This window comes from Gossypium hirsutum, chromosome D04 (genome assembly GCF_007990345.1).
Source record: "Gossypium hirsutum isolate 1008001.06 chromosome D04, Gossypium_hirsutum_v2.1, whole genome shotgun sequence".
NCBI classification, from domain to species: Eukaryota; Viridiplantae; Streptophyta; class Magnoliopsida; order Malvales; family Malvaceae; genus Gossypium; species Gossypium hirsutum.
The window spans coordinates 1,923,204-1,995,292 of NC_053440.1; the positions used below are offsets into that span (position 1 = coordinate 1,923,204).

Below are 72,089 nucleotides of genomic sequence, written 5' to 3' on the forward strand. Positions count from 1 at the left end.
GTTGTGGGTTAGTGTTTAGGTGGGTTGGTTTGTAATGGTTTTTATTTGGACCATATTGGGCCCCGGGTAAATTTGGGCTTGTACATGCTTAATATGGGCTTTGTAATTATCCTTATTGATTTTTTTGTACTACCTAAAATACCCCCATTAATCCTATGGCTCTTTTAGGAGTTGGTTTTATAGAACACTAATTTTTTATTTGTGCGATACACGGATTGATTGTATTAATTAATAAAATATACTATAACATTTTAAATAGTTTACCACTAAAATTTAAAAGTTCATTTTTATGTGCAAAATTGTCATTATATTTTAGGTGAAATTGAAATTTATCACTATATTTCACTTTAATTGATATTTATGATCGTGTTTATAAATTAAAGGTAAATTTATCACTATGCTTTAACTTTATATTAAAGTTTGCCACTTTATATTTATTTGATTAAATTTTGTGTTTGATTTTTTATCAAAATTTTCTACTTAGTTTTAATTTAAAATAACTTGAAAAGCATTTAATATTTTTTTGTATTTTGTCTTAATATTTAACACCAATAAGTAAAACAATATAAAATTAATAAAAACTGTTATTTTATAATAAAAAAAGTAAATTTACTTTATATTTATATTATTATACTTCAAGTATTTGTTTCATTAATTTAAAAATTATAAGCTAATTTATTAATTTTTGATATTTTATAAATTAACTTATTATTAACTATTGAAATAAAATATTTGAAAGAAGTTTTATGATTAAATTTTGTTTTTGAATCTTCAAAATTAATATTGAGTGATAGAATTTAATTAAAAAAATGAAATTTGGTGGAAAATTTTAATAAAATTTAAAGTTTAGTGGTAAAATTAATAACATAAAAATTGAGTGTCAAATTTACTCATATTTTCGAAAAAAAAAACGATGACAAATTTCAATAAAAATATAATATAGTGGTGAATTTCAATATTTATTTATAGTACGAGGATGAAATTAGACTTTTAGCCTTTTTAAAAAATAATATTTGAATTTTTTAAAATAATATGGCAAAAAAATTAATAGTATTTTAAAACATAATTATCATATCGGTTGTTTTAAAATTTTTACCAAACATAATCTTGAATATTTTTAGATAATTTGGTAAAAAATTAATTGCATTTTAATTATTAAATAGTATGGTAATTCAAAATAATTTTAGTAAAAAATAATTTATATTTAATATAATTACTCATCATTAATTTGAATTTATTTTAAATAAGTAAATGAAATTAATAAATTTTATGTATAGTATTGATTAATAAATAGAAAGTCTTTCATTAACATTATCAACATTATATAATATCTAATTTTATATTTTAATATTATTACACTAATTAAGTTTATATAAATTTTATTATTATATATATATATGGATTATCTATTTATTCAGGCTGTGTAGATTTTTTTTAATTGTATTTTAATTATTTTTCTTGTATTTGTATCACTAGAGAGTTTATTTGTATTATTATAAATTATTTATTTAAAGAGATTTGACAAATTATATAATCATTTTAGGTTTTTAATTTCTCAATTTATTGTATTTTATTTGAAAATATTTTTAAATTTATTTAAAATAATTATAAGATAAAGCAAAGTGGGTGTAAAATCTAGTTATTATAAATTTAAGATTATTTTGTATTAATTTTAAAGTATATTATAATTTTAAAATCTTGTTTTCTATTAATTTTAAAAATTGTATATATAGATATATTGTGTTGTACTTGTCATGTGTCAATAGGATAAGTATTCCACATGTAAACAAAATTAGGTCGCCATGTCAGTTGGGAACCTAGGACCTTATAATAAATAATATATATATATGATATAGATTAAGGGGGATATATCAAAGTTATACATGAACTGTGATTTAATATTTAACTTGATACATAAACTTTAATTTTGTGCAATTTAATACATGAATATTAAATTTAGTTCAATTTTCACAAATCATTAACACTGTACTCGATTTAGTATCATTTTGGGATTACTTTTTGCGTATACAAAAAATTTTATTTACCTAACATGAAAATTATTGGATTTATTTATTTTTTAAATGTTTATAATTAAATCAAAATTAAAATTTTATATATACAGTTGAAACAAATTAAAGTTCACATATTATATTGCACATTAAATCTAATTTAATGTGATATTTACCTCCATAATTAACCTTGATTGCATCCAACATTATTGTTTGATTAATGAAATATGGGTTTTTTTTTTTTGCAATGTTGTGTTGAACTAAGTTATGGTAAGGGCTATTTTATAGTCTAGCCCTTTTGTGTTATATTTTATTTGTTTAAAATATTATAAAATTGTATAAAAAATTACATGTTAATAATTTATTTAATATGGATTTTAGCATGTTGATATACTTACATTGTCTTCACGCTATTTATTTAATATGGATGATAAAATAGGATTCGTCAATTCGAAATTTTTTTACTTAATTCGATCGGACGCTCACCTCTATGTGTAAAGCCAATATACTTGCAGAGCTTGCATACATATATGGATTCTCACCATGAACCAATACGAGTGATCTTGGATTTTTGGGAAGATTTTCGTTGGAAAGAGTTACGTTTTTTTTATTGATTTTAGGGATTGAGAGTGAATTTGCAATCACCTTATCAATTGTTTATACAAGTTTTAAGTTGAGAATTTGCCGATGATTCACCCTTAAAAACGGAGAGCCATGAGATTGAATGGTGCTCGAAGTATTAAGGAAAATGGAGAAGCTTGTAGCTGCTGTTAGAAAATTAGTTCTCTTATGAGTTGTGTGTTCATGAAGTCCTCAGAAAAGGGGAGCTCTCCCATTAGAAAAGAAGGAAAATATGGGGAAAAACCTTTCGTTTTGTTTTGTTTTTCCTTTTTAGGTTTCACTAAATCAAAATAGTATTATAATTCACAAATGCTTAATCGTGAATGGTAAAATTCGAACTTAAAATGTTTAAAACTTAAGACTTTAGCTTTTGCCAATAATACCAATGCTTCATTGACAATTCTTTCTTTATCTTGTCATTTGAGAATAGACTTGATCATGGGCGGGGTTGGGTCAGGTTTAGGTCGAGCCGATACAAAATTTTAGGCCCATTTTCTAGGTCCAAACTTGGCTCGACTTAAAAATCAATTTAAAATTCTACCAAAATTCGGGACAGATTAAAAAGGCTAAACTCGAGACTAACTCAATCCGCCCGTATTAATTTTTTTATTAAAAAAAAAACAAAATACTTCAAATACACTAAAAACATTAAAATAAATATTTCCTGACAAATTAAAAATATATTTAAAAAGTCTTTATACTTAAATAACACTAAAATAGTTACAACTTAACAAACAATACCTCTAAAATAGTAGTAAAATTAACAAGAAAATAAGAGTTATACAATAGTCAAGCCAATAACAACAAAATAGTAACAATATAATAACAAAATGGTAGCAAAACAACAATAAATTAACTTATTCGGGTCGGGTTTTATAAAAGAATCTTATTCGAGACTCAACCCATTTAAAAAACGAACTTTATTTTTTGTCTAAGCTCATTTTTCAGGCCTATATTTTGGTCCAAATCCTTTCAATTTTTAGATGGGTAACCTGATCCATGATAAAATCTATTTGAGAATTTGTATATCAGTTTTTTCTTGAGATTGTGTAATGATGCACTTGTGGCTATAGGACATGGAAAATATTTATACATAATAATGTTATACATTAAAAAAAACCATAATTTAATATTTATAAATATATATCATAAAAGGGAAATAAAGGAAACCATACTGAACCAGGCTTGGTCGGTTGAAGTAGTTAAGTCTTTTACCCGCAACACATGCCTTGTGTTAGGTACTCATTAGTATATTTCACAACAAACACGTGACACCGCCAATGGACCTACGTTAGTAAATCAGGACTCTACAGCAGTAAATTTTTTTGGTAAAAATGTCTCTACGACCCCCCTTCTATTTTAATATTGAATAAATTGATTCTTCTAAAAAAGTTAAAAGGAATTTAGCTCCTATTAATTTTAAAAGTGAGCAATTAAAGGCAATTAATCACAATGTTAATATTTTTCGTATTTGGTATACTGATAATGTCCATTATTTTATTCCACAAACAGCTTTAAAAATAGTCATGTCTCTTTTTTTAAAATTTTTAAAAAAAATATTTTATTATATTTTTATAGTACACTTGTCAACTTTCTAGTTCTGTTTGTGGAGTTTAAAAACTCCATTGGTAGTGTACCAAATATTTTCCCAAATTTTATTGGTATAATAACAAATTTAGTCACCGATATTTATATATTTTGTGTAAATGTTATATGCTAAATTTGTTAAATAAAGACCGAATTGATAGAATATGTAAACTTTAAGGATAAATTTGTTATAATACCAAGAAAAATATTTAAAATTAACAAAAAAATTATGGATGTGTTTAATTGTCTTTAGTTGCTCACTTTTTAAATTGACAAAAATTAAAGGGCAAATTATACCCATGGTCACTTTTGTTTACTTCAGGTTACGTTTTAGTCACTTATGTTTGAAATGTTACGTTTTAGTCACTTATGTTATCGTGTTGTAACATTTTAGTCATTGAGCCATTAATTGTCGTTAACGGTATAACGGTAAGCTAATGTGGCGCATTAAATCATCATTTCAAAAAAAAAAAATTAGGTTAAATTATACAATTGGTCCCCATATTTTTTTCATTTTGAGCAATTTAATTTTTTCTTTTATGTTCTTTTAACTTTCTTTCTCTTTTTTTTTCATTATTTTCTATTCTCTTTTGCTTCTCTCTTTATTTTCCTACCTTCTCCATTTCTTTCAACATATCAGGAAGTCGAATTGGCAGTAGAAAAAAAGCATGGTATGGGTTTATGGGTATTGGTTATAGGCAATGATGGTTTTCAACTTCCTACTTATTTCTTCACTGCCAATTCGGCTTTTTGATATGTTAAAAAAAATAGAGGGAGAAACATAAGATAATGGAAAATAAAGAAAAAAAATTAAAGAACATAAAAAAATTAAATTGCTCAAAATGAAAAAATATGGGGATCGATTGTATAATTTACCCTAAAACTTTTGTTTGAAATGATGATTTAACGTGCCACGTCAACTTACCGTTACACTATTAACGACAATTAATAGCTCAGTGACTAAAATGTTACAACACGATAACATAAGTGACAAAAATGTAACATTTCAAACATAAGTGACTAAAATGTAACCTAAAGTAAACAAAAGTGACCATGGGTGTAGTTTACCCAAAATTAAATTATTCTCCTTTTTTAAAAAAAAATTATTAATTTACTCAACATCAAAATTAAGGGAAATTAAGGAAAAAAATTTCATATCATTTTTTGCACAGCACATTATTACATGGTGGGAAGACATTATTACATAATAATTAGAAGCAAATATCAGTTTAAAGTATAAAAATTGACTCTCAAGTTTTAACTCGATTGACATGATATTGTTATCAATATAAGAGGATGCGGGTTTGAGCGTGCTAAAACGTATTATCCTCCTATTTAAGAGTTGAGGAAGGACTATGGATAGTTTTAAATATTGTATCAAAAAAGTAGGTATAATAAGAACTTATAATGAAATTAATGTTAAAAAAATATAAGGGTAAGTTTGAATGAATGATACGTTTGCCTGCGATTAGTGTAAAAATAATGGTGACAATAAAATTAAATGTTATAACAATACTATAATATGAAAAAAGAAAAAACTAAACCCATTGTATCGCACCCACCGTTCATTCAAACCCCTAAAAAGTAATGGTGTAGTAAAGTGGTGGTGTCTTTGTCCCTTGCAGATGCATCAAAGAATGAAAAAGTGGTTATATTGTGAAAACCAAGGAAATATGGCATGTGTTTGGATGGGAATTAAACCTTACATTAATAAGATTTTGTTGATTGGATAATTACTTTCCAATTTGTAAAACAGACAAATTTGGGATCAATATTCAAATCCATTCAACTTTGGAATTAAGAGAATAAAAATTTCACTTGATATTCGTTCATGGCTATAATCAAACAAAAGCCAAAACAATGGAATATCACAATTCCATATATATATATATGTATGTATAAATAAAAGGCGTAGCGGGTGCTAATAAACCACCTCAGCAATAGACAGGACAGCCACGTTGGGACTGAACCTCTCCTATACCTTCTTCCCCTGTTTCTCTGTCTGTCTCAAACAATGGCTATCACATTACATTACAAACAAATTTTGGAATTCCAGGCCTTTGCCCTGAAACTCTAAAACTGACCACCTTGAAAGGTTTGTCCAAACTGCCAATTTGCAGGTGCCACGTTGTAGCTGCTCACAGTCCTCCCATCACTTGTCGTCACTTGGAAAGACAGGCTTTGACCATTGAGGTAGGAGTTGCTCTGCCAGTTTTGACCCCAGTTTCTCGACATTGATTGCCATCCTGTCTTAGAGCCCTTGATTGACACAGCATGGACATCCCCGGCACCTGCGACGTTCGTGATGAGGACCAAGTTGAAGTAAGAGTGGCCGTTGATGGTAAACCTGATTCCTCCTTTCTTCATACAGGGGACTCTGTTTAGACCAACACAAATATTTTGTTAAGATGAATGAAATGAAAAGAAACAAAGCATTTATTCATGGATTTGGTCGAAAAGGGTGTTAAAGCTTACCTTCTGAATGAAATGGGAACAATTCCAGCGCGGTATTGAGCGATTTGCAAGAAGGCGGGCTCGGCCATGTCAAAGTGTTGGAGGGAGGATTGCACCACCCACCATTGTCGTTGGACAATGCAAAGTTGGGGGGGCAGAAGTTGGTTGCAGTCACTATAATGGATCCGGGCAAGCACCATTTAGGGTCATTGTCACACTTCATTTCATAGCAAGAACCGCAGCTCAATCCATTGTTGAACAAGGCAGTGCTAAGTGCGACAGTGTTAGTCCCATAGCCTTGGCTGTACAAATTGCCATATCCACAAGCACCTCCTGAAATAGCAGCAGCAGTAAGATTATAATGATTGGACTCTCAGTTTAATTAAACTCAAGAAGTTGTAGTAGTAAGTGCACTTTGGGAAGTACACACACTTGAAACTTTGCTTTAACATTTCATTACCCCACACGAAAAAGGTCCCTAAATAAAACCTACCCATAGTGCCAGATGCATCACCACCACCATAGAATGTAGCATGACCACCTTGCCATCCACCACCGTAGTCACCATAGACGCTTGGAAGGCAAATGCAGATGAGGAAGAGCAGAAGAGAAGTTGCAGAAAATGCTGTGATTGTCATTGTGTTTATGAGTGGCGAAGGAGAGAGGGTAATTGATGTGTTTAGTGGTTGATGCTTTGTGACATAGGGATAGGAGAAAAGGGGGGTTTATATAGGAAATTAAATGACAGAAAAGGTGTAGGGGCGGTGATATGTGGAGTTCACGTCTCACGTTGCACATAGAAAGGGGAGGCCACGAAAACATATTTTCAAGTCATTTACAAGGAGCAAAAACTGCACATGCAAATGTTCCAGTTAGACTACAAACCGCTAGGCCCCCACCCTCACATGCATCTATCTCATTCTGGGGATTTCACAATCACTTGTAAAATTTACCATTCCCTTTCTAAATTTGTTATATTTCTACTTCACTTCAAACAACTCGTGTTTGATAAACCAACAACAATTTTAACATTTAAATATATTTGACAACCTAAGACTTATGGCATACGTTGTTGCCAGTGTAGGATGACGTGGATTCAAGTGTACTAAAGCGTATTATCCTCCTATTTTATTTACAATTTTATCTTTCTTTATTTTGTATTTGGTGTGGTGATAATATATGAGTTCATACAATAAATTGTAGTAACATACATCATCATGAATAAATTTTAAAAATAATTTTAAAAATCAATTAAATTATAACACACCTATAAATTAAATTTTATGTGAAAAACTAACATAAAATAGTAATGAAACTTTGATTAAGACGATAGATTTAAAAAATTTGATTTGATGTATTTGGTTCAAGTTTATTTTATTCTGGATTTAAAATTTTTTTTATAAATTTTATATAAATAGAAAAAAAGTTAAAAATACCATATAATAATATTCATTATAGATTTTGATCATATCTATTCTTTTTTACGCAATACTTAGAACTATTCATAGCTTCTCTCCAAACTCATAAATAAAAAGATAATGCGCTTCAGCACACTTGAACCTACGCCTTCTTACATTGATAACAATATACATATCAATCGACTCTAACTACCTCATAGTTGATAGTTAATGTATAAATTTATAGTCAATAATTCAGTCTCATTTGGTAGGTTAATGAGAAATGTCCAACCCAAAATAAGAGAAAGGAAAAGTGTAAGAAAAGTGGGGAATTCAACAAAGGTTGTAATCAATTAGTTTTAAGAGTTGAATGTGTGTCACTTAGAAACCCTTTCAGTTTCACACGTTGTGTAAAATGCTGTTTTTGATGAAGCAATGATCAATCAAAGGTATTGAATATGGGAAAATGGGTAACAAGGACACATGTCTGGTCGTGAAATGTGAATGTGTATTTTTAGTGTTGTTTCAAAGGGGGTTTGAATGTAGAAAAAAAAAATAAAAGCTCCCATCAGCTTGCCAATCACTGTTGCTGTTCATGGTCCGGGCCATCAATTAAGGTTTAAAGATTGATTCGAAAAGTGAAAGATTTTGAACCAAAATATAAGCTCATAAAATGAACTTTTAGATAAAAATAAACAAGACCCATTTTCTAAACAGGTCGGGCCTCAGGCAGAATTTTTAGACCCAGTCCAGCCTGAATCACATACTATAGAAAACACTTATTTTAATATTTTTAGTGTATTTTATATATTATATTTTTTGAATTTGTTTTTATATAAAAATAATCTAAAAAGAATTTATTATGATTAAACTGGGTTAAATTTAAACAATATTTTAAACCCGTTTTTAGGTCAAGTCCAAACTTAAAAAACAAACTTAAAATTCTATATCGACCCGACCCATGATCAATTATACCCAACACCATCTCTCCTTAAAACCTACTAATATTTTGTATAGCAACTAAGAATCATATATACTATTTTCAATTAATTTAATAACACCTTATCCAGATTTGGTGTCCAATATTTATACCATACAATTCAAATATTTAAAACATCATACATTTAATCCATGCATTATGATATATGTTGACTATATGTAAGGATGAAGCTAAACTTTTTTTTTTGGATAAAGTTGTATATTTTTATAAGAGTTAAAATGTAATTTTACAATTCTAATAACGTATATCTTTATAATTTTAAAGGACTAAATCAAAATTTTATTATTTTTTGAGGGTCAAAGTGTAATTTTACTTTTTAATTAATTTAAATCTTGTGATTCTTAAAAGGGATAACATTGAAATTTTACATTTATGGTAGCTCCTATATTAAGAGTCAGATTGCATTTTTATCCCTTTTGTTTTAAAAAATAAACAAATTAGTCCTTGTATGTTTGATTAATGAACAAATTAGTCTTATCTGTTAAAAATTCCATTCATTTCTACTGTTAAAATTAACGTGGCTGATAGAATAAATAGACACACAATGTGTACCTCATTCTCACGTACAAGTATCAGCTTTTAATATTAAAAATAAGTAGAATTTTTAACAAAAAATTAACTTGCTCTTTGGTCTAATGTATAATGACTAATTTATCTATTTTTCAGATACTAGTCTATCTATCTTATTAACATATAAGTGGATTAATTAGCATCAATCCATAAATAATCATTTGTCGTAAAGATTGATGGATGGTATCAAATAGAGATAGAAAAGATGAAGAAAATTGGTTTCCTTTTATTATTATCATTGATGGATCATTAGTGTACGTGGGAATAATCTCATTGTAGGTGTTGATCATATATGTTCTTTTTAATATAATATTTAGAATTGCTTATAGTTCTTCCTTAACCCATAAATAAGAGGATAATGTGCTTCAACACAGTCAAACCAACGTTCTTCTGCATTTGCAACAATACTCATTTCAATCGAGCTAAGACTCAATCGGCATTATTATTATTTGTTTTCTGAATAATCTCATTATAGGTTCTGATCATATCTGTTTTTTTTAACACAGTGCCTAGAACTACCCATAGCCCTTCTTCAACTCATAAATAGGAGGATAATGCATTTCAACGCACTCAAACCCACGTCCTCTTACATTGGCAACAATATTCACACCAATCGAGCTAAGACTCAATCCGCATTATTATTATTTATTATTATTAAACGTGGAGGTTTTGAAGTTTCTCAAAATGATTAAATTATGTATTAAAGAGGAAGAAATTTTGTGAAAAAAAGAAAATGAAAATTGATTAGAGATGAAGGTGTCCCTACCATGTTAGGGAGCACATGCAAGCTCCGGGGCTCACGGTCCCTTCTATTCATGCATCATTTTCATATGAATTTCGATGCTATCCGATACTGATATGAGGTTAAATATTATATAATATAAGATATTGACCACATGATTTTGATTTATAATTCTATATAATAATACTTCACATCAGTAACAATGATCATATTTTGTGATACAAGTTCTGCTATGGAATATTGGGAAGCTGACATCACCTTCTTTTTTAACTTTTTAATCATCCAAACCAAAATAATCCAACTTAATAAGGGTGAGTTTGAATGGGCGATGCGTTTACCTGCGGTTAGTATAAAAACAGAGGTGGCTGCGAGATTAGATATTGTAGCGATACTATAACGTGAGACAAAAAGTAAGCTAAACGCACCGCACCGCACCCAAATCCAAACCCACCCTAATCTTTACTTGACAAAATCTCTTCCTCTTTTTTCTTAATTAGAAAAATGTTGAACAATTATGCATGTCCAACCTGACTATAAAATATGGAAAATTCTATGTTCAAAGGGTTATAAATGAATCGAGTTTGAATGGATTGACTTTTATTTATATATTTTAAAGTTTATCCGTGTTTGTTTATTTAAAAGTATGTGTATTTATATTCGTTTATTTAATATTTATCAACACGTTAGTCGAATAATGTTCCTGAATAATAAATAAACATATATATAATAGTCAAATATAAATATAAATATAAATAATTATATTATAAAAAAATGTACAAATCAAAATAATTTTATTGATATATACTAATGTTCATGAATATAAATGAGCTGAACAAACTTTATTCGTGTTCGATTTATTTAATAAACGAGCCTCAAAACCTTATTCATGTTTGTTTATTTAGTTTAATAAATGAATAAAAACCAATTCCTTTACAGATTTTATTTTTGCAGGAGCTACCACACAGCATTAAGGCCCCTATAGCTCAGTGGTAGAGCGTCAGTCTCGTAAACTGAAGGTCTGTGTGAAGAGAGACGTAGGGATATATATTTTAGTTGGAAGTGTGAAGATTTATTCATTAAATGCACATATCTCGATGTGGCATTACCTGCCTCAACAACTTTGCTAGCTGCACATTTTTATTTTCTAAACAAACCCTTTAGGTGGAAAATGATTCATACTGATTCTATTTTCATGGGGGAGAAAACATTGACCAAACCCTGAAATGAGATCCACAAAGAAAGACTAGTGGATTTTATCCAAATCATGTGTGTTAGGAGCCAATTAGAGTGCCCTTCACAAGGGATTGTTTCATTGTCCCCACTTGCAATGACACTAACCTCATCCTCCCTACAAAATCTTCATTTCATTGGGATGGGACCATTGAAGGCCTTGCTCAAAGCCAAGTGAAATAGCCACTTTTCTGGTGGGTCTCTAAACATGAAAATCACTCATTTCAACCACAAAATGAACCCACTTGGCAGCTTGCAAGTTCCTACATGTAACAGTTCTAGCTTAAAAAGATTGAACTCCTTGCCATGTGCATTTAATTGGAAGCTCTGGTTGTAGGGCTGCTGTGACCCTTATAAGGTAGCAAGGTAGTTAAGTTTGGTGTCCCAACCCCTGATTTTGTGTACTATTGAAAAAATATGTTCCAATTGGTTAAAAAGGTCACCTTTCTAGCAGAATTGACACATGATCAACCTTGATAATTTAAAGGGAAAGCTAAGGATTTTTTTCTCATATGCAACTTTGGATGTAAATATTTTTATAGCCAAACCTCAGCATTGATAACCTTTAATAACACCACAAACATTACAACAGGCTTCAAATCATCATTTCGTTGTACTTATCATAACTTTGAAAACTTCCTATATGATTATGACTCCTCACAAGGGAGATGTAATCATCGATTAGTAGAACTGTCTGTATCAGATTATATTACATATAGAAATTTTGCCATCACCTTCATATGTTTATCAAATATATAGTATTCTTTTGGCACCACTAGCCCTTGAAATGCTTTGTCACTTGAAGATGTCCTCCTTTTTCTTCTAACAAAGGTTAAATACCACGAGGAGGGGTAAATTGGGATTTGAAAGTTATAGGTTAAACCACTTCTGTTCTTAAAAGTTGTTAAAAGTAAAAAAATACCAAGAGGAGAGTACATTGCGAATTTGAAAATTTTCTACAAACTATTTTATATTGAAAGATTACATGAGATCATAGCTTGAATACTTGAATCTATAGTGGTTTGACCTCAATTGCCTACCTCCATTATACTGATATACATGAACCAACGATTTCCCAAATTGTACCTTTCAAAGAGGATGTATAACATTTACAATCCCTAACTTGGAAACTCTTTCTCTAGTCTTGTGATTCAACAAAACTATCAGATTTTCAACTCTAATCTAGAACCACTCTAATTTTTATGGTTCAACTAGAAACCCTCCCAATACGTTGAAGTTTGAAACATGTTATAAATAAGCAATGGGAAAGATAGGATGTCATACATGAAAAGGAAAAACCATTAGTTGGTCAATAATATAGGCTACCTAGCTCTCAAAACTCCTTGCTTCTAGTATCTGGTAAAAATCTAAAGAATGGTGTTCATAGTCCCGGCCCGGCCCGGAAAAAAATTTTGGCCCTCCTCCTAGGCCCGGGCCCGGCCTGGCCTGAAATATGGGCCTAAAATTTTACCCAGACCCGGCCCAGGAAAAATATCATAAGCCCGAGCCCGGCTCGGCCCGGCCCATTTTTAATAAACATTAAAAAATTATTTTAAAAATAAAAAAATAAAAAAGTATTTTAAAAGTATTTTAAAATTAAAAAATAAAAATAAAATATATATATTTATTATATTCGAGCCGGGCCAGGCCCGGGCCAAAAAAGTGGTGCCCGAGGCCCGGCCCGTTTAAAACGGGCCTCGTTTTTTTGCTCAAGCCTATATTTTGAGCCTATATTTTTACCCGAACCCTCCCATATTTCGGGCGGGCCGTCATGCCGGGTCGGGCCGGGCCGCCCGGCCCATGGACAAGTCTAGTTCATAGCAATGAACTTAATTATTTCAATCCAACCCAAGGACAGTCCAAGATGAATAGAAAATGTTAACCAACCCATAAATAAATAAATAAAAATACCAAATGTAGTATCTCACTGCCATTATGTTGAGTCAACAGTCTGGTTATTTGCAACTTGGAAAAGTTTAATCATATTAATGCAAACATAATACAACAATTATAGCTACTAAGGGTATACTAGTATTTTATATGATTTTTAGAACATTTATAGCACTCATATTTTGAACTTCACAACCAACTTATGGTCACGCTTTGCCACAACAGATTGCCTAACTTTGTTGACCAGATGTGCATCATCACATATAGGGGTGAGCAAAACTCGATTCGATTCGAAAAAATAAAATAAAAATCAAATTTCGAGTTAAACGAATCGAGTTCTTCGAGTTAATCGAGTTATTCGAATCAACTCGAATATTTTTTTCGAATTTCGAGTTCGAATCGAGTTGAGTTTTCGAATTCGAATAACTCGAATAATTCGAATATCAAACTATAATATTTTACATTTTTACCCCAAACTCCCAAACCTTTTTACTTTTCCCTCAAAACTTTTACTCCTTCCCACTTTCCCTCCAAAACTTTTACTCCTCTCCCCTCCCAACCCTCCAATCTACCCAAAATTCATTTCCCACCAAAATTTTACTCTCCCATTTATTTTTTCTCAAAATTTTACTCTCAAAAACCCTCAAAACCTTTTATTTTCCCCCAAAATTTTTACACTCTCCCACTTTTCCCCTAAAACTTTTATTCCCTTCCCATCCCACCTCCCATCTATCCCAAACCCTCCCCCCTCCAATTTTTTTTTAATATTTTCCCTCCAAAATTTTACTCCCCCCTATTTACTTTCCCTCAAACTTTTATTCCTCAAAACTTTTTATTTTTCCCCTAAACTTTTACTTCTCACCCTTTACTCTCAAATAAAAAATCAAAATTATCCAAAAAAAATCATTAAACATAAATAGTAATAATTTTATTTATATCTACTATTTATATTATTAAATTAAATTTCACATTTTATATTATTTATATTATTGAATTGTTTAGTCATATTGAATATTTATATTAAAATTGAATTATTAATTATGCCATAAAATATTCGTGTTAAAATTTTATATTGGTATCAATTTCACATTTTATTTTTAAAATAAATTTTATTAAAAATCATATTTTTTATATTTAATATATTTTTTAATTCTAAAAATACATAGTGATAAGAATCTGAAGATAATTGAAACAACTAAGCAAGCAAAGAAGCTAACCAATATATAAAAAATTAATAAATAAATTATGAAGTGATGAAAGTTAATAAAAAATTTAATTAAGGTGGACAAATTTTAATTACGATGGGTGACAATGGTTACAAGGACCTAAAATTATTTTTTAAAATTTAACTCGAACAAATATATTCGATTCGATTTGATTCGATCGAATGCTCACCCCTAATCACATACCTGTATCTGATATATGTGTTAGCTTTGATATCCCAAGTTTTTGGTATACTAATATTTAATATAAATTTTACCAGTAAATCATTTAGAGATTAAACATTTCCAAGACTTGTAAACTAAGTATTTAGAGGTTTAAGTCTCGATACATTGGAGTCAAACCATTACTGTAGGACTTTGTGTATTTTTCGAAAATTCCTCGAGTACTTCTTTACTTTGAGATTTAAAGTTGTTCATATAGTTTTCCTCAAGGAAGGTAGCATGACTCGAAATTATAACTGTTTTCTTTTTCGGGTTATCAAACAAACCACCCTTTGTTCCTTTAAACATCTCACAAACATGCACAACCCTATCTGTGAATCCAACTTCCTCTCATCTTTATCCAATACATGGGTTGGGCATCCCTAAATCCTTAAATGCTTTAGACTTGGCTTCCTATCGTGCCACAATTTGTATGGAGTTTTATATGCGGCCTTAGTTGGTACATGAAAATAGACAAATGATTTAATTACTATGTCTTGGTAACTTACTTTTTCATAAAGGAAGATGTAATGATAACCATAAGATAAAATAGGATCATATTGGGAAAATAAATTTTATCCCAAAGAGATAAATGATATCCTATGAGGGTAACACATATATGTTAAGGTCATTGGACGAACGTGAGATAAAGTAGCTTTTATAATGGTATATAATGAGGAGAGCTCAGTAATGATACTTTAGTAGAATGAATTCATAACTAAATAATATTATAATTAATAGACAAATAGTCATAACTTAATAACAAATTGTTTGAGCCCTAATTATATATGTCTAATCCATCCCTTTGCTAGCTCGGTATATCATTGATGGTTCGCATTTGAATTGATGATATGAACATATAAAAACGACAAATAAGAGAAATAGATCGCATAGATTATTATCCGCAATGAATGTGTTCTGTCTCCATGAACAAGATACTACTTAAAAATTAAATTAATTTCTTCGAATTATTATTTAATTAAATGATAATTAAATAATTGAAGTTCGAAATGGAAATTAAATTAATTAGTCATCACAGATTCATAAAAAATAAGTTAATTAAATTTATTTACTTATAAATTCTAATACGATAAAGTCGTCATGACTTTAACGATATTAGAATTCGGTTGAAAAGATCATTTAATTAAGTTAATTAGTTGAATAAATAATATTTTGCATATAGAAAAAAATTTTTATTGGGTTGGATAAATTAGTTTAAAAACCATGTGACACATATAATTTTACCCGATATACGGAATAGGCCCAATAAGCTCGATATAAGGCAAGGGGTGGCAACCCTAGAGTTCCCAAAGGGTGTTGTCGCCACCCATTTCATGTACTCTTAGTAGGAGTATATTTTTCCTATTAAAATATTATTATTCGAATAAACCTTGTTTGATTGACACTCTTATTATTTTTCTATAAACAGAGATTATGAATTACATCAAATTACACCATTCACCTAAAAAGTTACTTTGCCAAAATACAATAAATTTATTCTACACTAAATAATTCCCTTTTTCTTGAGTAATTAGTTTGAGAATAGAGTCACACTCTAACAAACAGCGGTCGAGATTAGAGAAGAAAATCGAAAGGTTGAAAGACAGGAATGACCTAATTTGCATATCCAAAAGAACACATGTATAATTAATATAAAAAAATTTTTATTGCAATAAATAATATAATGACTTGGTTTTTTTTAGAAATTTTTTTTATTTCCATTGTGCTTCAAACACGTTTTCTAAACTGAATTTTTTTAACATGTCAATGGGCTCAAGAGAAGGTAACTGGCTTAGTGGTACAACAAGGAGGAGATTCAGGGTTTACATTCGCCAATGGGATGGTAAGATACAAGGGAAGAGTTTACATTGGTAGACCTTAAGGGAACATGTTCTTAAACTACTTCATGACTCTCCATAAGGGGGCACTTTACTGTGCAGGCTACCTACTGCAAGATTAAGCCTTATTTCTGCTGGTCAGGCCTTAAAAGACAAGTGGAGGAGGATGTGGGGCAATGTGATACTTGCTAAAGAACCAAGGTGGAGCTTGTAGCACAACCTGGACTACTCCAACCTATCCCTATTCCTAGCCAAGCTTGGGAGGTAATAACTATGGACGTTATAGAAGGACTCCTTCAGTCAAGAAAATACAATTGCATCTTAGTTATCATTGACAAATATGCCAAGTATGCACACTTTTTAGCCATATTTCACCCTATACTACCCTTGAGATTGCTAAACTAGACTTGGATCAAGTTTATGAATCACATGGCTATCCAAACTTAGCCATTTCAGACAGGGACAAGACATTGATCAAGTTATTAGGCACAATTTTATTGTTTAGCACAACTTATCAGCCTAAAACTGATGTCAGTCTAAAAGATTGAACTAGTGTTTGGAACCATACCTCAGGAGTATGTAGCTATACAAACTAAAGACTTGGGGTACATGGTTGTCCCAACTCGAATGGTGGTGTGACACCAATCATCACACTGCTTTGAGAAGGACACCATTCGAGGCTCTCTATGCTATTAAGCCTCCAGATATGAAATGGGACACTAATTCACCAGTGGCTAGCATACAAGAGATGATGATAGAAAGGGAACCGCTCAACAAAGTATTGAAGAACAACTGATGAAGGCTTAAAACAGGATGAAGGTATATGCAAATAGAAAAAGGAAAATCGTGAAGAAGCAACAAAGCGAAGCAAGCATGTTTAGTGAAGAAGCTGAGCGAAGATAAGGGCTTCTGATTTTTAGATGGTAAAATTTTCAACTGTTTGGTGAAGGAAAATCCAGACATTAGCAAAAGAGAGACCTTACTTTTCTTCCCGAGTCTAACCGGTAATTGGGATCTCCCCATTACTTGTTCAAAGCCTTTTTATTGAAGGGTTCAAATTTCATCATTTCAGATCCAACCCATCTCATATCTTTATCCTCATTTTAAAAGGCTTTGCATAAGTGTACAGGGTGTGATGACATTAGTTGGGGAAAAAAATCCCAGTACCTGCTCTTCATTTACAAAAATTCTTGGAGATGTACTGATTCTCAATTGAATTGAACCAACCAACCCGGCCGACCAATCTGGTTGTTCATCACTGCTGTTGGCATGAGTTCTTTAATAATTCTCTTTCTTAATCCATTCAGACTTGTAAATGGCCATATATATGTAAGAAAATACAAATATATGCAACTGAGACAAAAACAATTAGAAGAAATTCACCAGCAATACAACTTTAAACAAAACAATGGGAGCGGCTGGCTTGAGATGTTGTATTCATCTACTCCTAGGGATCAAGCTTCTAATCCCACACCCACATAATTTCTCCCAACAAATGAAATTGAAAATTCACAACCAACAGATTTTTGAATTATCTCAACACCAACTAAAACCTACAGAAAAACTCTAAACATCCCAATCGCATTAGAAGAATTTAATTCAAATGATTAGTACCTTTTAATGTCAATAAGGTCAGTCTATGAACAATCCAACACAGAAGAACTTGTAATCATACTGTTCCACTTCTTTCAGCGGCACAAATTGAGGGGCTTTCAGATTTCACAAAGGGCGAGCCCCTGCTACTGGTATCAAGCCCTTGCAATAGGCCAAGAGGATCTTGTTGCATCATGTCGGCCAAGACATGCGAGTTGGTATTCAAGGAAGATGTCAATAAGTTAGAATGGAAAGGATGAAATGGTGGCAGTTGTGTATTCTGAGGAGGAAAGAAGGAAGATTGGGCGTATGATATATGGTGCATTCCTAAATTGAAGGTATCAGTCGGCGTCGTTATTTCTCCAGTAGCAGTCTTGAGCCTCTCTACTTCTTTCTTTAATGCTTCATTTAGAGCTGTAGTAAAAAATGGACAACGAGAAAAAATATAAACAAAATACCAAGGACATGATACAATCATGGCTACATATCTACTTGTAAATTTACAATCATTAATGCTATCCAACCTCGAGCTCTAAAATTATTGCCTATAACACTAATCAAAACGGGCATCCCTAGTTTTGAGTTTTGACAAATACGATGCCAATCTTTTTGTTTCTTATCATTAAATGTTCAACTTCTGTAGCAAATGAAAGCGTGCCATCTTGGACAGAACGTACCATCAGATAGCTGAGCCTGTTGTTCCATTGCTTGTAGCCGGAGCTTAAGCTCAGCGTTCTCAGTAGTCAAGCCTGTCGTATCTCTCTAGAGCATATATGCACGAATTAAGACTGTTAATCTTCAGGTATTAGTCAACAAAAAAAGATAAAACAAAACAACATAAGATGGCTGGCTTGCCACGGAAAACTGGTCCCTCTACTATCTCACTTTTGAGGATTTAGAATTAGTCCTCATAGTGATCCCTATACTTTATTAAATGTGGGATCCAATTGTTGATGATATGGACTTTCAATCTTTATATCAAGTGACATGGAAATTTTATGGCCACATGGCATACATGGAATTCTTTCAGCCAGCTGGCAGTCTATACAAAACAGTTATTTTAGTTTTTATTGATTATTACAATTAAATAATAAAACTCGATAAAAGAACATAAGAACACTAGAACATGTGGCCAGCCCGTCTGGCCAAAATATTACATGCGTCGCGCCATGTCACTTGATTTAACAAAAGAAATTCACATCGTGAACATTTACACTGAATTCCATATTATAAAAGTTCAAGGACCAAATTCAATGAAATTACACTACAAGGACTCAATCCTTAAAAGTGAGATAGTACAAGGATATATCCACAAATAATGGCATTTTCGGAAACACAGGTGACTTTAACAGAGAATTAGAAGCATGTGAAAGCAGGTCCACATAAACAAGGGAGTGATAATTAAAGCCCCAATTGCAAAAAGTTTTTGATTTATTTGAAAGTAGAAACCTCAGATAATGATTGCTTAATAAGTAGATATGATATTCTTATGAGGAATGCAAATATCATCAGAAATAAGCTCCAAAATTATGCAATGAGACATGTAAGCGTTTGACAAAAACCTGGAATAGGGTTAGGTGTGCACAAAGAGTCGTTGCTTCCGTTTGAAGTGTTTGGACTTTCCTCTCCAATTCAGACATATATAGGGCTTTCTTCTCTTTTGAGCGTGTAGCCGACCGCCGATTTGCAATGATCCTATAAAAAGAAAAGATGTACTTACTTAGTGAAAACTTGAATGTAAACCCGATCTCACCACAAAATGAGATATGCCAAATCTATGAGAGATTTCCATTTACTAAGGGTGAGGTGCATCGAGTGGATAGATGAGAATTACTCTTAGGTCGACCACCTCACCAGCAAGATAAAAGTTTTCATTGACATATATATGTGTGGAAATATGAACAACAAAGAAGGTTATAACATTCCGAATAGAAAACCATGAGTGCAATACCATACCAATCCCCATTACCACAAGTTCCAAAGTTGGGAAAGAGCAAGCTCATTGCACTAAATCGAACTTAAATGAAACTAAGAGCATTTAAATGTACAAAATAGAGAAACAATACAATTATAATTTCAACGAAATCCATAACCACCCATAAGCCATTTTATTGATGGTTTGAGTGATATTGAACAGGCCAGTTATGCTAATCTTAACGTACTCAACGATTTTTAGGTAGAAGTTATGCAAAGCAAAGTCTGATATGATTCACCAACAAAATTAACCCGTTTGGCATTCATGACTGCTTGAATATTTCAGGAAGCATTTATGACATTACTAATTGATAATCAAAGTAAAAAAAAAAAAAGTCATGAAAATTCAGGAAAGAAAAAGAAGAAATAATCATAGTGCATAGGCAAAAAGAACATAACCATTAAAAAGCACACATAAATTGAAGATACCTACTAATTCACATGAATTTCATTCGAAAATATGCATAAATATAGGAAAGTTCCCCGAAGTTGAACTTTCAAAAATAACAAAATTTCTTTCATCATGGGGTGAGAAAAGCGAAGTGAAACACTACATTGTCCAAAAACTTTTCAACACTACAATAATAATGGCCATGAAAACAAGAAAATGAGCTAAGAAACATGAGCAACCCATAAGGCAGAACCTAAAATTAGGAAAATTTCATATATTTGACATGAATTAATTAAATAAAAATGCATGCTTTTTTCAGAAATTCTACTAATCCTCAATTTCTTTAAACTCAAAAAAAAAAATCAACTTCCATTAGTTTGTAGTTCCTTACTGTACATCCTAAACTGCCCCATACCCCATATCCATACACAGCCAAAAAGGAAGAAGAAAAATAAAAAGAAGTCAACTTCACCATTATGATAAACACACACCTAAACAAAACGATCATAATTCCCCACCCCAACGAAGGTGTGTTTGGATGGGCGATTGGGTGCGGTGCGGTGCGTTTAGCTTACTTTTTTGTCTCACGTTACAGTATCACTACAATATTTAATCTCACCGCTATCACTGTTTTTATACTAACCGCAAGAAAACGAACCGCCCATCCTAACTCACCGGAAATATATGTCATTGATAAACTAAAAATACAATTTCTTTAAACAAAAAATTATGATCTTCTTCTAATAGTTTCCGCTAAACAACAAAAGGCAAACTTTACACTAAAATGAACAAGTTTCCAACTTCAATCTCATAAGTACCCCTAAATCAAATGCACTAAAAAAGCTTCCAAAATATAGCGAAAAAAAAAGGAAGTAATTCCCAAACCTTTTAGCTCTCTTTGGGTCAATTGTCCACAATTCAGCAAGTTTATCAGGAGCCATGGCTTTCTTAGCTTCAATGGACTCCATTATGGAGCATCCATCAACCGAATTGCTATACCTATGCCTTCCTTTCCCTCCTCCATTATACTTCTCCCCTATCCCCGACCCACCGCTCACTTCCTCTCCTTTCGGGTTCTGACTCCAAGACCCAGCAGCCGCCTCGACTCCCTTCGCTGATTCCCCTGGCATCTCAATGTCCATGTAACTACAAAGCATGTCGTCTTCGGATCCTACCCCTTCGAAGGGATCGGACACGAGATCCAAGTCGTCTGGAATCCGAAACTGGACTTCGGATTGGGCTCGCCTGTGATAAGAACCGCGATATTGGGCTGGGTTGGAAAAAGACGGCATATTTTGGGTGAAGGAGGGAAATGCAGGATCCGGGTTCGGATTTAGATTTCGCGGATCCTGCATTTTGGTGTTTCTTCTCAGATTTCAGATCTCAGTTCGAGAGCAGAGTGTTGAAATATTTTCCTTTGAAGCTTTCTTCTTCGTTTCTTTCCTCTGAAAGAAAAGAGTTTTAAACGACTTCAATAAAATAGAAGATATACATGTGGGCATGGGAGAAAATGCCTTGGGCCAGCAATGGCAATCCCCATGTGCCCCCCAGACAGACACTTCTCTTCTTTCACAACCAGAAATACCAACTAGATTCTCAGCAATGGGTACATTTTCCCGCTTTTGGACGACTCATCCATCGGGGCTTTGTTTCTTTATTGTTTTTAGGCGTAATAATTAAACTCCTGCTTTCTACTCAATTACATACTTACGACTTTCAAAATATATTAAAAAATTAATCCTCAATTTTTTTTATAAAAATATTTAAATTAGATACTTAAATTGTCAAAATGTATAAAATAGGTCTTCAATTTTTTAAAAAAAAGTAATTAAGTCATTGCTTCTTCTTTTGTGCACTCAATCTTCAAAGTTAATCGCCCTATTTTTTTTAATTAAAGTCATCACGTATCACAATCAGACAATATATATAAGCAATATTTAATGTTTATTAAAAATTAGAAAAAGATTATAAAAATTGTAAAAGATTATAAAATTTTATAAAATATATAGAAATATATTTTTTATAAAGTTGTAAGAAAATGATAAAAAAAATATAAAGAACTATAAAATTCATAAAAATTATAAAATTTATCGTACCAAAAAAATATTTTATACTTTTTCTATAACTTTTATTGATTTTTATTTTTTATTATTTTCACCACAATGTAACATGTAATGGCTTTAACGAGAAAAAAATTGGGAATCGTTAACTTTAACGACCAACGGTTGAAGTTAATGGTTAAAGGATGTTTTTTTATGCATTTTATAATTTTTTATGATTTTTTTAAAATTTTATATTTTTTATTAAAGTTTAATAATTTTTATTGATTTTGTTTTTTATAATTTTTTTGTCGCATGTGACGCAATAGTTGTGACACGGGGTGAATTTAATTGAAAAAGATTAGAGGCAGTTTTAACGGTCAACTGTCAAAGTTTATGGTCAAATGGCCTTTTTAATGCATTTTGGCAATTGAATGCAAAAAAAAAAAAAGCAAGGGCTTAATTGTTTTTTTTGAAAAAATTTGAGGGTCTTTTTATGCATTTTGACAATTTAAGTACTCAATTGAGTGCAAAAAAAAAAGCAGGGGCTTAATTTTTTTTTTTAAGTTTGAGGGCCCTTTTGATGCATTTTGAAAGTTTAAGTGCCCAATTAAGTGCAAAACAAAGAGCAGAGTCTTAATTTTTTTTTAATTTGAAGGTTTTTCACACCCTTAAGCCTTGTTGTTATTTATTTATTAAAATTAATATTTTTAAAATTGATTTGGTGGTCAAATTGATCAAGTTATCAGTTCGACCGATTTGATTAAAAATTATTAAAATTTAAAAAAGAAAATTAAAAATCATAGTTCAATATTGGCTTTTTAGAATCTGTTCTTGATCTAACTAATTCAAAGTCACTTTTCGAACTGATTCTCAATCCAACCAGTCAATTCAGTCCAATTCGATTCAAACAACATTGATTAAATAGATATTTGTAAAAGTTGGCTTTTAAAATATATTTTTGTGTAAACTACACCATTAACAGTGACCGTTCGATCGAATTGAGTGAAAAAATTTCAAGTTAATCGAGTTGAGGAGTCATATTTTATCATCCTAACTTGATTTGAAATTTTTTTGAATCTAGTGAAATAAAATTCGAGTCGAGTTGAATCAAATCAAGTGAAATTGTTCGAGTTAAATTCAAAAATTAAATATGTCAAATTAAAATCTTGTTACAGTATAATCAATTCTATGTTAAACACACTATACCAAGAGATGTGTAGGGCAACTCCTTCAGTCATGGGAATGGTACGTCCCCTAGTAAACGCCCCTTATGAATTCTCACTTGTAATAAGGTAAAATTCATTTAATAATATAGTTATCATAATATTTTTTTCATTATTATATTTTAGAAATAACATATTATTTGAATAGGTGGAACAATGACGCGAGTCATATGGGTATACCGGACAAGCTTGAAGATATTCGAATATTGTTAGATCAACGATCAAAAGCTGAAATTAGTTCTTGAAATTTTCAATTATATTATATTTACGTAAGGATTTGAAATTTAATATTAGGTACGTAATAAAATTTATAATTTTGTATATATTGTAGTTTGAATGGATGCCATACTCTGATCCGAGAATTCAAGAATGCATCTCGACCGAATTTTTGGCGAATCGCAATATCTGGCACGTCAAAGTGTCATTGATAGTTTTTGCAACAATTTAGATGCACAAATCTGATCGAGTGATGCGTCAATTCAAGTTTATGCAAAGTATTTTGCTGTCACCCTAGGAGCTCGATGAACTTTACAAGATCGACTTACGGGAGAGAACCGATGAAAATTGGTCTAAATTCCATGTCAAATACATCTACATTTGGTAACATAAGTACAAATTTATATTTATGCACGAACCAATTGTCCAACCGTATTTGGCGACCTCTCCATATTACATGACATGGTTTAGACTTCACGGTAAGTCATATCTATTGTTGGAGGAGGAAATGAGTAGATAATGTTGTTGTAGAAGGCTAAGACGACCCTACATGAGGTCACGATCGAGAGTACATGCGTCGATGGAATCATCATCAACCCCAACCCTACATGAGGCACAGATGGGTGCTTTCAATAACCCCATTTCTCTACACATGCACCACATTATGTATCATCATACCATGCATTAACACCTTTTCCAAGTATATTTTTTGCACCACCTTCATCCCCAAGACCACTACCAACAACAACATCAGTGTATCCTCCATCACCTACAATTCCAACATTCTATCCACAATCAGGTTATTCAACACCATTCAGTTCTCTATCAATAGTGTCGCAAACACCCTGAGCATCATTGTCCTTTAGAGATGGGTAATCTTTGCAACCACTTATTAATACCACTAATGATATACGATGAGAACCTAGGACACAAATACAATCTAGCACAAAGGAATGAGACGAAGATCAAGATCAAGAAAAAAGTGGATGTAAAGATGAAGATGAAAATTATGAGGAGCCAAAACCCTAACTACGATGAAATCCTCCTCGTAATCGACACCCACTGGGTTGTGGCACACATTCGGGCCGACGACGTCGATGAATTTTTTTTAAAAAAATTTCTCATATAAATCATCATTTATTATGAAATTTTCATATTTTTAATATCAACAATCTTCTCTTTATACAAATCTCCTTATAAAAACAATCTGTTCGAATTTTCAGTATGGAACCTCTACACAAAATGTCTTCATTTTATAGGAAATACTACCCTCGGATATCAAACATAACTTCAAAATCTTGGAAAAGATTGGACATGACGAGTCTAAAAAAGGCTTCTAAAAAATTCGGGATTTGACGTCTGAATTTTATTCGACTTTATACCTGACAATTTCTTCCCACAAATTTTTAACCCTAACCATAATAGGGAATCCCATCACAAAATTTTAGAACTCGAAAATCTCAGGATAATTTTCAAACACCCCATCCCGGGAACCCCAGACTATTATGGGCTCTCACATATTTTTTTCCTCTTGTTGCCTATATAAAGGTGGCGTTTGCTACCCCCACTCCATTAGCTCTCTTGCCCACCTTCCTTAGAAAAAAAAATGTTTTTGTTTTTATTGTTTTTATTTTTGGTTGAGTGTTGAAATTTTGGGAGGGAAAGTTTGTTTGTGTTGGAGTTTTAGGGAGACATTGTGATAGTTTTAAGGTATATTTGAGTTCACGGTGATATGTTAATGTTTAGAAACTCACACATTTCATTTTTCGTGTGGGGAGTGCACCATCACCTTAGAAAATGTTGTATTGTAACTCAAGCTCCCAGTTCACAGTGGTTATACTGTCACGAGTTCAAATTTCATGCCACCACAAAAGGATGCTTTATAAACCCCATACTTAAGTTTGATATCATAATCATAGGGAAAAAATAGGCTTACTTATTCTTTTCTTTCCATCAAAGTAATATCCTTAACCTAATTGTCCAAAACTTATGTCGGAGGTGGGGGCAAGAAGACTTTTAGGGAGAGAGTGACTATAACAGTGGAGAAAAGCTAAAACATGATTCGGGGCGACAATAGTTACTGTAATTAAATAGAGTAACCAGTAAATCTCATTATCAAATAGAGTAATCAAGTCATTTAAATGACTCATTGCCATGTTTACTTATCATTTATCATGTAATACCGATAAGAGGATATCATTTACCCTTTAGTTGGGCTATGAATTCCACTATTATGGAATAAAGCTACATATTGCAGAAGTCGTATACCCAATATACTAGCTTTCAGTTCTTTATCTATTTGAACCAAGGCTTTCACTTACATCAAGGTATACGAGTCACACATGCATAGTTCATCATCCAATTAGGATTAAGGTATGTCACACTATGAACGTTACAAGTGAACAAATCTATAAACAGATTTAGGATCTATTCCACTTGAGTCTAGTTTGAGGTACTGCCAGTCCAATTAGTCATATCCATGTCTCTCTCTTCTAAAAGTCATCTGCTCTAATACTCAAGACAAAGCATCTCCCTAATTGTACTTTATAGATGACATATTAGTCTTTCAATTGGTTTGCTTGTTTCCAATTATATAAAGGGCACGTTAATATCTACTAATACAAGTTGTCTTTTTGTGTTACGATCCAACCACGTAATACCGTTTAGTTAACGATAGATAACAAATGAGTCAATAAATGCTTCCATTTTGCTTTGTGTGCAAAACCCATTAAAAACAATATACAAATAATATTAATGTAATCAATTAATATTTTATTAAACTAATTTGTTCGAAAAATACAAGTATACATTGACGAAAATATTACACTAAGAGCAATAGATCCCAACATTAATGTGAATAATGAAATTTTATTATATCAATCTGTTCAAAAAATTATAAATACAAATGACAAATAAACTAAATTTAGGGCATTAGATCTTAACAATGTTTCCCTGAGATAGATGTCTCAGCTAAATAGTTGCAATAGTCTAATCCAAAGAAGAAAAGAAAGAGCTATTATGTAATAGTTGTAATAGTCTAATCCAAAGAATAAAAGAAAGAGCTATTATGTAAGTGAACCAAATTCATCTAATTCACTTATCAATGTTGCCACATTGTTGGGGGATAATATTAAACAAGTTGACCTTGAATTCAGTGAGAGCATTGACTCTGAGATGCTCATTCAAGAAAAGGTACAAACAATATATATAGCTTTAGGTGAAATAGAAGGCTTAACAGAAGATGAATAAGATGTTGCGTAGAACAAAATTCCTGATCATTCAATGTACATGCTTGTTTTCTTAAGTCTACCACCTCCGATGCAATTAGCATAGGTGAGAATTTATTTCTACCCATTAAAGATTATGCTTGTGGTAGTGTTAATATAACTTTATATATATATATAATCTTAGGAATACTATTACAATACTTATTTCATTCCACCCAACCAAACTATTGAAATATTCGTGCTATATAATTATAGCTCTATTCTATTCTCACATAATAACATTCCATGATGACAAAGTGAACATACCGTAAGAGTCTTAATTCGAAGAATCCGATTTAAAGTAGACTTGTTGAAAGTTTGGGTTGAAGTAAAACTCTTCCATCAGAGTTTCAGTTAGAATAAAACTTTTCCACTAAAGTCTTAGTGGATTAGAACTCTTTATTCCCCAAATTTTAGTACTTAAATAAAACACAATCCGCATGAGCTTGGTTAATCGTTGGTTCTTATATTTAGTTCAAGCAGAAGCGTAGCTTCAGCACATCTCTTAACACACTTATAATGTGTTGCTTGTAAAACAACTTTGTTTGCGTACAAGAAGAGATCCTTTCTTTTTGGGTGAGTTATAGGAGTTATAATCGTAGTTGTGCAATGCGGTTGCTTTTATAGGCAATGAAGCACATCTGAAAACATGAAAGCAAATTGTCTGGCATTTTCATTTTTGGGCTTCACTCAATCATGGGAGTGAAGGAAATGGATCTGTAAATAAGCGAAAACTCCAATCATATCATAATTTATTGGTAGAGAAAGCACAACAAACAGGATGGTTCTTAGTAGGAAAGACTTGGTAACAAAACGGCATGGGTTCATTTGCAAAGCTCAGCGGAGAGGGTATTAGCTAAGGAGGAAATGGTAGTTGCAGACACTCCCCTTGTTCCTCCTAAGTACCATTTCTTGATCATCTCGACCACATTCGCATTCTCTACTTTGATTTTTGCTTCCTCCTTTCCCTCCGTCGTGAATGCAATCTGTTTGAGCACATCCACACATACACAAAAACTATCATATTAAAACATGCATGAATGAATGAAGGAATGGTTTTTCTGATGGACTCAAAATATACCTCAGCAGTGGCTGAATTTGCTGGAAAATGGTAAGTGATGACTGAATCCTTCTTGAAATATTTAGACTGGAAGAATTCAACAACTTTTTCCAAGGCTTCTTCCTCTTCCTCTTCGTATTTGTCGTCAGCTGCCAATCGGTCCCTCACAGCACTCTCTAGCTGCACTCCATATTGGGAACCTTTGATCTCCTTAATCACCACAACTCTCAGAAACTTCTCCACTGGAGCTGCAGGTTGTGATCATAGTTGTTTATAATTCACATTGTAACTATGATAGTTCTTACAACTTTGAAGAATGAATGATGGGAATTGGTTGTTTGTACCATTAATAAGAGCCTCGAAGAAGTTATCATCTTCAGCTAGCACGTTCCCAGGCTTACCCTTCCATTGTTGTAAATGCCCTACAACTTCAGGTTCAAGGTAAACCCCAATTGCTGTGAACTTGATTTGCAAAAAGTGAATCTCAATGTCGGTAATTCCTGTCCCAGCCCCACAAAGTGAAATTAGATTTTTGGGTCTAAACGTAGTGATTGAAGGAAAATAGACTAGAACTAGTTTTCACGTTAAGGATCATGTAAAACATATATAGTTGAAGTTTAACACAGTGAGTTTCGATCTAAAGACCTAGAGTTTAACTCAATTAGTTTGTGTAATTATACGAAACATAGTATGAAAAAGAAAAGGCTTACCATGACCCAAAAGAGATAGTGGCTTGGTAGTTGTGATTTGTGGAGGAAAAGGGACTTCATCAACCATTATCATTTCAGTAGTCACTTGGAACACCCAAAAAATATATTTCAATTAAGAAAAAATAGATGGTAAACTAAAAACCAAAGCACCATTAAAATTGAAAGATAAAACCACTTACTGGCTATGCTGGAAGGAGGTTTAAGGCAGGCAAGGAAGCAATGAAAGGGCAAAGATGGTTGAGTTTGTAAGTGAATTGAGAAATTAAAGAGTGGTGCTCCCTTTTATATCAAAGCATAAATGGCATAGACATAGGACATCAGCATTTCAACATAGCACAAAGACTAAGACTTGGGGCCTCCTGGATGGGCAGATGGTGGTTGGTCGGTAAGTTAAGGGCTTGTTGTCATTTGTGATTCATCTAATTTTCCCCCATTTGACTTGCAGGAAGATAGGATTTATGAATCCTGGGTGATTGCTTTGATTTGGTTTAAGCATAAACAGGTTTAGCAGACTTGTCTGTTTTGCTGCCTTTGTAATATTATTGGGTGGATTTGAGGCTTTGATATTGAGGGCATTAGGGAACCCACGTGATTGAAGTGCTAACCACCTTTCATTTTACCTACCCCCTTATCTTACATTTACATTTTAGATCATCAAAGTAGGTCCAGCACAGGCAGCTTGTAAGAATCAATCACCCATCAAGAAAAAGCCTTTACCTTAGGCTTCTGTCTCATACCCCAATCACTAATATTCCTCTAATATTATTAATGTGAGCGTCTCTCTGAGGAACTGTGTAGCACATGTTTTCTTTTAAGATTCAGGCCATCTTCAACTAATCGTTTGCTTTTAGATTAATCTACTCTTTTCGGAATTGGATTGGTCGAAGGATATTTGAAATAGGCGGTCAGATCAGTTGACTTGTGAATTGATTAAATAAATTAAATTAGCAATCAAACCGATTGAATTGCTTTTTCTTTATTTTATTAGTATTTCTAATAATTTATTCAATCGAATTGGACGGACAAATCGAACTAATTGAGTCAAAAATCGATGGTCTAATTAGTTCAATCGTCGATCTTATTCTAAAAGACTTAGATTAAACTATCAACTACGAAACATTTAAAATATGATTTTTTTTCAATAAATGTATTTGTTAATATTTGAACTTATTTATTTTATCGAAAAAGTTGTTGTCACCTCAAACAAGATTCAACATGTACTTAATTTCTGTACTTTTATAATTTTCTGTACATTTGAAATTTAGTATCTTTATTTTTATTTTTATTTTTAGGAGTTTAGTCATTTTACTTTTTTATATTTCAAAATTCAAGTTCAATAGTCAACACTCTTAATTTTTTTTATTAAATACATTGATATGACATTTTGAAATAAAACAAACTTTAATAGATAAATGTTAACAATATTGACAATTAGATCTAAATTTTAAAATCTAAAAAATAAAATAAAAACTAAATTTCATAAAATATAAACAAAAAAAACTAAATTTTAAATATACAAAAAAATATAAAGACTTGAAACATATTTCAACACTAAGGGTGAGTTTGGATGGGCGGTGCATTTACCTACGATTAGTGTAAAAATAACGGTAACGGTGAGATTAGATACTGTAGCAATACTGTAACGTGAAACAAAAAGTAAAATAAACGCATCCCACCGCCCATCCAAAATCACCTTAAAACAATAATTTGTTAGTGGGGCAAATGTTTTTGTCTCTTATAAAAGCTACCCCACTAGGGTATCTTAATTTGAATTGTGGATTCATGGAAGACCTCATTTATCTTTGAAGGATAATTTCATTTGCCTTTTGTGGAAAAGGAAAACTCCAAAAAATTTGTTAAATCACTATTTAGGATTTGAATTTTATAATAATTTTTATATTGGAGTTTGAGTTTTTAGGGTTTAAGTTAATTTCTAAATTTAGTAAGTGTTTTCATATTGAAACCTGAGTTTTAGCCTTTTTAAGGAAATATTAAGGATTAACGTGGACCAAAAAAAGTTTAGACACTAATGTGAGAATAATTGTCAAGTTCATAAAGTAACTTAAAAAAAATTCAAGCTCCAATATGGGAACAACTGCCGAATTCAGAGACTAACTGAGACAAAAAAAAAGTTCAGATCTCAATGTGCGAACAATTGCCAAGTTTAGGTCCCAAAAAATGATTTAACCCCAAAAAATGAAAAGGAAAAAAAGGTAAATTTTTTCTATTAGTCCTTGTACTTTACGAAAGTTGTGGATTTAGTCTTTATGCTTGAATGGTCATTTTTAGTCTTGTACTTTTTAAAGTTTAAAATTCCAGTACTCACCAAACGATAACTTTAAATTCATTAAGTTAGTTATGTTATTTCCAAAATCTAATGCGGTAAACATACTATCATATGTGTAATGTCATGCCAACATGTTATTTCCACATGTTACTCACTAAAAATCCAATTAATAGATTAATGATTGTCATTTGTGTCAAGATTGAAATTTCAAAATTCAAAAAGTATAGGGGCTTATAATGATTCAATTAGAGAATATGAACTAAATCTACAATTGTATACATAGTACATGACTAGCAATTGAATTTAATCAAATGATTTAACTACTATTGTGTGGGTTAGAACTAAAATTTCAAATTTTGAAAAGTATAGGGACTAAAATTAAATAGATTGAAAAATATAGAGACTAAAAATGATCAAGTTAAAATACAAAGACTAAATTCATAGCTTTCACGAAATATAGGAACTAATAGCACAATTTAACCAAAAAAAGAAAAAATAGTATATTTGTGTGTTATTATTAAATTTTAATTCAATAAATGTATTTAAGGGATTATGTATTTATATGATTTTTAAAATTTTTAAAATTTATTTTACACATGGATGGGTTTGTGTCATTTTGGTGATATATATATATATATATATATTTATAATGAATAGTACTTAAATTACTTTTTCTCTCAAGTTGGTATATCCGTTAATCAAACCGTTAAATATATTTAAAAAGGAAAAATTTAACCCACAAATTCATATCTAAATTATACCATTTCTTTCAAGTTGATACCAAATTTTTTTGTGGCAAGTGATACCCAAGCTATTATTTTATTACCATTTTACACCAAAATGTTATATTCATTGACAGATTAAATTGCTTTAAGGAACAATTTTTTATTCTCTTTTTTTTTTCTTTTACATCATTTCTCTCTCTCTCTCTCTCTCTCTCTCTCTCTCTCTCTATATATATATATATATATATATATATATTTCTATTTTCTTTTCTTTTCTTTTCTTTTTCATTCTTCTTCATTTATAATGTCTTGCAATGTTTGAAATCCGCCTGCCTGAGGTCGAGACATTGGCGATTAATTTTATTTTCGAACTTCTTCGCATGCTTGCTTAACCTGACGAGATCGAAAAAAAAAATTTATTAATCAAAAACAGTATTTCAGAACCATACTAGATTGATCGGTTGGACCAATTGGATCGGGAACCGACTGGGTTACTGGTCTAAAGATAGGGGTTGAACCACTTAACATGAGAATCAATACAAACAAGTTGAACCAATTGAACTTGTTTTCTCTATTTTTAAAATATTTTTATTTTATGATTTTTTATTAATTTATTTGATTGAATCGGACGAATCAATAAAACCAAAAATCAATGGCTTGATCGGTTCAATCATCGATCCAGTTATAAAAACTTTAATCAAAACCTTAAAGCCTGAAATAATCACACTTGTAAAATAAACCCAAAATAAGAGGAAGAAGCATAAAGAAAAAAAGTGAAAAGAATATATGTATATAAAGAGAAAATCATATTTTTTGTCTTTTTTTTCCACATGGCAAATTTTGATTGGTTATTTTTCTTTCTTTTTTAATAGACTAAGGGTTGAACTAATAGATATATCAATTTGGGGAAATGTAGTTTAGATATCACTTGTTACAAAAATTTTTTTGTTTAGATACCAAAATACGGGGAAAAAGAGAGAGAGAGCATAATTTAGGTACTAATTTGTAGGTTAAGCTAGGGGTGAACAAAACTCGATTTGATTCGAAAAATAAAAAAATTCAATTTCGATTTAATCGAATTGAGTTATTCGAATCAACTCGAAACTTATTCGAGTTGAAATTTACAATTTGAATAATTCGAATAATATATTAGTGTAAATACCACTTTGGTCTCTGTCAATTTTTAAAATGAGCAAATTGGTCTCTCTCAACAAAAATTACAAAAAAATAATAATAATAATTTTCAAAAATTCAAAATAAATTTTAAAATTATAAATAGTTATAAAATTTATATATATTTTATAAAAATTATAGAAATTTTAAAAAATTCTAAAGAATATTTTAATTTGACATATTTGTTTTTTTTAAGTTAACTCAAATAAATTCATCCGATTCAATTCGACTCGAATAATTTGCTCGATTCAAAAAAAATTTAAATCAAGTTAGGATGATAAAATAGGACTTGTCAACTCGATTAACTCTAAATTTTTTTCACTCAATTCGATCGAACGCTCATCACAAAATTAAGCCTTATTTTGATTACTTTTCATATATTATACGTAATATAATCATGTTGTATACTATTGATAGTGTTAAAATGATTTAGTCTTAACAAATTAAAATATAATTAAAATTTTAGAAAATTACAAAATAAATTAAAAATATAAAAAATTGAAATAAATTGAAAACAAATGGAAAAATTATAAAAATTCAAAAAATTGACTATGACATTGACTGGTCAATTTTTGCTTTCTGAGTTTCTTTTTTTTTTAATTTTTTGTATTTTTTAATTTTATGAATTTTCTTCTTTTTTATTTTTTTAATCTTAAATATATTTTATTTTATTACTTTTTCAAAATTGATTGGCCAAATATTTTGACCAGAATACATGACACCAAAGAAAATCCTCCAACTAGGTTGAACAAGCATGGCCACGTTGTTTAAGCGAGCTTTACGCGGTCTAAGACCCCCACTCACTTTCGTACGACAAACTAAATACCAACTCACCAAGTGATTATGAGAATAACCTGTCGACTCTCCCCAAAGAAAATTGCGATTGAGCCTACCCCATTCATCACAACCAGAAGCCGGAAGTAAGGCTGTTTGCATAGAGTACAAAGGAATAGAAGACGTCGAAGATAAAACCTTCCCTTTCAAATCGTCAAGACGTTTAACGGAGCACACAAGTCTTTATTAGCTCTCTGTGGATGATGGGAACCCCCAAATACATACCAAATCCTCAGTGAAGGGGATACTACATCGACTACTCAACATAACCGCCACACTACGGTGAATATTTGGTGACACAAACAGCTTTGACTTGTCTAAATTAGCAACCAACCAGGAGGCATCCCCAACCTCCTTAAGACAAGCTCGAACTAAATCAACTTGATCAATAGACACATGCGCAAATAACATGAGATCGTCGACAAACAATAAATGAGTCCATTTGCTTGTTTTCCAAGGATCATCCGAGAAAGCTTTTCCATAACTAAGATGAAAAGATGAGGCAAAAGCGGATCCGCTTACCTTAATCCTCCTTAGGAAGTAAATTCTTTAAGGACCTGACCATTCCAAAGAGGCAAAATTTTGCTCGAAGAAACACAAAACATGATAAGATCAATCAAAGTATGAGGGAAACCAAACGCAAAAGATCCCAGTTAAACTTCGATTTTTAAAAGCATAGCCCCTTGTCTATACTGCATCTTCATCATAGAATATTGCACCACTTCTTGATTAACACAAATATCAATTAAGGTGTTATGCCCAGCTAGAAAGCCACTTTGGTAGTGAAAAAAAACTTAGTATTACGTTCACCATTAACAATCCAATCAATGAGCAAGAACACATTAATACTCTTTGAATAAATCCACCTCTAATTGTTGAAGAAATAATGACACATGATACCATGAAGCCTCCGTAAAAGCTTCCGTTTCTATCCATTCTTTGACTACTTTAGTAACCCCTCAATTGCCAACACCAAAAAAGTAGAATTATCTGACAATCTTGACTCATAGATGCTAGAGAACCCGGCATCAATCAAACTATTTGCCTCGAACAGAAAAGGTCGTTTATCCTTGAGGGGCACACATCCTGCTAGGTGACAAAAAGAATAGGATTATGATCTGAATATAACCTAGGAAGATTAACTACATTCATCTCAGGAAAATTATGCATGGCAGAAGCATTGATCAAAACACAATCCATGCGTTTAAGCATAGAAAATACATCTAATGTAAGCATACAAAATACATCCAAAGCAATTTGGCTAATAGCCTAAACACATACTTCACCAAACATGTTAGTCGTTTATTTCACATGAATATCAAGAAACATGTATGAGTTCATCAAATATCAAATATCCATTTATTTCATATATATACGGATAATGATTCATTTCAAATTCATATATTTTCTCATGTTAGGATTTTGCTCGTTGAATCATTTAAAATGTCGATGGATACACGGGTGGTACACACAAGGTGTACAAAATTATAATCCGTCAATTCACATACATGAATGCTCATGCAAACATGTAAACGAAAAGCTCTTTCGAGCCATATAACGGGAAGCTCATCCGAGCCATAATTGGGAAGTTCAAGCGAGCCAATATCGGGATGGAAGCTCTAGAGAACCAATTAATCTGGAAGCTCCGAAGAGCCATATATCGGGACACTTATAAGAGCTGCGTGTGTCCACAACACATGGAGGATCACAACCAATCAGGATGCTCCGAAGAGCTATTAACGGAAAGCTCGTAAGAACAATTTAACAGGAAGCTTTCATGAGAGCTAATAACGGGACACTCTTTCGAGCTGTGGTGTGTCTGCAACACATGCAAGACCACAACCAATACAGGAACCCTGTATCCATCAAATTTCATTTATTCAAACGGGACTTAATGTTTGTCAGTCATCATAGGATATGTGATTACTTTTATATACAGAGCAATAATACAATAACATACATACAATTCAATTTAACATTTAAACATACAATTTAATTATACGAACTTACCTCGACAAGTATTCGTTTTTGCAAAATCTACTAATCTGACACTTTTTCTTTTCCTCGATCTAATTCCGTATTTGGTCTATCTGAATCTATATGGATGAATTTAACATCAATTTAATACAATTCATACTCAATTCAATCCAATACACATCTTTGGAAAATTTACCATTTTGCCCATATACTTTTAATTAATTACAATTTTGTCCCTAGGCTCGAAAAATGAAATTCATGAAATTTAATCCTTATCTCAAGCCTAGAAAATTTATATATATCAATATCAGCTCATGAATTCCATAAAATTTATAATTTTCTATGAATTCAACATCTTTTCAATTTAATCCCTAAGTCATGATTTCACCAAAATTCTTTAACAAAATACTTTTAAATACCCAAAAACATCTCAAATTCATCATCTAATAACTAAAATCATATAAACTCATCAATGGTAACGTCCAAAACTTTCAATAAAATCAAAAACTAAGGTAAAGGTTACTTGGACCTAATTGTAACAATCTCAAAAACATAAAAATTTCAAGAAACGGGTAAGATTTGACTCACATGAAGCAAAAATTGAAGAACCTGCTTAAACCCTCTCTCCCATGGGTTTTCTTGGCCGAATTTGTTGGTGAAAATGTCTAGAAACCTTTAATTTCCAATTTGTTTCATTTTAATTTGGCAAAATTTACAATTTTGCCATTAATTGGTTTTTATTTTATTAATTTCTCATGTTTTGCCGCCTCATCCACTTACTTTAGGCATATTTATGCCTTAAGTCCTCCCCTATTTATTAGTTAAGTTATTTAATCACTTAATTATCATAATTAGCAAGTTTTGCACCTTTTTCAAGTTAGTCCTTTTTAACAAATTAGAGATGTAATAAATAAAATTTCTTAACAAGATTTTCATACGACATTCCTATCATACCATAGACCATAAAATAATGTTAAAATAAATTTTCTTCCGACCTCGGATTTGTGGTCCCGAAATCACTGTTCTAATTTCACTAAAAATAGGCTGTTACAAAATTATCAAGTTCTTCAAAGGAAATCAAGTTATCTTTCCTCTCCAGTAAATGAGTTGGAAAGTCTGTCTGACAACCTGATGACCATTCCATGCTTAGTTGATCCCAACAGGAAACGATCCTCTACAGCTTTAGTATGGTGAAAGGAATACCCTAAAAAAGAGAATTAATCATGCTCCAATCACAAGGTCATAGGACATCAACCAAACGTGAGATCCTATCTTTTTTACGCTAAAGGAAACAGAGGTACAAGCCTATAGAATAAATATGATTCAAGTAAGGTCATTTAAAAGAAAGGGGTGCAACATGAGGATTTCTAAAGAGGTCACCCATCTTAGTACTAACCTTGTCCAAGAACACTTAACTGCGTAGTTCTGATGGGATTTGATGCATTAGTATTGGTATGATTGCACCCAAAATTAACATGTCTAGGGACTGAACTCGTGTTTAATGGAGTTATAGGCAAATTCTTTACTGCCACACCCATAATAATTCTTTTCTTTTCTTATTTTGAAGTTGAGTGGTTTTTATTTTCAACTTTAGTATTTTTCTTTGAACCCATAAATAAGTTTTAGAATACCCAGATATCAAACCCAAATATCATATTTGAATACTTTGTATTTTGGTGTAATTTTAGATTTGGAGTTAAAGATTATTAAGACCGAAGGGAAAACATGAAAAAGATCAAAATGGGATTATGTTGGATGATGAGGAAGAAGAAAAAAAAATACAAAAATGAAACATTGCCCAAGAAAAAAAATTCTAATAAATTTCTTTTATTTTTAATTCATTGTTGACATTAAAAAATAAAAAGGGAAATTTGTAAAGAAGTCCCTATGTTTTCCCGTTGGAAAATATGGGTGTGGCCCATTCTACCACATATCAGCTTATTAGAGGTCGACGTGTCAAAATGAGTAAGAATTTAATGCCATTTGGAAAGTGTACCAAAGTGGTGAATGGAAAAAAGGACAGGTACTAAATTAGAAAAATTGAAAGCACGTGTACCACATTGATAAATTTTGTAAAGTATAGGGGTAATTTATGTCATTATCCTTATTTATTTTTATTTTTTTGTTGACGTGGTAGTGTAACCACTAGTGGATGGAAAAAAAAGTATAGCCACATTGACATTATCGTTAGTTTCTAACCGTCAACGTTTGTCAAAGAATCTCACTACTAAAAGCTACTTTATTGATTTTTTTTCCGAAATTCAAAGAGCTTTTATGCCGTCAATCCTTTTAAATCAAATAAATCGATGCCTACTACAAAATAAAAATAGTCATTTCTCTTCAAATTGACTATTTTTCATAGAGGTCGCCTAGGGACTCATTATGTATTTTTTTTTTCATTTAATTTCCTTTAATTCACTAGCATATAAAATTAAAGAAATTTATTTGATACACTTTTATTTAAAAATTTTATTTATTTTTGGTGAATTACAATAACAAAATAAAATTCGAACAACAAATACAATTAACACACTTAAACTCAAGCCACATCTGAATCGATAAACACGAGAACACGAAATTCAAATTTTAATTTTTTTTATACAAAGAATAAAAGCATACAACAAGCTGTCTAACTGTCTTAAGCCAGCACCCAACTAAACATAGTTGCATATGACGCATCATATGAATTGTTTCTGAGAGCGGATTTCATGTTGTGTCCATCACTATGCCCAATTGCCTTTGTATTTGGGCATACTTACATTTTCAATCTATAAATAGACAATTTTAAATCTGATATTTTTATTTTTTATTGAAAAAAAAACGAATTTTAAAAGTCATTAAAGATGAAGTAAGCCGCCATGGTGTAAAAAAAAAAACCCATTTAAGTCTTTTAAATTTTAATAAAGAATTAACTAATAAATAAATTTTGTCACACCGATAATCTGGGTAAAAAAATTATATTAAAAATATTTTCTTTTAAAATTTATTCAATAATGAATACAAGTAGTGCGGTAACAAGCTTATATTTTAATATCATCGAACATGCGTTAGAATCTTTGATTTGTAATTTATAATTATTTTAATTAAAAAGGGTATAAAAGTATGAAAATATAAACGTGTCGTTATCATAATATTAATTATAACTTAAAAGAAGGGTTATTTTGTAATTTCATAACTAAATTAGTGATCTAGTTAAGACTGAAACCAACTCAATAAAGTGCTTAAATAATAGTACTAGAAATTCTATCAAATGCGTATACGTGTGAAAACTACGTGCTTAGAGCATGAAGGTGTGTTTAAAAATAATATGAAAATAATAATGAAACATATAATTTGAAACTAAATAATAAAAGCATATGAAATATGTATGATATTAAAATGAAAAAAAATAGATTGAATTGTGAGTAAAAAGATTTTAAACACGTAAATACGACAGGTTAAGAATACTAAATGCACTACAATTGTTTATCATGATATTGTCACTAATAATTGGTGTTGAGTTAACTTGCGACACCGAGTCAACCAACTTTTATCAATGTATATAATTAATGGAGCTAATAAAATATGCATAATAAAAATAAAATGCATAGAATAATTTAAAATAAAACTTTGGTTTAGTGGTAAAACTAAAGCAATGCAAATAGTATGAGTTTAAATCCCACCACGTGCAAAAAAATTTATTGGCCCTTTTTTAAAAAATAAAATTTTAAAGTACCCTCAAATAATGCAACTTATTTAATTATGGAACGTCATTTTTGTAATTTTTCTAATTGGGTTGGAGCCTGATTGACTCGTGATACCAACTCAGTCAGGGGTTTAAATAAAAAGATAAATCTCAAAATTACACATGAACTTTGGTTCAATGTGCAAAGTTATACATTAAATTTGATTTTGTGCAATTTTATTAATGACATCTTGGTTTGTTTCAATTTTCATAATTAACTAACATTGCTATTAATATAAGATCATTTTACGTTTACATATTACATATATAAATAATTATATTTATCCAATATAAAAATAAATTGATGTATTCATTATTTAAATGTGTAAATTGAATTAAAATAAAAGTTTAGTGTATACATTTGAATCACAATCAAAGTTTAACGTATATAATTGCACAAATTAAAATTCATATATAAATTTAATATTTATCTAAATATGATTTAAACTCTCTTGCAAAATTGTTGTCATTAATTGTAATTTAACCTAAATTAGGTGACAGGTAACATCTAAGGTGGGATATTATTATAATGGGGATCCTTTTTAAATCAACTATTGTGGTTAAAAGACAGAAGTGAGAAAATTGTACTGATTTGATCAATCTACGTTAGAAATAAAAAAATTGTGTTGTGACCTGAAACCTGTTAAACCAATTACTTATAAATTACTTTTGTTTTTTTTCTAGAAATCAGTTTCTCTATTTTTTTTTAGGGTTGAAAACCAATTGAATTTATTAAAATTAAACTTACATTTCTAAATATTTTTTCATTCCTTCTTATTTTAACTGTAAATTTAAAAATAATTCCATGAAATTCGGATTTTTAAGACCTGTTCATGGTTGGGCTACCTGCCCAGGCATGAAGGTCCGACCGAAATTTGGGAGAGTTTGGACAAAAATATTAGGCTTGAAAAATAGGCTTAGGTAAAAAAATTAAACCTGTTTAAAATATGGGTTGGACTCGAATTTGAACCTGTAAGGCCCGAGCCCGACCCATTTTTAAGTTTATAATATTTTATATTATGTTATTTTTATATATTATGTAACTTAGAACACATCAAAAAAACAAACTTATACTAAATATATAATATTATTTTAATGTAAACATTAAAATAATGTTAAGATGACAATATAAAAAATTTCAATAAATAAAAAATATATAAAATTATTAAATATTAAAATAAAATAAATATTTAAAAAATTTAAAAAAACAATATGTGTAATACCCCCTACCCGTATTCGTCACCGAAATGGGGTATGAGGCATTACCAGATTTTACCGAATAAATTTTTCACAAAATCCCAAAGTTTTTTTTTATATGAACTCAATATAACCCTTTTATAAATATATTATCTTCCTTGTAATTTTAAACCGAGACCAATCCAACACAACCAATCCATTTCAACATATTTTCAAAATAGATTTAACATGTTCATAAGATAATCTCATCACATACCAAAACCAAAATTTGTTAGCCATACCAATGGCTAACCATACATTCATTTCATATTAACATTTACTTTACTAGATTGTACATGCCATTAATTTCCAAAATAAAGTTTCTTTATATACCGAGATCTTGAGGTTGATAGTGTGATACGTCTCTGACCGAATCCGACCTCCGAGCCCTTAACACTACAAAACAGGAGAAAAAGAAACAGGGTAAGCACTTTGTGCTTAGTAAGTTCATGTAACAAGAATTATACTTACCTAATATTTTCAATACCATGCAATAAACATTCATACATCCATTCAATACATTATTCCCCTAATATGCACAAACTCAACATTTAAGTTAGTTTAATAATTTCCATGTATCAATAATATATATGCCATGATTGATGAGCTCATCAATTCCATGCTTTTCCATTCCCTTGTTATTTTTCCATATTTACCCCGTTGAATTTCTCGGAATTTCGATGGATTTTCAGGGGTACACTTTAGTGTACAAATCCGGGTCCGTCAATTCATATTCATGTGTGCACATTTCCATTTCAGAGAGCACACTCCCGCGAACCTTATCCTTATAGCAGGATTACCAGTCCAGGCTAAATCCTCTGTAATATAAACTCATAGAGTATTGTCGGGATTACGAGTCCAGGCTAAATCCCCTGCAATGACAATTACTCTAATGAGCTTGAATCTGAATTACCAGTCCAGGCTAAATTCAAACCCTAATTCAGATTACCCGTCTGGGCTAAATCCATTTTCCACATATTCTTCGGGAGGGATATATCAGGATAGGATCACCCGTCCGGGCTAGATCCTTTTTACCGTCAATTCCTTTTCAAAGATCCATCGAATTTTCTTCCATTCAACCGGGATTTCTTCCCCTTTTTATCAAATATATCAATGTTTCATCAATTTTCATACAATGAACATTCACATCATATTCACATCAATAACAAACATTTCAAGCATTTAAAAATATAATTCAAGTTACACGAACTTACCTCGATACTTGTTCGTAAACAAAAATCTACTAATCCCGAACTTTTTCTTTTCCTCGATCTAGCTTCGTTTTTGAATTTTCTGGATCTAAATAAATAAATTTAATCATTAATTTAATACCTTTCATGTTCATATGTAACATTCTCTATAATTCCATTATTATTTATAGTGCACTCAAAGTTGTCTCATTGATTCATAGTCACTAAATTATTTATATCTTGAGCTACGGAACTCCAAATTAAGATCCGCTAATTTTTCCCGAAACTAGACTTATATATATTCTTACCATAAACTTTTAGAATTTTTGGTTTATTCAATAAGTACAGTTTATTCTTTAAAGTTTCCCCTGTTTCACTGTTCGACAGTTCCGACCCTTCTTTACTAAAAATTAATTATCTCATTATACAGAATTCGGATGATGTTATCATTTGTTTCTTTTGAAAATAGGTTCATTAGGGATTCTAAGAATATAAATTATAACTCATAATAATTTTTGTACAATTTTTAATGATTTTCCAAAGTCAGAATAGGGGAACCTGAATTCATTCTGACCTTGTCTCACAAAATTTATTATATCTCATAATTTACAATTCCATTGATTACAGCTTTTCTCCTATGAGAAACTAGACTCGATAAGCTTTAATTCTATATTTTTTTCATCCTCTGATTCAATTTCCAAAATTTATGGTGATTTTTCAAATTTAACAGACTGCTACTGTCCCAACTGTTTTATTGCATGATGTTAATTACCATTTTTCCCTAAGCTTTCAATAAATGATAATTTCATCCCTGCTCAATTAACCTCTCAATTGAGCTGATTTTTCTCAATTAACACTTTATTCCATCACTTTAAACTACTTTATAACATTTTCAAATCAGAATTTTAGCACTAGACTTTAATTCCAAACCTTTTCACAATTAGATCCTACAAATCAATATCTATTAAAATTACCTAATAAAACCATCTCATAAACAAATTAAAGCTTCAATTTCATGTTATTTCATTATAAACTTCCAGCACATATTCATAGCAACTTTCAATTTCATTCATAAAATCAAAAACTAATGAATTTAGTAATAGGACCTAGTTGTAAAAGTCTTAGAAACATAAAAATTACAAGAAAAAGGTAAGGATTAACTCACTTGGTGCAAAAATTATGAAAAATCAGCTTGAATAAACCCTTAGGACATTTTTGGCTGATGAGAATGCAGAAAAATAAAGAGAATTCTAGATATTCCAATTTGGTCCCATTTTTATGTTAGTAAAAATTGTTATTTTCCCATTTTACCCTTATTTCACCAATTCTCCTGATTTTTCTCAGCTTATGCCGCCCAAAATATCTCCTTTTGGGCTTATTTACAATTTATGTCCCTCCTCATTTAACAATTGAGCTATTTAATCATTCTAGTAACTTTTACACCTTTTTCAATTTAGTCATTTTCACTTAATTGACTACCCAAATATTAAAATTTTCTAACGAAATTTTAATACCATATTACTAACACTTCATAAATATTTATAAAAATATTTTTGATCGGTTTTACGAGATCGAGGTCTCAATACCTTGTTTTTTTACCCAATTTCTTCAATAATTTCTTTTTCTAACTAACCACTAAATCGGTAAAATTTTTTCTATCGATATTTTCATACGATTTTCCTATCATATCAATATTCATGCAAAAATATTAAAATAAATTTCTCTTTAAATCAGATTTGTGGTTACGAAACCACTATTCTGATAACCTTGAATTTGTGCCATTACAACATGGACAGGTCTAAAATAGACTTGGGTTAGTCTTTTATAAATATGAGAAGTTTAGACAAAATTTTAGGTCCATATTTCAAATCAGACCAGAGTTGAATAAATATAAAATATATTAATATCATGTTTAAGCCTGACTCGATCCATGAACACCTCTAATAAATCCGATAAAAACCTTTCAAATATTTTCTTACAAATTAATCGGATAAAATTCAAAACACATTATTTTATTTAGGTTAAACTACAAAAATAGTCACTTTTGTTTGCCTTAGGTTACATTTTAGTCACTTATGTTATTATTTTGTTACGAAGTGATCACTCTTCTGTTAAGTTTCGTTATCTCCCTAACGGTAATCCTACGTGGCAGTCCAACTAGATTTTAAGTGTCAACTTGAATTTCCTAATGGGATGAGAATAGATTTTTAATTAAATAAATTTAATTAATTAAAAATTTTAAACCCTAAATCTTAGTTAAAAAACCGTTCAACTTTCCCCTTTTTTTTAGTTTTCTTTTTCAGGTGACTAAGAGAGCTATTATCATCAAAATTTTTTATTCACCTACAAAAACAAAAGAGGATTCAATGGAGGGTCCATGTATGTCTTCTTCACCGACAAATTTATGTTCTAAGACATAAAATCAAGTGGTTGTCGACAAATTTATGTAATAAGATGAACTGCAATTACTGCAGCATGTGAAAAAATGATGTTCCAGTTAACATCCTAGAATGAAAAGTCAAAACAGTTTGTTTCAATGGCTGAACCAGCTTTTGTTCAACTTGGGGCTTTTTCCATTTTTATTTGACATGGGATTGTTTATTCAGAGAAACCTAGAATTCCTATGTTTTGTTAATTTCCTACTTGATTTGGTTTCAAGTAAAAAAAGACAGAAATCGCAAACCAGCTTTGAGTTCTTAATGCGTTGCATGCAACAAAGACACAATGGTACTATTTCACTTCAATTGTGATTGCTGGAATGGGTTTCTTCACTGATGCTTATGACCTTTTTAGCATATCTCTTATCCCAAAATTGCTCAGTCGTATTTACTACTTCGATGCACTTTCTGAAAAGCCTGGAACTTTGCCTCCTCGTATTGCAGTTGTTGTTAATGGTGTGGCCTTTTGCGAAACTTTAGCTGGACAGGTTTTCTTTGGTTGGCTCGGTGATAAATTAGGCCGAAAACGAGTTTATAGACTCACCTTGATGCTCATGGTGATCTGTTCCATTGCCTCTGGACTTTCTTTCTGAAAGTCTCTAGATGGTGTAATGGCAACCCTTTGCTTCTTCAGGTTTTGGCTTGATTTTCATATGCTGCAATCATTGCAGTTTATCTTATTACATAAATTTGTCGACAACCACTTGATTTTAACTCTTAAAGCATAAAATTTTCGGTGAAGAAGACATACCTGGACCCTCCATTGAATCCTCTTTTGTTTTCGTAGGTGAATAAAAAATTCTGATGATGATAGCTTTCTTAGTCACCTGAAAAAGAAAACTAAAAAAAGAGGGGAGATGAAGGTTTTTTTAACTAAGATTTAGAGTTAAAAATTTTAATTAATTAAATTTATTTAATTAAAAATCTATTCTCATCCTATTAGGAAATCCAAGTTGGCACTTAAAATCTAGTTGGACTGCCACGTAGGATTACCGTTAGGGAGATAACAGAACTTAATGGAAGAGTACTGATCACTTTGTAACAAAATAAAAACATAAGTGACTAAAACATAAGATTTCAAACATAAATGACTACAATGTAACTTGAGGCAAGCAAAAGTGACTATTTTTGTAGTTTTCCCTTTTATTTACTTCACAATTACTGCACATGTTAAATATTTTGGGTGTTGCTAGGGATATTTGCTGACATGGAAATCATGTGGCAAACGTTCAAGAAAACGGTTGGTAAGAGGGCGGTGCGTGTGCCTGCCTATACTCTGCATGCATTGTAAGCGTGTAACCACGTGCCATCACCAACTGTCACTTCTCCACTTTTCCACCGTCCGATCACACTTCAGCGGTCTTGATTCTCCCACTGTCAAATGTGACCAGTCCTCGTGGAGAACGCCTTCATCACACAACAGGACCCGCTTCTCTTGTCCCACCTCCTATGCCCCCTGCCACTTGGATATTTTTCCTCTACTTTTCGCCTATATTCTACTCTCTTGCTATCAACCAATAGAAAAATAACATTCCATTTAGATTGGGTGTTTTTTTTTAATCTTATCCCAAATCAATAGGTTGCACGGACTGCCCGTAAGGATTGGGAGTAGAGAATCAAAGGTTGAGTCGGAATTTCGTGGAAGCCAAACAGCCTTGAAGTGAAGTGGAAGCCAAACATCTTTAACCCATCACGCCTTTTCTGATTCTCCACATAATAACTCTACTCTCTTTATATATATATATAATCATACCCCATTCCTCCAATCTAAAATCCCAGGTTTTTTTTAATAATTGTTTCCTTGGTCGAACTTGAATCTATTTCACAGGGGAACAAGAGGATCAACAATGGCGGTGTTGGGCGGTCTTGGTTGTGGTGGAAACGTTTGTCTTCGACGCCAACAATCGTCCGGTCTTTTCAAATTCCATAACCCAAATGGACGCCCATGTTCTTTCATGGCTTCAAATCCACAATCGTCGGAACCAAGAACGTCGACCAAGAAGATCTCGATGTCTAAGGTAAGCCTTCAACCATTGCCGAAACAACAAGAGAAAAAACGGAACGAGTTGGTGTACGAGAAAATAGACGAATGGATGAGAGATTCGGTGGCTGAGATCGTCAAGAAGCTGCCGGAATCGCCGCTTTTGGTCCACGTCTACTCGGACGACAACACGACGAGAACCCGGACGGAAAAAGCCGATGAAAACAACTGGGTCTCGGTGAAGCAAAAATGGGAGAAAGCTGAGACTCCAATGCCTGATGGGGTGATATTTGTTGAACAAATAGAAGGAGATGATGAAGAGAGCGATGGAAAGGAAGAGGTATCGAGGGCCTGGGGGATTGTGGTGCAGGGCCAAGGGTGTGGGCTGGCACCAGCTTGTTATTTGTTGAAGACTTCTAAAGTGAGTTCAGGGATAGGGTTAAAGTGCACCCATTTTTGTTTAGTGAAGGTTCAGAGTTTCAGGGAAACTGCTTTTTCGCAGCTCAAGAATTGTTGGCTGTTGCAGGGGAATTGAACAACAGGGATGATTTGATATTTTTTATAATTTTATTTTGTTGATAATGTATTGTTAGCAATTTGTAAATTGGGTCTCTTGATTAAGATCAGATTCTTATAGAAATGGTGGTATTCAACCATTACTGTGAAGCATTTAGAATACAAGTATGTTTGGATCAAGAGAAAGCTGTAACTGATGATTTCATTTTCAATTCCTATAATTTGCAAGCACTTTTCACATGGATATCAGCTAGCATTTCATTAGAACCAATTTCCAGGCAAACTAAAAAATTCAGATACAGGATGACACCAGTGTGCCTTCCAATGCGGACTTCAACGGAAGAAGAGGTTGTTGTGGTCAATCAGGCATGGCAGTCAGTCTTACTGACTTATTCTATTCACTGAAGCTAGAAGCTCTATCCCTGCTAATGTTGACCAGGCACTTCACAAGCGAAGCGACGGCGTCGGCGCCTCACTTGGCTATTGAAAATGATTATGGGTGGAGGGTAACAAATTTCATGTTTTAACAAAAATATTTTTATAATAATATTAATGTTGAGTTGACTTGTGATATTTGACTTAGTCAATTATTTTTTATATAGTATAAATACAAGTGAGTTTTAATAAAATTAAAAAGTATAAATATTAAAATAATGTTTTACTAATACAACAATTGGTTCGGGTTCATATCCTACCTAAACCTGCTTATGGGTGGAGTCACTCATCCAGACCTAAAGATCTGTTTAAAAAATGAAAAGATTTAAACAAAAGATGAGGCTCGAAAAATGGGTTTCTGTAAAATTTAAGGCTCGTTTTCTATATAAGTCGGGCTTTGGGCACAAATTTTTTTGCCCGAGCCTGGTCCAAATATATCATATTATAAAAATATTATGTTAATTATATATGTTAAGTTATAATAATTATATGTATTTATATTTATATTAAATCACTAATTCAATAATAAATTAACTCATTACTCAAAATTTAAAATAAAAATTATCCAATTAAATAATCCAATTCAAAATATAAAATTTTGAAAATTATATTTAATACAATAAAATATTTAATATATTTATTTATGTTTTTTAATATAATAAAAAAATTATTATATTTATGTACTATTTTTAATATAAATACTTTGTAATGGATTTTTAATGTACTAGAAAACTTTTATTTTAACATTTTTTAGTGCATTTAAAAATTAATATAAAAAAATCAAATATAGGCAAGTTGGGTCGAATTTGACTTTACTTTTCTTAAATTGGGTCAAGCATGAGCAAAATAGTAAGCTCATTTTTTGGTTGGATCGGACTTAAAAAGTTAGTCTAGATATCTTGCATGGGCTTTACATGAACCTAGCTCAGTCTAACCTATGAGCACCTCTAATCTTAATATATTCATATTTTTATTTTTTTTAATTAAAAATATTAAAATACCTTGAATAATATAATTTATTTTAATTACAAAAAAGCATGTCCATAATTTCTCCAACCGAGTTGATACTCAATTAAGAACTTAAATAACAATATAGATAAAGAAAAAATAAATAAAAACCGAAAATAAATTACTGATAAAAGGAAGAAAGAAAGGAATATAATTTGTTTATTTTAATTTTAGCCTTAAAAGAAAAAAATATATAATAAAAATAAAATAATATTATAAATTATAAGAAAACATCAATATTCTCAGTAAAATCGTAATTAAATACTAAATATTAAAAAAATCAATATTCTTGGTAAAAGTATAATTAACATTATGTTTGGCTGGATTGTTATTTGATATACATTAATATAAATGTGGTACATGTGTGGAGCTAGTATTTATTTTAAAACATGTTTAGGGTTTTATTCTATTTTTTCAACGAAAAATTTCAACGAAAAAGTGTAGAAAATGATAAATAGATGAGAAGTTATTTATCTCTCTTTCTTTTTTTTCACACGTGATACTTCAACTATTTATTTTTTAAGTTAGTATATCTGGTAATCAAACTGTTAAATTTATTTAAAAAAATATTTAACCCATAACTTCGTACATAAATTATGCATTTTTTTATTATTATTTTGATACTTATATAGTTTTTGGTCACAAGTGGTACCCAAGTTATTCTTCTGTTACCCATTTTATACAAAAATATTATATCTGTTAAAAGTAGTTGCAACAAATAATAATTTTCCATGCATATAAACTTAAAAAAATATATTTTTTTAATTCTTTCATTTTTTTCTTTTACATTATTTCTCTCTCTTTATTTTTTTTTCTGTCTTCTTCTTTTATACTGAATGATAATACAAATGGTGCTTGCGATTCACCCTCCTAAGATTAAGATGCCAGCAATTAATTTTGTTTTCAAACTTCATTGCTTGCTTGCTTGACCTAATGAGATAAAAAAATGTTATTTCCTCGATCAACCAATGTTTTCAGAACCAAGTCGGAATGCCCAGTCAGACCAATTGGGGTATTGATTCGGAGATAGGAGTTGAACCGATTGACCCGCAAATTGATACAGGCCAATTAAACCAAGCTAAAAAACAATTGAACTGATTTTCTCTATTTTTTATTTTTATGAATTTCTAATAAATTATTTGATCGAAGTGGAAGAATTGATCAAATCAAGAATTGGTAGCCTGATCGATTCAACCATTGGTCCGGTTCTAAAGAAAGAAAAAAAATAAAAGCAATATATATAAGAGACGAGATAATACTTTTTGTCTTTTTTTGTCACATGCCAATTTTTAATTAGTTTTTTTTTTAAAAGTAGACTTAACAATTTAACTAACGATTGAATTAACAGAGGTATCAATTTGGAGAAAAATAAAAAGTTTAGGTACCCCTTGTAAGAAAAAAAATATTTAAGTATCAAAATGAGAAAAATGCATAGTTTAGATACCAATTTATGAGTTAAGCTTCTTTTTTAGATAAACTTAACGGTTTGACTAATAGAAGTACTTGTACGAAGTCCTCGAATATGATACAAGGAATTAAAAAAAATGTCCATATGACGAATTTAGAGTAGTGGAATACGCAGTTGACGAAACCATGACTCCAAAGATTGTACTCATAGAGACAATTTCAAGAAGACCTAAATCGAGTATTTGTACCTGCCGTGTGAGTTGTTCCTCCAACAAACGCAGTAGATTCAAAACCTAGCAAATGTAAAGTCTGCTGATACTGTTCCTGAGTGAACATAGGTGCAAACACAGGTGTATTCACTGTTGTAGCAAGTGCATTTCCATCATCACCACTATTAGCTATAGCATTATTGACCATGTTGGGATGCCCAAACTTCTTCTTGGTAAATTAAAGTCAACAGTATACCTTACCAACTTGTAACAACTCTCTCTCTCTCTCTCTTGTGACATTGAATTTTACAGTGATCACATATGCCATTAAGCTGCTTTTTTTTGAGAACTTTGTTGTTCATGGGAAGAATATAAAGCTGTTGGCTTGGAAGGATAAGTCACTCCAGAAAATGTTGCCACTAAGCTTCCTCTTGAATAAGCATAGAGTATGCTTGATTGAGTAAAGGTAATGGCTACATTAACAATACTTGACTATGAACAACAACATATGACTTATTTAATCCCATCAAGAACAGAAACAACCGTTACTGCTCAATGTGTTGCAGGTTCTTTCGAGCATTTTCACAAGCACAAGATGAAAAAGGGACCAGAGTATCGTATTCATCCCACACGAGTTTCAATCGTGTGAAATAAACTAAGATTGAGGAAGTACCTTGATTATGAGAAGCAATCTCACGATGAAGAAAAAGCACATGTGACCCATCAACATTATCAAATCGTTCTTACAAATCTTTCCAAGCTGAGGTTGTTTGAGAGTGCAACTGCTTAGGGCCTAAAAAAATATTTTTTTAGCTTTTAATGTGATTTTCTAGACTAAAATAAATAAATTAAGTTTCTAGGACTTTTAATTTTTTTCTCATAAATGCTTAATCTCTTAAGGCTCCAAAAAGTTTTCAATTTTTATTGTATTACATTTTATAAATTGTTTAAAATGAGTTTAATTTATTGTTTTGCCTAGGACTCCAAAAATATCAAGAATGGGCCTGTAAGACAACACTTGATGTAAAAACAATTCTAACAGATAATTTTGGACTAACAGTATTTAAGATCCAAGAGAGCACAATGACAATACATTGTTCCCATTGGGAATGAAGAGTTGAGGGTAAAGACTTCTTCTCGCAACCATCCATTTAACTGAATATCTACTTTGTACATGGTGTCAAAGAAGAAGATGGCGTTGGGGGTGATGGTGTTGGTTTCAACTCATGTTGAAGAACCGATGAAGAATGGTGATGATGATAAAACAAAGAAAGGTAATTTTTAAAATATTATTATTTAACAGAAATTTCCATGCCACTTCTAATAATTTTAAAAGCAATGATCAAACTGATCAAATTATGTAACGTGCGTGCTTAAATTGTAAACTTTTTATTTTTGAGTGCCTAAAATAAAACGTTTTACAGTTGGGTGACTATCTATTTAGTTTACCCTATTGTTTTTGTCTTTTTATATTTTATGTATAGCCTAATAGTTCCCGCTTAGATCAACATACTGAAATTTGAACACAAGTCATTATAATTTTTAAAACTTCAGGTTTACCGACCTAATTAAAATGTCATTTGTTTTAATATAACTTTTTTTATAAATATATTTATTGTACAATTTTTTTTTCACTCACATCATAAGTATATAGTAGTCTAATATATAATAAGAGATAATATCTGGTAAGTGAATTATCAAATCTAATTATTATCAAAGTGATATCCTAAAATTTGAAAATGTTGAATTCTAAGCCTTAAATGTAATTTTGGACATATCAAAAATTAAATAAACAAATATACTATATATATAATTTATGGTATAATATGTCAAACTTAATTAATCTATTCAAATGATCGTTTAAAAACATTTCATTCTTATTGACTGAGTCCTAGCTCGATTGACATGGTTTATTATTGTCAATACAAGAAGACGCGAGTGATATTTACGAGTCAAGAGAAACTATAAATAGTTTTAAGCATTATATAAAAAACAGTAGATATAATCACAATGTACAGATCAGATAAAATAATAAATAGAATTAATATCCAAAATTTTAATGGATGGGCAGGCGGGGTTAAATAAATCTCCCTCCATTAGACCTTGTATTTGAATTTGAACAACAACTGGACTCATGCAACTCCTCTTTCAAACACAGCAAAAATCCCCCTTTTTTGTTTAAATTAAATTGAAAAGAGTTTCAATTTACTTGCGTATAAAAATCCCATTCCCAGACAAGATTCGTTTGTTAATCATATAAAGGAGCTCTCTCTCTCTCTCCTACAAATTCAAATCCAAAATTTTTGAACCAACATTCAAATATAACCCGGCAGATCTGTCCTTGTTAAACCCTTCAATCTCTCTTCCTATTTGTTTTTCCATTCAGTTTTACATAATCTCAAATACCCTTTCCAGAAAAATCTCTGTTTGTTCCAAAGTTGGGAGCTTTTCTTGATTCTTGTCAAGTTTTGAAATTTGAAATTTGAAATTTGGGTTTTTCAAAGAAATGGAAGACCAAGCTGATTCTGCCATGGTTTCTAAAGGCTTGCTTTTAATGCCTGGATCTGATTCCAAGGTTGGGTTTGTGTTTCCTCTTTCCTTAATTTTTTTTCTGGGTTTTAAAATTTATTATTAATTTTCATGGTTTTGGATTGGTTTTTAGTCTGTGGGTGTGAAGAGAAGCATTGATGAATTGGAAGGAAAACATGATGTTTCACCTAATGGAATCAAAATGAGAGATCTTGATTCTGTCATCCGCTCTGAGGGTAAGTTTTCATGCTTTTTTGTGTGTGTAGGCGGGGAATTGTCATTTATTTGAATTGTTGGTCAGTTTATCTTCTTAAAACATTTAAACTGATTATTGCTTTGTTAGTTTCATTTTATACCTTTTTCTTTTTTCTGATTGAATTTGCAAGGGAAAAACTGTAATGTTATACAAGAATGAAGGTGTTTTTGTTTGTTACCATGCAACTTTGCATCTTTGAAAAGATTGTTTTTTTCCCCCTTTCATTGAATGCTACAGAACTCAATGGTCACAATTCCAAATCTATGAAAAGAAAAGATTCTAGTCGGCAATTGCAGTTTAGTGGAGTAGTATCTCAAGTTAATGAGGTTCCAGTAACCTTCAACTTTGGTTCTCAAGTCAAAAGAACTGCTGAAGGGGAAAAATTATCTCCAATCTGTCTGCCTCTTGATCTTAACACTGACATTCCAACTGCTATCACCGAATCCTGTGATAACAACCCGGAATATGAAGAAAAGTTTGAAAGATCATGTTCACAAGAGAGTAATTGTCTAACCTCGAAAGGCTTTCGCTTGGATCTGAATGCGAAAGATGTTTCTAGCTCGGTAAACCATGATTTAACTCGTCACAAACATGTCAAAAATATGAAGCCAAAGGATGTTTCAGAGTGTGGAAGTTCTATTGGTCCAGTGGAGGAGAGAGACTCGTTAAGAGTTTGGAAAGAGATGAAGCTAAATGGGTTCCTTTCATCTGCTCATGGGGGTATATCAATGCAAAGTGGTCTATTCTCATCTTCCCATGCAGGCGTATCTATGCAAAACGGTGTACTATCATCATCTCATGGGGGAATACCGATGCCCAAGCAACGTGGGAGGAAAAGTAAGAATGATGTGCTCAAGAAGAAGATGGAGCTTGCAAAGAAAGAACAGGTAGACAGGTTCACAAAAATTGCTGCCCCAAGTGGACTGCTCAATGGATTAAACCCTGGGATTATAAATCATGTTAGAAATCGGAAACAGGTCCATTCCATAATAGAGGCCTTAGTGAAGTCTGAAAAACTTGAAAATTTGCATTCAGAAAGCAAGCAGGCAAGTCATGTCAAAAGTGGAGCCAGAGATGATGATGATGGTAAGATGGATCATGGAAATATGGATGACTCAGGATTTCATCATCTCAGTTGTTACCATGAAGATGGGCCTCCAAATGCTACAACTATGAACAAGAGAGCAAGAGGTTATCTAGTGCCAATGCATCAGCCGATTTCTTCAAATTCAGAGGAAATAAGTGGAGATGGTGATTCAAGCATGGTAGACCAAGTCAGTGAGGATGATGCACTAGCACTGAAGTTGTCATCATCCACTAAGGCATCTAAGAATGCTAGCTCTTTGTCAAATGAGGAATCAATGAACTTCAACAGTGCCTCTTCTCTTTCCATAAAAGGTGAGAATTTGTATTTTTCTATAAAGATGATCCATGTTTTTATGGTGACTGTGATGAAGAAAAGAATGCCCTAACTGATATAAATGGCACGTTGATGTTTCAGCTGCCACTGTTGCGTCTCAATGGTTGGAACTTCTTCAGCAAGATATTAAAGGACGTCTTTCAGGTATTTTTCCATCAGTCAAACTGTTCTCAGATAGGATATGAGTATTTCCCGTTTTGTGTATTCTGCTTTGTGTTTGCAGCATTGCGACGTAGCAAGAAGAAAGTGCGAGCTGTAATTACTACAGAATTACCTTTTTTAATATCAAAAGAATGCTCCTCTAACAAAGGGGGTGATCATAATAACGTCAGAACTTCTGCCGATGGGTTTTTGCAAGATGCTGCTGCTGAGATGCATATAGCAAGATGGAGTTCACTGTTCGATCAGATGGATAAAGCTCTCTCTGAAGAAGAGAAACAGCTTGTAAGTTGCAGACAACTTGACATGTTTATCGTTATTTAAACCTCGAAGATTACTATGCTAACTGTCTCTATTACTAGTTTAGTAGTTGAGTGTCCGATTTAAACCTAGATATTGTTTTATCAATAATCCCTTGTAAATAGGAGAGGTGGATGATATGCTCATACCTTTTATTACAGCCAAGCACCTTTGGTGTTGTTTGAAAATAGGTCATTCATCAGTTGGTATGCTACTTAATTGAATTTTACCTCTTCAAGTTTTGTTTTCTTCTCAATCTGTTCACTCTTTAAGTAGAATCTTCATGTATTCATGATGCTTCTTATTTTCTCACTTATATTCCAGGAAATCTGGTCCAACCAAATAAAAGGGATGCAACTGCATTGTGACCAGGGCTTGCAACATATGCACTGGAATGTGCTTTACAGTTTACCGCAACAAGGAGCATCGGCAAATAATATCAGGTTTGAGTGAAGTTTTATTCTTATTTTTTTTATTACGATGATCGGGTATGCCTATAGATTTTTATATCCATTGGAACCTCCCATGACTAATAATTTCTTTATGAAATATAAAAATGTTGGAACTGGGTGTCCAAAAGTAGTTTGTTGCATGCTCATCATTCAAGTCTTCAAAATTTTGCTTCCCTGCTAAGTTTTAAAGCATTTTGGCACTTTCATTCACAGTACATGACATCAATCCTTGGCCTCAGATACATATCAACCCTTAGCCTTTATATCTGGCCGATTGCAAACCCCCAAGGACATTCTATATATGCTAATATATAGCTTAATATAGCTTAGGTTACTATCAATCACTAAACACAAAATCCACTAAGGCATCTGAGAATGCTAGCCCCATTATATTCTTCTGCATGTTCCTGCATTTTGTGTTTAGTGATGGATATTGATATTCATGAATCATTTTACATGGTAGAGATGAATATGTTGTGATGCAGATCAGGGAGTGGGGACCGCTTTGACAGGGAATTGGCTGTCAGGGCAGCTGCTGCTTCCATATATTCGACATGTGATTTCATGTTGTCAAAGGAGAATGTAGCATGTTCGCTAATCTGATTTAACTTCGGCTCCTACTCTAATTGATCTTTCTTACTGCTATCTATAGTCTTATCCTACAAACATCTATGTTCATTATGGAAACTAGTTATTAGATTGATTTTGGCCTTTCAGGGTTGTGAATTCTAACACCAGAACTGGGGCCATTTTTTTTTTTTTCAATTTTTATTTGTAAGCCTTTGGGCTTTATGAGCATAGGGGCAGAACTTGATTTTAGGATTGTAATTGATGCAGTCTGAGGTTCTTTAATACACTTTTGCTGAATCTGAAAATAAAAATAAAATTTTGTTTCAACTGTTCGTGCCATTTTCAGATACACTTATGCATGGTTTAAGTTTAATAGTTAAGAGATTGATACAATGCTTAAAACTATTTATGATTTATTTCAACTTTTAAATAGGAGGATAAACGTGTTTTAACACGCTTGAATCTACGTTTTCTTGCATTGATAATATTGTAGCAAATTTTAAGCCAAAAAGCACATACATAATTTACATAAGGTAGAAAACTTGAACTCGAATATTCAAAAATCAAGGCATTAAATAGAGTTACAATTTGTTTTCAATAAAAAATATACAAAAACTCATTTTGTACCTAATTTCTCATAATTGAATAATGAGAAATAAAATAAAATAAAATAAAAAAGTTCCTATGAACTTGAGCTTGCATTAAAGATTTGATATTGAAAAATTGTTGGAAACATTTATATGGATTTAAATCGTTTTTGTGGTTTTTAAATTTTTTTTTTATTTTCACTTTTTAAAAACTTTTTGAAACAATCAACCAAATAGTTCATTTTTAGTATTTTCTATTTTTCAAAAGAATTAAAACAAAAATCACATCTATTTGCTGAAATTTATTTTAATAATACTGAAAAAATTGACAACACATTTGTTTTTCTGTTCTTTCTTTTTTTTTACTTAAAAGTTGTAAAATTTTTATTTTTTATTATAATTTTGAAAAAACTATTTCCTAAATATGTTTTTTTAAGGATGTCTCAAGGACATCGAATTTAGGGTTTTATCAAATCATGACAAGAGTTGCTTCTATGTAATAAAATATTATAAAGAACATTCAGCCATACATGAACAAGCATGGGTGTTGAATTCAAGGGTTTGAAATTTTATTTATTGCTGTCCCAACCAACTTATTTAATAAGTGGAAATAAAAAATCATGGGAGTTGACTTCCACAATATAACTATCCCACTCAATTTTGAACTTCTTTTCATGAGGAAAAATGTGGTTAATATGGTAAAATTTTTAACTCCATTTTTTTATTTTGTAATTTTTGTAAAAATATTTTTAAGATTTTACTTTTGGTAATTTTTTTGTAATTTTTTACTGTAGGAATATTGAAATTTTCAAGCTTTACATAATTTAAAATTCTCAAAGGTAGGTGGATATATTGTAGAACTCTTGAAGAGTGTTGATTTATATGTAGCATCTACGATGACAATGTTCACTATGATACTGGAGTTGGAGAGATGAGGGTACATTCCTTTTTTCATACGGGAAACAACTATAACACTAACAGATGTCGTTTTAATAACTGACCTTCAATGTCGATGTGACATTCGAGTGCCATTGGTTGTTTGGTGTCCCCATATAAAGATAAAACAAAGAAAGAATTAAATGAGAATCGAGTAAAGTGCACATGGTTAGACAGACTTGTCCAACCAGTCCCTCTACATGCAATTATGAAGGAGATGAATCAATATGCTCTAGATGGTAGGGGAATGTTGTTGCCAAACTTTTCTGACAACAGGGTCCATTGCATGTATCTTCTTCTACTGAAATCTTTTAAGCTAGTTGGTTGATTCAGTCAAGGTTTTGCAACTCTAGTGCACCTATACAGGGCGCCTTGTAAAGTGATGCAAGAATCAATTAACAAAAAAAATAGTTGTTGCTTTCTTCTACAAACCTAAGCATAGATGTAGTTGTTGTGGTTAGTGCCTCTCCCTTTGCAACCATAGGAGTTCTCTCTCAAGGGAAGGTAAAAATATAATCGTATATAATATTTTGAAATGTATTCAACTACAAAGATTTATAATCTATCATTGTGTTGAATATTTAAACAAATTTAAGGGTCCTTTGAATAAAATGTGTTATGGAAGGGATCTGACTTGGATGCAACGAGAAATCAATCGAAGAGTTGATAAAGATGTAGGTTGATGTTGTATCTGCACTCACTACAATTCAATATTCCTATTAATGAATGTAATTGAATTTGTATATATTTACAGTTTTGGTGGATGTTGTACCTAGACAACTAATGCGTTGTAAATTGATAGGGTAAATTAGGTTGTTTTCACATTCAAGGAGCTTGTTCTCGAGTCATTTTGCATATCTAATACGAGTTGTAGTAGAATTAATTTTTTTTGGGTGTTTTTATATGTATTTTGAATAATTACATTCTATACACTTTAATTATAAATTTACTTTATGTGAAAATGACATTATAGATTAAAACGAATGATGACATTATAAGGAACTCAAGTGGCTTGAAAAATTATACAAGAAGAATCTTTGTCGCAAGGAAAGCTTTGTTGCGACAAGGATATTACTGACTCAACCATGGAGTTCTTGTTTCCAATAATTGTCGTGCGACCACAAAGAATGTCTTGTCGCGACAAGAAGCTCATTGATTTAGCTATGAAGTTTGCATGTTCATTGATTTAGCTGACTTAGTTTTATACTTTGATTTACTACAATTTATAATGGGCAATGAAATTGGAATGGAGATCAAGTTGGGCTTCAATGGATGTTCATGAAGGAGGAACCTCTTCTTGAATGAGCAATCTCTAAACTTAATATTCTAAAATTTGGATATGGAGATCATGCTTATGGATATGCTTGATATAATCATGAGCTAAATTCATTAAGTGATTGGTTGTTTGGACTATCTTCTATGTGATTATTGCATGAAATTTGTGTTGATGTTTTGTGTTAATAACTTGGATTTGAGAAATTTATCTAAAAATTTAGATGAGACTGAAAAGAGATTTTATTGAGTAAAATTAAATTAGTTGAGCCACATGTTTAAGACCGAGAGATGAGGCGCTTGCTCGAGTGAAATCGAGAAGAAATATCATTAATATCGATTTATTGTGAGGGCATTAACAATTAGAAAGACAATCAGTCACTACTAATATCTCATGAAAAGTTATTAATTAGAGTAACTCATAATTTTAGTATTTAGTAATAAAATTTAATAATCTAAATTGTTAACACTCATATCTTGATATGGACCGCTTCAATAACTTGAATTTCTATTAGATTGATGTACTTTTGCATCATATAGGAACCCTTTAGTGTTATTGTCAACATCTGTTCTCCTTTGTATATGATTCTCGAAATATTTACCTGTTTCATTGCAAAAAAAAAAAAAAAACTATACTCGTAATGCTTGCAGTAGAGATCCCATGCATGTTTGTTGTTGAAAATTTGTTGTTATTTGCATGTTTTTGTAAAGCACGGTAGAGCCTTGTCAATGATGCAATGTTTGCCATCATATTGGAGATAGCTTTCAAGCAATATGCATTATTCGAGGCATGGGTGCCCATCATTGGTTTCCATACCATGGAAAGGCAACACCCTGATTAGGTGAAACAACGGTCTTAATTCATCCTAGATATTTCAAAAGACCACAAAACATCGAATGACTTTGTAGGATAGATCTTAAAGGGCAAGAAAAACAATCGACAAAGCATGCATCATGGGTTGAGCTCCAAGACCATCGAACTCAATAATGCATACATAGGGAAACTATTTTGTGACACCTCACATTCGACCTGATCGTTGGATCCAAATGCAATACATTACATTCGCTACTAGAACAACTCAAACTAAAATATACTTTAAATACAATAAAAAATCAATGAAGAATCCTTTATATAGATTTTTTTTAAATATTTTAAATTATTATTAAGTCTTTAAAATCAATTTTAAAACATGGTGATTGAGATTGAGTATGGCTCCTCGAGAATCAAAATAACTCAAAACAAAAGAGAAATCCCTGTCTGGCATAGATGCATCAGTACAAAATGGGGACTTGTATCGATACATGCCGTTGCTACTATTTATTTCTTGTTACTAACTTGTTGCGATACAACTTGACCTATGTACCAATACAATTATGCCAAAACCCAAAAATCACCTCCAACCTACCTATTTTGGCCTTAAACAATACCAAACTAAAACCATGACTTGAAACTCTTAAAAACCAAATTTAGAACACCATAAACTCACAGACTAACACTTCCAAAGCATAACATCCACACACCTACAATCAAAACTACCATGTTTAACCACCAATCAATTTTACTTGGCAATCAAGCAACCAGCCAAACATGATTATATTCATCATTTATCATACTAATTCTCCTTTTAAAACATTAATTACAACTTAAAACAAGCACACACACACTTAATGACTTACTTGACTTAGGTTACACAATCATAACAATATCCACAAGATTAACATGGCATAATAGACTCTAATGACCACGTATTAGCTTAGGTACATGCCAACACTTCTATTACTCAAAATGAACAATACAAACACTGGATGAGTTGAGCTGAGAGGACCTTGTATGCTGTTGCTAGATCATGAACTCAATGAACCTATTCTATAATTAACCCAACGTGGAAAACCATACTAGTATAATATAAAACAAAAATGATTACATATGTTCAAGTATTGTATGTAAGGTACAAAGTGATAGAAGCGTTTGGGTAATTTGCAAGGATTATATGACACTCTAGGTTCGGTTTCATGAAACACTGTAATAATAATAGTACAGCTGAACATTTGAAGTTAGATTACTGGCAAGGCCCCCATTTAACAATGTGCAGCGTAGGTGATCTACAACCAGTTCGGTCCCATCTTGCTTGACATTGGCTTTGATGACAATGTCTCGCCTGCAACTTTGGCAAGCGAGCGATACTGAAGTTTAACACTCTCTGCATTGTCCAACGTCTTCACCACATACCTGTAAATCAAAATTTTGTAATAAGGCCACAAGGTTGGTTTCTGTGTTGGATTTGAGCTGAAGCAGATATTCAGGGCAATGTCACGTTAACTCTACTTTCCAACCGATTGATTGGTATCTCGGTAGAGGATTCAAGATTTTGTAACCATTACTAGAAAGTGTGTTTGTGTGCGCCAGAGAGAGATCCCATGTTTCAAAACTAAATGATGTAAATGCAGAATCCAATATACATTGATAACATGTCACGTGAAGAGGAAAGGAAGGTTGGTACTAACCATCCATTCAAGCATTGTGTAGTTACAATAGCTTCACGTCCTACAAAGCGTTGTGGTGTCCTCTTGTTACCCTGTATCAATCTATCTCCACTCACCAAATTCGACCATCTAAAACAGGCATTACAAGCAGAGAAAAAAATGACAAGAAAAAGATTTCAGAAGATATACCTTTATGATAACCCGGTCTGTCACGGCAAATGGAAACTGGACACCCCTACCCCTTGGCGGATCCATGATATTTGATTCGCCATAGCTACTCTTATCCTATATGAACAGACAAGTAAAAGAAAGTGTCAGCAATGATACGACAGGAATGGTATAAGCAATGGCAGGAAAATTAAAACGCATAAAGCACCAATAAGGGTTATCAAATTCAGAAAGGGAGTTTTGAAAGCTATTGACACCAAAAGGAGGTATAAAAAAGAGAAACCTGTTCAAATCTTTCTCTCCTCCTTTTAGGTGAGCGGTAGAATTGTAACTCTTCTTCCCGACGAAATGCCTGCACTGCAGCTTGGAGAGCTGCTCATGAACATTAACAAAATAGAAAATAACTAAATGTCTCCAAAGAACAGAAATAATGTATACGTATAGCATAGAACATGGATAGCTTATGCATATTATAATGTTTAATAGCCTTCCTGACTTCATAATTTTTACCATGTATTTGCTCCTCCTTTAAAGTGTATCAAAATTCATCCATATCTTGTAGACAATCACCTAACATTCAGGAAACCTAAGTTTTGTTGCCGATACTTTTCATATAATATGTAAAAGCAAGGGATAAACATAGACATCCAAGAAAAATACGTGCCCAGTGCCTCAACTGACAGGGAAATAATGTGCAAGACACAAAGATGGGGTGCTTAACATCAATAAGATACTAATCTATGCATATTATCCTTGCTGGAAAATTGTGCAAATTACAATAGTTCACAAACTATGACTGAAATTCCACAAAGTAAAGGAGAAAGATTTTCCTTTGAAGACAAAGAATATTACTTACAAAGATTAGGAGCCACCAACTCCTCTGAAACTGAATCTGAACAAATGCAGCAAGCTTTCTGATAAAGCATTCATAATATCAAAATTATTATGCAGTTATAATCATTGTTAACAAATGACTCAGACAGACCAAGAAGTTTCAACCCAACAGCTAGTTAAGTAATCAAGGAAAACATGATAAATGTTAATACATTTAAAGGAGAAAAAAAAAACATATCATTCAACAGTGATTCAATGAAAATAATATGCAAAGCCACCTCATAAATCATGTCTATCATCAGCTTGCATAAACACTTGAATAAATGCACAGTAAGTCGCTCTAGATGGCTTGCAACATGTTCTGCCGCATAAACATTGCCTATAAGTCAATACAAATAAACATACAAAACAGATAAGGAATAAAACCCTTGAAATTCACATTGAACAAAGGATAATGGTATTATCATCAATGCCCCAGATGGTCTGACAATGTCAGTGAATTTCGAGGCATTTGCGAGTTATTGATTCTTTTATTATCATTCTTGAGCCTATGTCAATCTGTCACATTAAAACATCATTATTGAGTACTGACATCTGACTGAAACTAAGACTAAATCCTCTCTGCAATCTCTACCAAAGCTGAACATGAAATGGTAGTACCAATGCAGCCCTTGCTCCATCTCCAAATCCTTTCAAAAGACCTTTACTGAGGGCCTGAGGCTCCATCAACTTACCATTTCAGCTCCCTTTCTTACCTAATTGCTCTTACAGCTACTCTTCTAACTTCACTATCCCTCAACAGCAAGACTATAAGTGACCTCACTGTTTACAGCTAAAGTTTAATACCTACAACCACTTTTCACCTCCTCTTAACTTTGAACCACTCCACAAACTCCCTCCACCCCAAAAAAACCATAAAAACTTGAATGTTTCCCCTGTAAATTTCACCTACTTACATTGCCATAACCATGTAGATAAAGAATGTAGTGTTCCAAAATTCTCTCATATGGAAAGTCATTCCCAGAAAATGATGAGAAAGGTGCTTGCTTGGCCTTGGTTAGTTAAATAATGTGCCTTTTAAGTGACTGGCACAGTACAAGAAAGTACAGAATTGAGTTAGACAAGATATGATCACCTAATATTCAAAGGTGGTGGGACTTCTTTTCCAAAGGGAGTAGAGGGTTAAATTGAGGAGATTTAGATAGTTTTAACTTTGAAATTTAGGATACCAGGACAAATTTTGATGCTGGATGGGGTAATAGAAATTTTCTTCCTTTAACATTTTTGTTTCTGATTGGAACTGGTTTAGCCTTCATCTTAAAATACACTGATAGTAGTATTTAAACAGGAAAATTAAGGAATAAAAAATACATTATTCTGACAGATATTCTAAAAGATAAGGCTGTAATAACTGAAGAAAGACATAAGTGTTTTTCTTAATCATTTACAGTTTTTTCTTTGAAGATCTCATTAGACTTCCATTCTATTGTGTCAAATCCAATTCTATCTTGAATTGTTAATGGTAGGAAGTGTCTTTTCATGTGATGTAGGAATTATCTTAAATATTGCAAATTGTAATCATTCTATATTCTTTAGTGTCTTTTTTTCCAAATGAAAGGCCTATTAGTAAGTTGGAAACTAATTTGGACATCTATGATATTTGAAAGAAGAGAATTCAAGCAATTTAGGTGACAAATACTTGTTTATATTAATTAATTAGTTTATCTGATAATTGAATGAAGTTCTTTGCGCATATCATGTCTCTGGCTACTTACAAATCATGGCTCTTCTTTGTTTGTTGTTAAATGTGTAAATTAACTACTTTATGTAATAACTGAATAAAATTAATCAAAACATTATCACGACTGGCTCCTATCAAACTAAGGTGACTATAAACGTGCTTACATGATCATATACTTTTATTATGAATTAATACATGGTACCCGAGTTTAACATTTTTTTCTAATGTGGTACCTACAATTTTTTTTGTCCAATGTGGTACTTGTATTTGGCAAGAGTTATACATTTTAGTACCTAAAGGTAACGGTGTTAATTTTTTAGTGTTTAATTCAGGTTAATTTTTTAGTGTTTAATTCAGGTTTTAAGGTTGATTTGATGACAATTAATAGCTAATATATATTTTTTGAATTTTCATGATTTTGTTATAGAATAAATTTAGTGTTAATTGTAAATTTGTTTAATTTTGTGTTTAATTTCTTAAATATAATCTGATGGCTGTGATTTTTTTCAGGTTTTAAAGTTGATTTGATGAAAGTTAATTATTAATATTATTAGTTAATTATGATTTTTCATAAAATCAATCCCAAAACTCAAATTAAACATTAAAATTTACCACCTTTACCTTCAGGTACCAAAATGTATAACTTTTGTCGAACACAAGTACCTTATAGGACCAAAAAAAAAAAAACAACAATAGGTACTCGGGTACCAAATGATGTATTAAGCCTTTTATTATTCAAGGTAAATTTACTTCAAATTCACCACTTCTACTTTTTTCTCTCTCTCCATCTCTAAACAGCGGTATTGTAGATTGCCGTCTTTACTTTTATTTCTAGTGGTGTTAATAATATTGTACCTAATATAGTAACCATGAGCACTTAATCACTCTGAAATGGCGCAAAACAGGTCATTCATATCTGTAACAACCTAGAACCCATTTATAAATGGCCTATTTTATACTTATATCCGTAATTTGTACTGATTCAAACCATCCCTTGGCCAATCAAAGATAATTGTTTGAAGCAAGGCACAAACTTCATCCGCAACTAAGCATCATACTAATGACAGAGTAGAAGAAATAGGTTTTATCAAGAACTCACCATTCTAAGAACATGCTGTATTCCAGCAGCACCAAAGGAATGTCCACAAGGTAATATCATCGCATCATCCATGAGAGCTCTCCTGAAATTTTAAATGAAAGGGAGCCAGGAACAAATGATTGAAACATCAATCTAACGTTTTTTTTCTTTTCTGAATGTACATCAACTCCTTGATAAGTAATGACTAAAAATCAATGGATCAATTAAAAATATATATGCAAAAAGAGCAAAGTCATTTTTTTTTAACAAAGGAGACCAGCCTAGGGATGGGAAGAGGGCTATAAACACTAGGATTTAAACCTGAAATCAGCTAGTGCCACCTCTAAAGGATGACTGCATGAACCAACTGAGTAAAACTCCTAGTTCAAAGACATTATCTTTTACCGGTAAACATATCTAAATGATCTCAGATAAAAGAAAGCATGTTTTTCCACAGTCCTAATAGTTCAATAGCCTTGTAGCACTGCATACATGACTAGCTACAGTAACTTGTACTGCACTACTGCTAATAAATTTTCCTGCATCTCATAATCTCAGCTGAAGCTCACTAGTAGAGGGACTTGTAAAATTCACAACTACATGAACTGCAAATTACCATTACACATTAACACATTAAACCAAACTATAATTAACCAACAAAGCACGGCTGCTATAAAACCATAGCCAAATTCAACATCAGGGAGCAGGAATCTATCAAAAGCACTTATTTTTCCTTCAACTTCATAAAATCATCAATCACTTACGTGACAGGGTCGGATAAAATGTCCCGCAAGGACTCACCAGACTCACTAAAAAATGGAACATCTTTCCTCCCACTAAACCCATATCCACCACCATTCTCCACCAAGATATCCTTCTGACCGTTACCACCACCACTAGCAGCAGACCCTTCTCCACCTAGTAAAAACTGCGTGTAATAAATATCCCCATCAGGACCGGCAATCGTCACCGCATTCTGATAATTATTACCCTCTCTCACACCTTGCCCAATCCCTCCTTCCTTCACTACCAATTCCCTGCAGCTCCCTCCAACTTTCCAACAATAATTATAAAAAGAAACAAGAATAAATCAATAAAGTTCCTTCTTTTATATATAAAAAATCAATAAAATTTCTCAAAAATAGAAACGATACAAAAGAAGAGAAAACTAACCGAAGGAATGCTTTGCTTTTCGGTTTCCCATTTTTTCGGGGTTTCCACTTCCTGCATTATTAACAGTCTCATTTCCACTATTACTTCTATTATTTATGTTTATACTATTATTGTGGTTATTATCATTTTGGTCGCCATCTCCTCCGTCGTGGCCGTCATCATCCTCGTCTTCCTCATCATCCACATCGTCTTCGTCAGATTCGTCGTCGCCGCTGTTTGTGGAGAAACCACGGGCGCTTCTCTCCCAATTCCGATGGTGGTGGTTTGGAGGGTCTCGGCGGTCAGCGGAAGCGGCGTCAGCAGTAGCGGCGGCGGCGGAGAAGATGTTAGAGGAGCGAAACTCGGAGGGTTGGGAGGGAGGGAAGGAGAACATCTTGTCGTCGATGAAGCCGGTGAGTTCTCGGGTTTTGGGGCCGGGTCGAGTAGTAGATTGGGGTCCGCAATTAAAGGCCCGTATAGGGTCGGCCTGGAAAACGTTGAGCCCGTTCTGGAGGCTGATTTCCTCGGAAGACATGGTAATTAAAGGAAATTTAGCATCTTTTTAGGGGTAATATTGGGAATTTGAGGTACCAAATTTAGTGATTTCCCACAGAGCGGAGCAGTAGGGTTTTAGATTTCTCTTCGGATTCAGGTGGAATAGAAGGAGAAGGAAAGGGAAACTAGCGGAATTGCAATTAGACCTAAACGACGTCACTTTCATCATAATTTTTTATTTTTTCATGGGTTGAGGTTCGGGTTAAGTACAAAAAAATAATTGACGAATGCCACCTAAGTAGTATGCTGACATACCACATCAGCAAAAATATTTTAAAAGTACAATTTTTTTTAAAGAATTAATAAAATTGTGTATATAAAATAAATAATTTTTTTTAAAAAATGAACTACAAATGCTAAAAAAAGAAGTTTTCTAATACACTAAAAATGTATTAAAAATATTTATATTAAAAAACTCAACTATAAATATAATAAATATTTTATTGTATTAAATATAATTTTTAAAATTTTATATTTTGGACTGGGTTATTTAGTTGGATAAGTTTTCTTTTACTTAATAGGTAATGGGTTTAATTGTTATTAAGTTATGGATGTAATATAAATATAAATATAAATATATATATAATTATTATTTAACATATATAATAGTTTTTATAACATAATATACTCCGGCCAGGCTACGTTATGCTCGAGCCTAAAAAACTTGCAGGCTCGGCCCATATAAAAAACCTGCCTTAAATTTTACCCAAGCCTATTTTTTAGGTATCATATTTTTATCTAAACCTTTCCAGTTTTTAAGTGGGTCTCGAACCTAGACGAGTCACTCAACTCATTAACAAGTCTAATTTAGACAACCATTTATTTAATTTCTTTCTAAATGGATGCACAACTAAAAAAAAAGTTGAATATTATAAAAAAAACCCTCTCATATTTCGGGCGGGCCGTCGGGCCGGGCCAGGCCACCCGGCCCATGAACACCTCTATGAGCACCTCTAACTGCCCCCTTGTTTCTCCACATGTCACCCCATACCTGTCCAAATCAGTATATTCTTCAAAAACAAACGGTGTTTGTGTAGGACCAATCTGTGTAACGAATGCCAACCTTAGGGACCAATATAATCAAAAAAAGGTTTAGGGGCCAGTGTGAGAAAATTTGTCAAGTTCTAGAGCCAATCTATATATTAAGCCAAGAAAAAATTTATTGCAATTAATTGAATTAATTGTTTGTTCTTCATTTAGGGTAAATAAGTGATGAAAGAAATTTCAAGTTCAGTTTGGCATGGAAGGTAAAAGTAATTAATTTAATTATTTGCAATGATTTTCTTTACTTTTAACTTAGCATGAAATATTCAAGATCATATAATCAAAAGAAATGTTGATTTCGTAGACAATTATTAAAAATGAGTTATTTGAGTTTATTTTAATTTGGAAATATAAAATAATATTTTAAATTTTGGAAGGAGGTTAAATTAATTAATTTAATTAATTTCAATATTATACTAACAAATAGGTTAATACTATCAAGCGATAAAAATTTGTAAATAGTTTATTTAATTGATTATGATGTTTTGGAATTTTAAATTTCAATATTGAAAAAAAGTAAAGCTTTCAACAATGTGGTAAACAAGTAAAATTTCACAATTTTTTAATGCATCATTTTAGTTTCTATTGTTTTATCACCTCAATATCGATGTGCTTTTACCTCAATTAATAGTTAAAAAATTATATTTTTTGAGTAACGAAAATAAAAGTGACCTGAAAGTTGGGTGACTAAAATAAAAGTGTAAACATGATGTGACATGTACAATTAACCGTTGTTAGAGATTAATGCCTAAGTGACAAAAATGAAAGCGTCCTAAAAGTTGGGTGACCAACTAGGTAGTTTACCTACTAATTAATTCGGTGTTTTGAAATTTCTATTAGGTAATACGAGTTTGGGACACAAGTTCGAGGATCATTGGAAGCAAAGTAAGGAGTTAAAACTGAGCAAAATGTGAAATAAGAGAAAAAAAAGACATGTGGGTCGCAGCTTAGAGAGATGGGGTCATGACCTATCTGAGGGAAGCAAATTTAGTGTCGCGGTTTGAGAATACATGAGCCCCAACGCCCGTGTTCACTTGTGTAACAAATTTGGCCACCCTAACTCTAACATGCAAGGATATTTTCCTCCATTTTCAAGACTTTTATCTCAAAGAAATGTTATAGGCCTAATCTAAGGGTAGGTTTGGATGGGTGATTGGGTGCGGTGAGGTGCGTTTAGCTTACTTTTTGTCTCATGCTACAATATCGCTACAGTATCAAATCTCATCACCACCGTTATTTTTACACTAACAGCAGATAAACATATCGTCCATCCAAACCCACCCTAGGTCAATTAAACTTTATAAATAAGACCTTTTAGTAGAGTGTTAGGACTTTTTGTAGAATTTTTAGCTTGCAACTTTTATTATTTTATGTTCTTCTTGATCATGGATTGCTAAACCTCTTTTTCTAGTCAAAGGAACTTCGAAGTTTGATTCTTAAAGTTTATGAGATCTAAATTACTCTTCATCTTTTCTTTATTCTTTATTATTTACATGTCTTCTATTTTAATTACAAATATTCAAATTTGTTGAATGTAGAGGTCGTATTTGATAACTTAGAATATTTGTTTTGTTAGTTAGAATAGTTTAGAATATTTGTTTTGTTAGTTAGAATAGTTAAATTTGTAATTGTTTAATTGATTCTAATGCTTGTGACAAACAACATAATTGGATATAAATAACATATGTGATATATGTTGTGTAGGCATGTGTTCTAATCAAACAAACCTCACTCATGTGTGTTTGTTGGTTAGAATTAGGTCTCTCTCATTCTTAATGCTATCGATAAGCTAAATCCTAGGCACAAAGTTATAGGGTTGTTTATTGATAAGGGAAATTATTTCAACAAGCTTCCTCTTGGTTAGTGACAAGATAAGGAAAGATTGGTTGCTAGGCACAATGTCGGCAACTATAATTAATTTATTAAGAACACTGAAATTATCTTTGCATCTATGATCAAACTAGTGAATTAAACATTTTTTTACCTTTAGCTAGAACTCCATCTCATTGATTTTCCTTTAATGTTAATTGTTGTCTTGTTTGCTTAAGTTTTAAAATTTAATTTTAGTTGTATTTTCTAAAAAATCCCCCATCATCTTTACTTTGCTATTTCTATTTAAGAAATAAAGTTATTACCGATATATGTAGATACGACCTTACTCACTACTATATAATAAATTTATATTTTTAGTAGGATTTTATCTCTGTAGGTCTTGACAACCATACACAAACTCACAATGATGGATGAGACTAATTACCTTGCTATCTAGAATTCTAAATTTGAAGAATAATCGAGCATCCTCCATCACCCACTGTTGTCTAGTTTCATCAACGGGAGGATCGTTAGAAAAGTGTGTCAACCTAAGTTTTTGAAGTGGTTGTTAATGTGCCAACGAAAGTATCTGCTTCTACTATCATTGCACCAAACACATAAATTGCTTTATTTGTTGGCATGTTTGACCAAATTATTTTAATGATTTGCTTGAATATTTCTGAGAATCTTATGTAGCCAATGTTGTGTTTATCATTGGAGAAGAGATTGAATCAAGCAAGATTATTTTTCAAGAATTCTTATACGATTTATTTACCTTATATATTGAGATATGTAAAAAGAAGCTTATTTTAGAAAAGGCTCTCGCGTGCTCTTATGCGCTAGCACTTGAAGTTGAGCGTAAGCTACACTTGCTAAGAACCAGGTCACCACTTTTTTATGGTTGGCTAAAAACAACACCGTAGACCTCCCTAATGTGGCAATGAGAAGCACATTTCACCAAAACTTAGTGACAAAAAAAAAAAGAATGGGGAAAACATAACTCATGGCTCTAACACTATATAATTTATAGAAAAACTTTGAAGAATTTTGTGTATTATACACATATAGGACTATGTATTTATATTGTTCACATCAACTTTAGAAAATAAAAAATTCAAATACATTTAGAAAGGTTAAGCCCAATAATACTTAGCCTAAGATTACAAAGGTTATAGCTTTACAAATCCTACAACTATACTATTTTTTAACAAATATAATTAAAGCCAAATCCTTAAAAAAAAAAAGTAATGTATCCTCCATGTCTATTGATCCATTTTTTATGATGTATATATAAGTGTTATCCAATTTAACAAATTAGTCCCTTAATTTCATCTAATTTAGAAATGGTTAAATTGTCACAAACGATTAAAAAAGAGGAAAAATAAAAATTGGAGAATAAATTATAAAAAGAAAATGTAAAATTGTCGTAGCGTGATTTTTGAAATCTAAATAAGAAATCTTATAGCACCATAAAAAAAATTAAGATTCCGTGAACCAAACATCTCGTACCTTTTCAACATAATTATAATAAAAATTTAAAATTAAAAAATACACTTTATTTAAAGAAAAGCTACACTTTTCTAATCCACTTCCAAAAATAATTTTTTTTTAAAAACTGGACTCGATATCTTTGCATTATTAATAAGTTTATGTTTTGGTCACTTAATTTTTTAAAAAAAGCTACAAAAATTATCATTAAATTATTCGAAAAATTTTCACTTAAGTCACTGGGTTATTAAGTTTTTTCTTTTTAAAGTTTAAGTAGCGAGCTTCAAGCGACAACTTGATTTGATAGTTAGTGTTGGAAACCAAAGAAGAAAGTTGTTTGATTTTGATTCGCAGATTCATGCTAGTCAAAATTGTTTCATGAAAAAAAATTAAAATGTAGAATAGAAGGAAAATGAGAGCTTTCAATTAATGAAAGCAGTGTGAATAGAAAAGACCATACAATAACTATTTTAATATACCAGTAATTTAAATAAAAACTTTCGAATATTTTAATAATTATTTTGTAACCATTTAAAGTTAAATAAAAAAAACGTAAACTTATTAAAAAATTAGTAATATTAGGGTGTAGCTTTTTTTTTTAACCTAGATTTTCGTTTGCAACTAAACTAGGAGTGTAGCGTTACTAAAGTATTGAGGGTCAATTTAGTGTTATTTCTAAAAATATATTTTTAAGACACAAAAACACTTTTTTACAAGAAACTAAAATTTTCTGCTTCTGTCAAAAATATTTTTTGGGCCAATTTTTGGAGTTAAAAAAAATTATTTTTAAAAGTAATACTAAATTGACTCTTAAGTGTAGTATTATGGCAAGTGGGAAAGTTAAAAGTGGAGAGGGAGAGAAAGACAAAAGTAAA

The 72,089-nt window shown here is 31.6% G+C and overlaps 7 protein-coding genes, 1 non-coding gene and 1 pseudogene across 12 annotated transcripts in view; 3 read left to right on the top strand and 6 right to left on the bottom strand.

The window, feature by feature from the left end:
• Positions 1 to 6,014: 6,014 nt before the first annotated feature.
• LOC107931585 (expansin-A8) lies at positions 6,015 to 7,437 on the bottom strand. The gene is given in 4 exon segments (XM_016863513.2): positions 6,015 to 6,594; positions 6,693 to 6,774; positions 6,777 to 7,004; positions 7,165 to 7,437. Coding segments are annotated over 4 exon segments (759 nt in total). The 5' UTR covers positions 7,310 to 7,437; the 3' UTR covers positions 6,015 to 6,290.
• Positions 7,438 to 18,130: 10,693 nt separating this feature from the next.
• On the bottom strand, positions 18,131 to 22,413 carry LOC107931586 (transcription factor RF2b). Its single transcript, XM_016863514.2, has 4 exons — positions 21,606 to 22,413; positions 19,918 to 20,050; positions 19,033 to 19,117; positions 18,131 to 18,769 (listed from the first exon to the last, which is right to left on the bottom strand). Exons 1-4 carry the CDS (start codon positions 22,073 to 22,075, stop codon positions 18,432 to 18,434), a joined length of 1,026 nt encoding a protein of 341 aa, XP_016719003.1. The 5' UTR covers positions 22,076 to 22,413; the 3' UTR covers positions 18,131 to 18,431.
• A 5,704-nt stretch (positions 22,414 to 28,117) lies between these two features.
• LOC107931587 (probable chalcone--flavonone isomerase 3) lies at positions 28,118 to 29,842 on the bottom strand. The gene is made up of 5 exons (XM_016863515.2): positions 29,417 to 29,842; positions 29,238 to 29,321; positions 28,872 to 29,027; positions 28,549 to 28,775; positions 28,118 to 28,453 (listed from the first exon to the last, which is right to left on the bottom strand). Coding segments are annotated over exons 1-5 (630 nt in total). The 5' UTR covers positions 29,418 to 29,842; the 3' UTR covers positions 28,118 to 28,291.
• Positions 29,843 to 37,346: 7,504 nt separating this feature from the next.
• On the bottom strand, positions 37,347 to 37,570 carry LOC121216674 (small nucleolar RNA U3). The gene has a single exon (XR_005912853.1). It is a non-coding gene; the product is annotated as a small nucleolar RNA U3 (small nucleolar RNA).
• Positions 37,571 to 37,580: 10 nt separating this feature from the next.
• On the bottom strand, positions 37,581 to 37,699 carry LOC121216436 (uncharacterized; annotated as a pseudogene).
• Positions 37,700 to 46,346: 8,647 nt separating this feature from the next.
• On the top strand, positions 46,347 to 47,562 carry LOC107931620 (uncharacterized). The gene has a single exon (XM_016863558.2). It carries the CDS (start codon positions 46,669 to 46,671, stop codon positions 47,335 to 47,337), a length of 669 nt encoding a protein of 222 aa, XP_016719047.2. The 5' UTR covers positions 46,347 to 46,668; the 3' UTR covers positions 47,338 to 47,562.
• Positions 47,563 to 52,438: 4,876 nt separating this feature from the next.
• LOC107931544 (uncharacterized) lies at positions 52,439 to 56,390 on the top strand. 4 transcript variants are annotated; one of them, XR_005912320.1, is made up of 8 exons: positions 52,490 to 52,952; positions 53,040 to 53,142; positions 53,400 to 54,560; positions 54,664 to 54,726; positions 54,806 to 55,026; positions 55,167 to 55,247; positions 55,366 to 55,484; positions 55,979 to 55,996. XR_005912320.1 is itself a non-coding variant. In XM_016863461.2 (7 exons), exons 1-7 carry the CDS (start codon positions 52,884 to 52,886, stop codon positions 56,094 to 56,096), a joined length of 1,854 nt encoding a protein of 617 aa, XP_016718950.1. In that variant the 5' UTR covers positions 52,439 to 52,883; the 3' UTR covers positions 56,097 to 56,390. The 4 variants fall into 4 exon arrangements, 2 of the variants coding, with proteins under 2 accessions (XP_016718950.1, XP_040947553.1); XR_005912321.1 differs by having other exon boundaries at positions 55,203 to 55,247; XM_016863461.2 differs by lacking the exon at positions 55,167 to 55,247 and having other exon boundaries at positions 52,439 to 52,952; positions 55,979 to 56,390.
• A 4,352-nt stretch (positions 56,391 to 60,742) lies between these two features.
• On the bottom strand, positions 60,743 to 67,071 carry LOC107931604 (U-box domain-containing protein 62). 2 transcript variants are annotated; one of them, XM_016863540.2, is made up of 8 exons: positions 66,337 to 67,071; positions 65,928 to 66,216; positions 65,185 to 65,266; positions 62,367 to 62,424; positions 61,794 to 61,882; positions 61,532 to 61,627; positions 61,364 to 61,434; positions 60,743 to 61,088 (listed from the first exon to the last, which is right to left on the bottom strand). In XM_016863540.2, the coding sequence occupies exons 1-8, from the start codon at positions 66,848 to 66,850 to the stop codon at positions 60,962 to 60,964; spliced, it is 1,326 nt and encodes a 441-aa protein (XP_016719029.1). In that variant the 5' UTR covers positions 66,851 to 67,071; the 3' UTR covers positions 60,743 to 60,961. The 2 variants fall into 2 exon arrangements, 1 of the variants encoding a protein (XP_016719029.1); XR_001693274.2 differs by having other exon boundaries at positions 61,006 to 61,088; positions 61,364 to 61,444.
• A 4,966-nt stretch (positions 67,072 to 72,037) lies between these two features.
• LOC107931594 (uncharacterized) overlaps positions 72,038 to 72,089 on the top strand; it is a 1,912-nt gene continuing 1,860 nt past the window's right edge. Inside the window, exon 1 of the mRNA XM_016863528.2 lies at positions 72,038 to 72,089. This exon is cut by the window's right edge and continues 248 nt beyond it. The gene's annotated coding sequence lies outside the window, so the exon portion shown is untranslated.

Coding starts and splice junctions, on each gene's coding strand:
- LOC107931586 (XM_016863514.2), bottom strand. CDS start 22,075: ATGCAGGATCCGCGAAATCTAAATCCGAACCCGGATCCTGCATTTCCC. Junction 20,051..21,605: donor GACCCAAAGAGAGCTAAAAG/GTTTGGGAATTA, acceptor TTCTTTTTATAG/GATCATTGCAAATCGGCGGT. Junction 19,118..19,917: donor CACACCTAACCCTATTCCAG/GTTTTTGTCAAA, acceptor TATATGCTCTAG/AGAGATACGACAGGCTTGAC.
- LOC107931587 (XM_016863515.2), bottom strand. Junction 29,028..29,237: donor ACTATCTCTTTTGGGTCATG/GTAAGCCTTTTC, acceptor GGGCTGGGACAG/GAATTACCGACATTGAGATT. Junction 28,454..28,548: donor CAAATTCAGCCACTGCTGAG/GTATATTTTGAG, acceptor GTGCTCAAACAG/ATTGCATTCACGACGGAGGG.
- LOC107931620 (XM_016863558.2), top strand. CDS start 46,669: ATGGCGGTGTTGGGCGGTCTTGGTTGTGGTGGAAACGTTTGTCTTCGA.
- LOC107931544 (XM_016863461.2), top strand. CDS start 52,884: ATGGAAGACCAAGCTGATTCTGCCATGGTTTCTAAAGGCTTGCTTTTA. Junction 52,953..53,039: donor TGCCTGGATCTGATTCCAAG/GTTGGGTTTGTG, acceptor ATTGGTTTTTAG/TCTGTGGGTGTGAAGAGAAG. Junction 54,561..54,663: donor CTCTTCTCTTTCCATAAAAG/GTGAGAATTTGT, acceptor TTGATGTTTCAG/CTGCCACTGTTGCGTCTCAA.
- LOC107931604 (XM_016863540.2), bottom strand. CDS start 66,850: ATGTCTTCCGAGGAAATCAGCCTCCAGAACGGGCTCAACGTTTTCCAG. Junction 61,435..61,531: donor CAGACCGGGTTATCATAAAG/GTATATCTTCTG, acceptor AGATTGATACAG/GGTAACAAGAGGACACCACA. Junction 61,089..61,363: donor ACACAATGCTTGAATGGATG/GTTAGTACCAAC, acceptor TTTGATTTACAG/GTATGTGGTGAAGACGTTGG.